We start from the raw sequence: 72,089 nt of genomic DNA on the forward strand, positions 1-72,089 counted from the left end.
ATGACAAAGGGAACAACAGACACAGAGGAAATCCACAGAATCATCAGGTCATATTCTGAAAACCTGTATGCCACAAAATTGTAACTTAAAGGAAATGGTATCACTTACCAAAATTAAATCAAGACTGGATAAAAAAATTAAGGATACCTATAACTTTTGAAGAAATAGAAACAGTCATCAAAATTCTTCCAACCAAAAAAAAGTTCAGGACCACATTGTTTTAGCTCAGAATTCCACAAGTTTCCCATAGAAGAACTAACACCAATACTCCTCAAATTGTTCCACACAGTAAACTTTGCCAAACTCTTTTTATGAGACTGAAATTACCCTGCTACTCAAGCCAAATAAAGATATTACTAAGAAAGAGAATTACAGGCCAATCCCACTCATGAACATTGATGTAAAAATATTATATAAAATACTGGCAAATCTAATTCAAGAACACAACAGAACTATTATCCACCATGATCAAGTCAGCCTCATTTCAGAGATTCAGGGATGGTTCAACATACAAAATTCTGTCAACATAAACCACCATATAAACAAACTGAAATATAAAAAACACATAATCATCTCATTAGGTGCTGAAAAGCTTTCAACAAAATACAACATTCATAATAAATGTCTTGGAGAGAGCAGGGTTACAAAGAACATACCTAAACATAATAAAGACAATATAGAGTAAGCTGACAGCCAACAAAACTAAATGGAGAGAAACTCGCAGTGATCCCACTGACATTAGAAACAAGACAAGGTTGTTGTCTCTCCATATCTATTCACTGTAGTCCTTGAGATCCTAGTTAGAGCAATAAGACAACAAAAGGAGATCAAGGGGATACAAATTGGAAAAGAAGTTGTCTAACTCTCACTATTTGCTGATGATATCATAGTTTACATAAATGTCTCGAAAAATTCTGCCAAGGAACTTCTACAACTCATAAATGTTTCAAAAAGGAAGGAGGATATAGATTAACTAAAATAATCAGTAGCTCTCCTGTACACAGATGATAAATAGGCTGAGAAAGAAATAAAAGAAACATCACCCTTCACAATAGACACAAATAGCATAAAATATATCAGAGTGACTCTAACCAAACAAGTGGAAAACTTATGTGACAAGAACTTTAAGTCTTTGAAGAAATAAATTGAAGAAGACACCAGAAAATGAAAAGATCTCTCATGCTCTTGGGTAGGTAGAATTAACATAGTAAAAATGGCAATCTTACTAAAAGCAATCTACAGATTCAATGCAATATCCTTCAAAATCTCAGAGAAACTCTTAACAGACCTCAAAAGATCAGTACTCAACTTCATATGGAAAAGCAATAAAACCCACGAGAGCCAAAACAATCCCGTACAATAACAGAATTTCTGGAGGCATCACAATCCCTGACTTCAAACTCTACTACAGAGCTACAGTACTGAAGCAGACTGGTATTGGCATAAAAACAGGCAGTGGGATGAAGACCTAGATATTAAACTACAAGCACCTGATATTTGACAAAGAAGCAAAAACATAAAATGGAATAAAGAAAGCATATTTAACAAATGGTGCTGGCATAACTGGATATCAACATGTAGAAGAATGAAAATAGATCCATATATATCACTGTGCACAAAATTCAAGTACAATTGGATCAAAGACCTCAACATAAAGCCAGCCACACTGAACCTCATAGAAGAGAAAGTGGGAAGTACACTTGAATGCATTGGCACAGGAGTCCACTTCCTAAACTAATCCCAGTAGCACAGACACTGAGAGAAACAATTAATAAAAGGGACCTCATGAAACTGAAAAGCTTCTGTAAAGTAAAGGAGAGAGTCAACAAGACAAGATGACAGCCTACAGAATGGGAAAAGATACACACCATCCCCACATCAGACAGAGGTCTAATCTCCAAAATGTACAAAGAACTCAAGAACATCAAAAGAACAAAAAAAATCCAATAATAAATTGAGTACAGACCTAAAGAGAAAACTCTCAACAGAGAAATCTAAAATGGCTGAAAGACACTTAAGGAAATGTTCAACATCCTTAGTCATCAGAGAAATGCAAATCAAAACAAATCTGAGATTACATTTTACACCCGTATGAATGGCCAAGATCAAAAATACTGATGACAGCTTATGCTGAAGAGGATGTTGGGTAAAAAGTGCACGCCTGCATTACTGGTGGGATTGCAAGCTGATATCCCTTTGGATATCAGTGTGGTGATTTCTCAGAAAATTAGGAAACAACTTTCTTCAAGACCAACAATACCACTTTGGGGTATATATCCAAAGAAAGCTCAATCATGCCACAAGGACATGTGCTCAACCATGCTCATAGAAGCATTTTTCTTTTGTCATTGCCAGAACCTGGAAACAACCTAAATGCCCTTTGACCAAGAATGAATAAGGAAAATATGATGCACACAGCAGAAAAAAATAGCAACATCTTGAAATTTTCAGGCAAATGCATGGAGCTAGAAAACATCATTTTGAGTGAGGTAACTCACCCCCGAAATACAATTATCATGTGTACTCATCTATAAGTGGTTTTTAAACACAAAGCAAAAAAAAAACCAAAACCCTACAAATTCCAATCCCAGAGAACATACGCAACAATGAGGACTCTAAGAGAGACATAATTGGATCTAATCTACATGGAACGTAGAAAAAGACAAGTTCTTCGGAGTAAATTTGGAGTATGGGGACCTTAAGAGAGGGTTGAAGGTGAGGGGAGAGGCAGGGAGGAGAGCAGAGAAAAAAAATGTAGAGCTCAATAAAAATAAAAAATAATTCGTTTGATTACTGGTAGCTGGAACATTTACTTTACTAGACATTGTTTTCGTCTCAACAGTTGGAACCTTAGCATAAAATGAATTGTGCAAACAGCTCAACTCACAGACTAGTTTAAATATTTCTAAATTAGAAAAAGTCAAAGAAAAAAATGATATTGAGTTTATAAAATGATTAAATGAAAGAAAACAATCCAGGAATGTAAACAGCCCAAATTTCCCCTACTTTCAGTTTTCTTGAAATGTAAGTAAATATAAAAAAATTATTTGAAATATCCCTCTTATGTCAAAAACTGTCATGCTTTGAATAAAGGTGCAATAGTATAGAGTTAATCTTCTCAAAATTAACTCCAAATGGATATTACACATAAATGTCAAAGTTCAGAATTCTCCTAGGTAATTGAGAAACTAGGCATCTCTGAATTTTGGAACCTGTCTAGGTCTTAGGAGGTTTCCTGAGGCCCTGGTATATAGAGTAGGAGAAAAGAGTTCCTTCTCTGAAACTAGGAATATGCTTGTGAGAACTGATAAAGGTCTGGGACCCTGGCCTTTTGGGAAAGGGTTGTTTCATATCCTGAGAACCATCTCTTCCCACACTTGGGACTGTGGTTATCAAGCCCATGGCTACTGTCGACTTTGTCTATAATGTTTTAGAGATATCCTGTGTTTCTCTTAAGCAATGTTATCTAAATTGCCTACTTCTTTCTCTCAAAATGAACCCGTTGGTTTATATTAACAAGACACTTGCTGAGAAATTTTCCACAGATCTCTACCCAATCTGGGATAGGTCTGTCGGACAGGTTTAAGTCAGGACTGTGCGGTGTCCCTTCACCTCACCAGGTCTTGTCACTCAGACCTCACTAGCCAATCAGAGCCTTGAGCCAGTCAAATGGGCGGGTTCTTCTTCCGGGACCTAGCTTTCTGGCTCAGCTTCTCTGATGAGGAAGTCGGAAGTTGTTCTTTGTGAGGCTCTGAGGGATCCATTGTGGGTAGATCACTTGGCACCCACGCCATGGTGAGCAAGGGGCTTCTGTTCCCAGACGGGAAGGAGTGGCCGGCCATGGTGAGTGAGGGGCTTCTGTTCCCAGATAGCGAGGAGCGGCCTGCTGAGCAATAGGAGCCAGGTGGTGGGTCCTTCCTGGAACTGGGTGGTAGCTAGCGTCCAGACGCAGAGTTCCGCAGGGTCCTGCGTGGTCCTGCATGGTCCCGCTTGTCCCACATGTACCTTTCTTGCCCTGTGTGTCCGCGTATTCCTTCCCGGCCCTTCGTGTCCTATGTGGTCCTTGCAACTTCCTGGGCTTGGGAGGCACTTGACTCTGTGGGCTGTGTCTGTGCAGCTCACAGGGAGCAAGACAGTAATATCTTTGTAGTTGCTATCACTGTGAAATGCTGGCACCTGTAGCGCTTGTATTGTTACTATGGAAGGCAAATTTGTCAATCTCAGAAAGCCCTGATTGTTAGGATTCAGGCATTATGCTGGCGTGTCCCCTGTCACCTGGCTGGGTGCACGCAGGCAGGACACTGGCCAGCCTAGAGTCCATACTGTTAAGTCACTACTAAGAGATCCGCCCACTCCAGCTCTCTTTCTGCTGTTCCTCTGAAGAGATAGGGGGTCTTTGAGCTTTGAGCCATGTTTTTCTGTCCCCCTCTCTCTGTGTCACTCACTCTGGCTGTCTCCTTGTTTCTCTCTTTCTGTCTCTCTCTCTCTCTCTCTCTCTGTCTCTCTCTCTCTCTCTCTCTCTCTCTCTCTCTCTCTCTCTCTCTCTCTCTCTCTCTCTCTCTCTCTCTCTGTATTCCCACAATAAAACTCTTCATGTATGCGAGATCTGCATGGTTTGTCTCTCACCCACCTTGGGACTCTTTGGAGCTGCCACAGCCCCTCTTGTGCTGTATCTTAACACTGGTCTGCCTGGTATCTTCTAGAAGCTCTGCACTTTTAAAATTTAACATTTAGGTTTCGGATCTATCCTAGTGAATATCCATAGTTAATTTTATGGAGCTGGCAAACAGTATCCCCTGTGGTGAGCAGCACTCCACTGCTAAACTGTGGTGTATAAGAGTAGAATGCATGGTAATAGAACTGACGGTATAAGGAGTTCCCCGTTCTTAGGAGACAGACTTTAAGCTAAGGAAGGACTGTCTTCCAGATATGACAAAGATAAGTAGTATGCTAACCATGGCTCTTAGAGATTAGTATGATAAGTTGCAAATATTTGTTCCCCAGGATTAACCAGCCATTAAACACTATTCTCATAACAAAGGAGACAACCCTTGATTTACAGCCAAACCAAAAGGTTTCCCTATTCCCTGCTCCCCTGTCAAAGAACAGGCCTTTTGCATGCTGCTGAAGGGGCAATTACAGGGTCACAAACATCATTATTACATGCTGGTGTGCCATAAAGGATGTATTAAGTCTGAAACAGCTGCATCTCTGGTCTTTTTGAAAAGTTGTTTTGAGTCAGGGTTTCCTATGTAGATTGAGGTGGACTTGAACCCTTGCTGTATCCCCACTGGGCATTCCCCTTTGTTATGCTCCCCATACTGTAGCTGCACAGAGTTCTAAAGTGATTGGTTTGAATCACATACTGAATTGTCCATTGCAGTAACCGGAAAGGGGGAAAAGGATTTGTGTTTGGAGCATGGCATCTCCCTTCAGACCATAAGAAGAGGAACGGTGTACTGTGTACATTGTAGGGACAAACAGCCTAGGCAATAGCTAGGTCATGGCCGGAAGTTTAAGGCAGTGAGATGCAGGTGTCTTCATCATAAGAAAGGACCTGCTGGGTCCTTTCTGTGTGTGACTGGCTTTCTGTGTTATTTAATTCATTTTTTTATTCCTTCCATGTGAATGAAGATAGACAGAATTGGTGAATGTACAATTTAGGGAGGGTAATTTGAAGTGCTGATTAGTCAGTGTGCAGTTAGGGATCTCTCTTATGCAGATATGGGCAGTCATGGTTGATACAGTGAAGTCAGCTTAGAGATTTGAGCCACAGGTCATTGGCTTTATCTCCATGTGTCAGCTAGTACCCAGCAGTTAACATTTTACATGGGACAAAGTCATACAATGTCTTATTAACGATATTCTCTCTAGCAGCAAAGCATCAACTCTGTTGCAAAGTCAGTATAGCTAAGTGCTCTTCCAATTAATTCTATCATTTTAAAAAGTCAATTATTTGTATCGTTTTTTAAACTTCACTTTCTTTAAATGCTTTACAGTGTGAATCTCTATATGTTTCTATTTTCCAATGTTTCCCAGCATTAAGAATTTCGTTCCATTTTTTTAGTTGCTATTTGTTGATTTATTTATTTATATCAGTTTATAGAGCAGTGGTTCTCAACCTGAGGGGTTGAGGCTCCCTTTACAGGGAACATATAACCCTATCAGAAGAGTGGCCAAAGACCATCGGAATACACAGATATTTTTAGTATAATTTATAACAGTAGCAAAATTTTAGTTATGAAGTAGCAGTGAAAATCATTTTCTACTTGGGGGGTCACCACCTCATAAGGAATGGTAGTAATGTGTGACATTAGGAAGCTTGAGAACCACTGGTTTAGATCAATGTCTCCTATAGCTCAGGCTTGCCTCACACTATATAATTGAGAATTGATTTGAACACCTAATCCTGCCTCTGTTGCACAATGCTGGAAAGACAGTTCTGCAACTCTTTCCATGCTGGTCCTTGACTGGTCAGTGAGAAGGAAAAATAGGCCAGTGAATGAGAAGCCTCCAACTTCTGTAGCTTACAAATGAAGTGAGACCTATGTAAGAATTGAGTCCCTTGACCATCTGTAAAGCACCTGTAGTCACAGCACAGAGAGGGGTGAAAGGAGGGTGAAAGTTTTCCTGCTGCAACAGGAGGAGAAACAGGAAAAGCTCTGGGAGGATGGAAGATTCTACTAAACTACAAATTTCCCAGATTAGCACTCTATCTGACCTATTATGGAAGGACAGAGCTGGGAGGGCTTGTATTATCTAAGTCATTTGATCTCTGCTCACACAGTAGCATCACTGCTAATGTTCTGAGGTTCATTCGGGAGGTCCTAACCAATGAGGAACTTTGGGAAGGCTTTGCCATAAGAAGTGCCAGTGGGAGGTACCTTACAGGATCTTTCCTGGATTCTCCTCTGCTTCTGCTGTAGGGAACTATAAGAAAGACCACAGTCGTGCCATGGTGAACATGGTCCCCAGCTTAAGAAGACCAGGTTGGCTTAGCTGTCAGAGTCTGAGCTGCTGGGATGGACCATGAGCCAGACTATGTTTCTGTTGGTCCCTTTGGTGACTTGGGCAGTGGCCCTTGGTCTCTGAACTTTTGGCCTCTGAATGTGGATTCCCTGGGGAAGAGAAGGCTCTGCCACCCTTGAATGGGAGGCTATGATGCTTTCAATATCACTGCCCAATGTGCACACACAGGCATTGTTTTTGTCACAATGGGAATCTGAGAAGAAAAATTGGATAGCAGAAGGTCTGGTTTCTAGAAGTGCTGAGCATTGAATTTCACTTTCATGTTTGTCTTACAAATGTTTCAGACAGTTTGGAAACTGCTAGAAAGGGAGTGAGTGATGGGGTTCATCTTTCAGCAATGAAATGCTTTAACTTTTTGCTACTGTTGGCCACCATGGTATTATTCAGTGAAGTTCAGTTCCAGGAGACAAAAGGAAGTTCTGCAGAGGTATCTCAGATTTGCATGGTGTTGGGCTGGTGGATGGGGCAGATGCCACATCTTGTGAATAATCCATGGGGTAGTAAGCAGACATTAAATTATTCTTCTAAAGTGTTTTCTATGTGGGTATCATTGGGACTGGGTTTGCCTTAAACCACAAGGAAGCATGAAGGGCTACAGAACAAGATCTGGCCGAGATCATCTCCCTTTTTGGATAACTCTAGAGCCTATCTGGAATAAATATCAGTAGCAAGATGGTCAGAAACATAACATTTTAAGGGTCACTTTGAGTTAATTTGTGGTTGTTGTGAAGTCAGTGTTTGATTTCTATATACATAGAATCATAGGTAGCTGGGTAACATTGGTCAGGATCACCCTTTTCTTGGCTAAGTTTCCTCTGGTCTTTTGGTTAAAAGCTGGTTATATTTTCCTGCATTTTTTTGGCTTTTATTCTTCATCCTTTTTATTTTTGATTATTGTAGCTTTTGTGGTAAATATAGAAGTCATAGTATGACAATGTGTTTACTATCTTTTCATAATCCCATTGGGCATTCTGAGTGTTTCTACTTTGCGTGTAGCTTTGGGTCAGTTTCCCTGTTATAAATTATTGACCACGGTCTTTGGATTGTATTATGGTGCAAATTATTATATACAACACTTTAATATTGATGCATCATGTTACCAAGGATCATTTATATATTTAGGTTTTGTGCTTGTTGTTGTTAATCTGTGAAAGACTTGGTTTATTGGATAAACAGCATTATATCTGAGTTCTTGTCCCAACACCCACGTTTGGAGCCTCATAACCATCTACTAGTACTCCAGATCCAGAGTAACCAACTTCTATTTTCTTGTGTGTCATATGTACAGACTTGGAAGTCATTCTCTTGAACAAAAGTGTGAACATAAAAATGTGGATATGTTTACTTTCAAAAGTTCTTTTTCTTAGAAAACATTTAGAGCAAAACAAGTTGCTGTAGGCTGTAAATCTCTACTTCTGTTTCCATCACTTACTGGATGAAGGCTCTCTTACGAAAATTAGGGCAATCACCAATCTGATTGTAGGAGATGGCCAATTCAGGAACCCTCTCCGCTATTGCTAGGGGTAGAAAGAACATTTGTAAGCTTCATCGCACCTGCCTGCCTCTGCTTTCTTTCTCCCACAATTTTGTTTTGTCTTCCCTGCCTACCTATGTTCCGACCTATCAGGACAAGCAGTTTTCTTTATTAATTAACCAATGAAAGCAACAGATAGAAGACCCTCCTTCACCAGGGAACTAATGTTCCATATTTGGGGAGGAAAAAAGTATGTGATGTTCCTGGTGTGGATATCCGGAGGTATTGATAAGTCTTGTTTCATTGTCATGTAGTGCATTCAGGGTATCACAGCCACAAAAATCATTATTTTTTGGCAAACAAATTTTTGTTTTTTGGTTTTTTTTGGTTATAAAGGTGGGTTCCAGTGTATTACTGATAATTAGTGGAATTCATTCTTCCTTTGGTTTTATAATTATTTTTAAAGATGTGACAGTAAATGTAGTTGTCAAGTTGTAAATCTTCTGAGAATGGTATATGATAAAGACTGAGGTCAATTAGGCCATTCCATTGTCTTTTCCACCACTTATATTGTGATTTTGTTGTTGGTGTATTACACTTTGTATAGTGGTAGTCCAGTTGAAATAGGAATCCTTGAAGGACTTCAGGAAATTTGTTCACATGTACCTTCACAAATTCAGTCTGAATTGGGTGATTGCATTGAGCGGTCAACCAATATGCAAGAGTTGACATTAGTCAGTGCATCAGTCTTGTTTGCATTGGTTGATACCAATCCCAGAGATTCGCATATAGATCTCTATATGAGAGTTGAGGCCTTTTGCATTAAAAATTGTGACAGTATGTAGACCACATCAGTACAAACTTTGGCTGTCTATGCTAAGGTATAATCTAAATTCTATAGAACACTACACAGGCACAATGTGTCCGAGTGTCTGCATGGATTCTTATCAGGTGGTGAGGCTTCAAAACCATAAAGATGTAACGGGTTTGGCACTGAGCCAAAATTCAATGGAAATCTGTAAATGTTGTGTCCCCAATGCTGTAATTTCCAGCCCATCATTAGTAGGTATAAATGAATCAGTTTCAGCCTTCACTATCCATATGTTCATCTTACTATAGTACAGTAGGTTGGGGAGTTTGGCCACAAACACGACAGTCATGTTTGGCTTATTCTATTTTGGGTATAGTCCAAAAAGTGAATTTGTACATTTGAATCTATATGGCAGTGGAACTGTATTCGAAGAGAGAAAATGCTTCCATCATTTTCTCCTATTACTGAGGTACAGTTCTGGCAATCTTGTGGTGTGTGTGTGTGTGTGTGTGTGTGTGTGTGTGTGTGTGTGTGTCAGATGTTGATGTCATCCCAGTCAATTAATCTGGCTCCTCATTCTGCTTCCAATCAGAATAATTGTATACATTTTTTGTTTACAATCTCTGTAGTTTTATTGTCCTGGGTGCCAATCACAGAGTTGGTCTGCCATATTTTGAGGCCAAAACTGCTGAGAGGAATTTTGTGTTTGGTGCTATTTTCATGTCTGACATCTCAAATGTATTCTTCCCTTGTTCTTCATAAGGTAGAAGGATGATTTAAGAGACATTTCTCCCCAGTTGAAATTGTAGAGGGCTGGTGCTTCTGTGATATTTCTCCAACTCTGTGTTAAATGGCATTTCAATGGGTTTCTTTTGTTAAAATTGGTATTTTTAGTGTCTTCTTGGTCATTGGTGACTATGGCTATCAAACTTGGTACAAATATGAGCATTAACTTTTCTCATTTATCAGAATAGCTATATCAGACAGTATTTCCAGTAACTTCACAATGAGCATATTGCATACAGAATGCATTCCTCGTATATGTAAGTAAGGTTTGGGATTATGTGTTCATGGGTTCTAGTATTCTGGTAGGAATCAATCCAAGGTGCAATGGTAAGACACCAATATCATACTTTACTCTTGATTTATTTGTTATGGTGATTGTTTCATTCATTGATTGATCTTATTGCTATAGATATGTTTGTTGATGAAGGGTATGAATTATTGGGAACCTCTGAGTTTCAGCCTCAATGCCCCCTCAGGGTTCAGACAGGATGTTTACAGCAAGTAGGACAGGCTAAAGTGTAGTAGCTACTTGCTAGTTCCTGGCCGCCCAGACCCAAAATAATCTTGCAGAAATTATATTAATTAAAGCACTGTTCGGCCTATTAGCTTGGGCTCTTATTAACTAATCTTACATTTTAAATTAACCCATTTATTTTATTTTATATTTTACCACAAGGTTTGTGGTTTGCTGCTAATATTCTGGCAGGCAGGCATCTTTTTCCTTTGGTGGCTACATGGCTTCTCTCTGACTCTTGTTTTTTTCTCTCTACTATCTCTGCTTATAATTTTTGCCTTGCTATATTCTGTGCTGCCATAGACTTAAAGCAGCTTCTTTATTATCCAATGGTAATAAAAACATATTCACAGCATGCAGGGGGAAATTCCACAACATTAAAGGGATCTGAGGGTGACTGAGTCAGCTCATACACATCTTCCTCTCATGTATCTTTAGTCTTTCAATTATCTCTCCCTATTTCACAAGGTTTCTAGTTTATATACCCACACCGACACAATCAGCAATTCTCTAGAAGTAGCAAGGATACCAGACACACATTTTTCAGGGACAAGAAGAGAAATAAGGCTGATAAAGTGGGTGCCTGTTATCTTACTTTTGTCTCAGAGGTCTCATGACTTTGAAGCACCCAGGCACATCTGAAAAGGGTAAATAGAGGAAGGGGCTGTGATTTCTAAGAGGGGGAGAGGGAGCTTGTCTTTTAACCACCTTTGTGTGGTTAGTTAAAGCTAGAAGTTTGTAACTGATCAATGTAAAAAAAAATAAAAATAAAAAACAAACCCGAAAACAAACAAACACAGAAAACATGACCATCCTGTGAACTCTCTTCCTAGGTGGCTGGGAACACAACCTCATAGTAGCCATGTCAACCTGCATAATCTACAGACGGAAAATGGGTGAATTTTGTTCTGCGTTAGCATTTTGTCAAATGATAGCTGATTAAGGGGAACTGCTCAGACTTCGAGATAATATCTAAGGTGGCTAGATCAAAGGGGGGAAATGTGGTAGTGTAAAATCCAGAGCCTGGCATTTTTAACTTTTTAGCCAGGTGGTGCTTTGTTCTTGCTGTTGCCCAAGTGAGAAGACTATCTTTTCTCTGGGGCCTTTTCAAGAATACAAGGTACCCAATATATAGTCTATATATCAAGATTATACACCCAAATAAAAAGTCCAGTTTAACCATACATGAGGGAGTTATGCCTAAAACTTGATCTAACAGACTGCTGGGGTTTCTTGCGGAAGGGACAAGCCCCACTATGGAAAAGGGAGCTCCATGGCTTCACAGGTGTTTTACAAAAATGACAGTGACTATTCAAAAGGCAGGTATCCCTAAATCTCTGCAAATTTGATTTCCTCCACTGGAATGTTATCCACATGGGTTAGCCTAAGTGATTTTTGTTAATTGCATTCTCACTGTATAATCCTGTGAACCAAAGCAATGATGACTCCAACTTTGACCATCTCAGTAGTATTGGTGATGGCGAAACATACAATGGTGGTGTTTCCGAGCCTGATCTTGACACAATGGGTAATCTTAAACTTCTAGAATTCAGCAGTGGAGTTCCAGTAACAGTGTCCTTGCTGCTTTGGCCCAACAGATTGATAACATAGTGTTGTTCCATCTTGTATTCTTTTTTATTTTCTTGTTAAAGATTTTATGAGGCATAGGGTGCAATTTGTTATGGCCCTGTCTTGCTATGTTTTATTCCCCTTTCTGTCTGCGCAGAAGGTATAGTGCCCAGTTATCACCAACACTGAGTAAATTAATACCAAGAATATTCCTATCTTTATGAAAGTGTAAATCCAATATAAGTGTTGTAGATAGTCTAATTATTTTAGGTTTAGATTTACCTTCTTGTCTGTTGTAAAGATTATGTTGCCTGTTCCAGGTGCCTTAAAACTTGAGTATTCCTGTGTCTATAAACACATTCATGGGGAATTATTCTGCATGGTCAGGAAATATCTGGTTGTTGTTCTGTCTCTAAGTATGACTTAATAGCTTTTTCTAAGGGAGAAGTTCTTTTCAATCTTTGTCTAGTATTTAACTCATGGAATGCAATTTCAATAACCTTTTTAAAAGGGTATCTTCGAGTTACAATTATTCGGTTTTAAACATTCCTTTCCATCTTTGTGTATTGTCAGCTGCAGTTGGATTATATGTTAAATGGAAGACCCACTGTATTTCCATAACCTAGAAACTCGTCTGGACTTTAGATGTGTCCCTTAATGTAAATCAATAATTTTGGGGCAGCTCTGTCTGACTATCCAACACCAGAATGTTTATTTTGTTGCCGACTGGTCTTATCTATGACTTTCTCTAGTTAACCCAAGCCCTATGTTTACATCTTCTAGGGTGCAGGCATATAGGCCCCTGTGAGTATTCAAAGGTCCAATGAAATCTCTTTGTAGCTTATAATTTAATTGTTTAGGAGACCATGTTACACCTGGTACTTGATGTTTGAATCTAGTTTTAAGTGCTGGACAAAGGTGGCCGTCTTTAATGGCCTGTTTAGAGTCCTGCCATGTTCCTTTCATCAAATTATTAAAACAACACATGTGTGCCTGTATATTCCAATGTTTTATATAATCTTAGGAATTCTTTTATTGGAATTCTAACATTCTCAGGTTTTTTAATATTTCAGTCTGCATACCATTTAATAGTTATTCTTACAGGGTTGTCCTGATTAAATTTGTTTCTCCATTTTACCTCATTATTTTTAGTGTTAGGAGTAAACTTTCAAGTTTACCAACAGCATGACAGTTATCCGTGATAATTTATTGTGAATTTGTTCCCTAGGAAGTTTTAATAGTCTAGTCTTAATTGAGCATGATGACAATTTGTGTCCTGTTTCATTATTTTTAGATGTCTTATGTGTCTTGCCTGTGTGTTCCATTACATGGGTTACATAAACTCTGATGTCTTTGCTAGTTTTGCGCCACCCATGTCGTCTCCCTACTAAATGTCTTGGCATTTTGACATTTATCTGCCACTTAGTGTTTTTTTTTTTTTCATTTTGACAACCTTATATCTATACCATTGAACACACACTATGAACTGGAGAAACTATAGGTTTTCCTTTTTCTGTCTTTAGCTGTTTGTCTTATACTCAGCAGTGTTGCGATTACTTCAGCATGTTGTGCTGTTTTGGTGGTTTCTTTTCAGTAAAAAGCCATCCATTCCCCCGTCTATAGGCTGCTGCTTTTCATTCAGTTTTGATTCCATCAGTTAGTTGTTCATGGGCCATCAGTCAACTATTTGTTAGCCAAATGCTGTGACCATTCTATTGGTCCCCACAGTCCAATAGGTTCCTCTTTTATGTGGGTGGTGAATAGTTTAGATATGGGAACTGCACAGACCCCTTTGCTATCACATCCTGGTCACAAAGGAATTCAGATAGGTACCATTTCCACTGTGCTACTTTTAATTCCATGTCTAAGCTTGCAAAGGACTTTGCCTGTCAGAAGATCCAATCTATCATTGAGAAAGTATCTAAATGTCTATTGTTTGCAAACTTTTAGTAACTCTACCAGACAACCTATTACATCGATGGAAGGACCACAAGTTCTTCTTTCCAGAGCTAAGGAGAATGGTGCTTTTAGCAAGCAGGGACTTTCCTCAAGTCCCTGAAGGATTGTAGATTCTTATCCAAATGCCTGACCTTGGGAAAAGGACTTCCTCAGGGACCAGAAACTCCACAACAATTTTTTTTTGAAAGTAATTTTATTAAATTATAAAAGTTTCCATTTACACCCCTCTTCCCAACACCCTCCCACTCCCCCCCTCTCCTCCTCCCTCTTTGTCCCTAAGGGCAGTCAGGGTTTCCAGCCCTGTGGGAAGTTCAAGTTCTTCCCCCCTCCCTCCAGGTCCAGGAAGGTGAGTATCCAAACAGACTGGATCCCAAAAATCCAGTATATGCAGAGGAAACTAGTCCCAGTGTCATTGTCAATGGCTTCTCAGAAAGACTCCGGGCCAGCCACATTCAGAGAATCCGGCCACATTCAGAGAATCTGGTTGGATCACGTGCTCGTTCAGTCGCAGTCCAACTGCCCTTGGTAAACTCTCATTAGATCCGTCCCTTGTATCAGTGGGTGATAGCATCCCTCGCAGTCCTTCGTCATTTTCTTCGTCCTTCTGCTCCTAATTTGGACCTTGGGGGGCTCAGTCCGGTGCTCCAATGTGGGTCTCCATCTGTATCGCCATCCATCGCCAGATGAAGGATCTATGGTGATAAGCAAAATATTCATCAGTATGGTTATGGGCCAAGGCCGGTTCAGGCACCCTCTCCTCTGTCCAGAGAACAATCTGGGGATCTCTCCTTGGACCTGGGATCCCATATATAATCAAGTTTCCTATAAACCCTAAAATGACTCCCTTAGTTGAAATATATTCTTCCCTGATCCCATATTCATCCTTCCTCCCTTCCCCCCATCCCGGTCAACCGAGCTTTCTCCATTCCTCCACTACTCCCTTCTCTCTAACCCTCTCCCCTTCCAACCACCCTCCCACCCCACCCCCATGCACCCAAGGTTACCTGGGACTCTTGACTATTTCCTACCTCCTGGCGGATAGCTAAATAATCTTCATCAGGTTCATCTTCTTATTTAGCTTCTCTAGGATCACAAATAATAGGCTCAAAGACCTTTAAATTATGGCTAGAATCCACTTATGAGTTAATACATACCGTGTTCCTCTTTTTGGGTCTGGCTTACCTCACTCAGTAAAGCGTTTTCTATGTCCATCCATTTGCATGCAAAATTCAAGATGTCATTATTTTTTACCACTGAGTAAAACTCTAATGTGTATATGTTCCACACCTTTTTTAAACCATTCTTCTATTGAGGGGCACCTAGGCTGTTTCCAGGTTCTGGCTATTACAAATAGTGCTGCTATGAACATAGTTGAACAAATGCTTTTGTAGTATGCTAGGGAATCTCTAGGGTATATTCCCAAGAGTGGAATTGCTGGGTCCTGAGGGAGGTTGACTCCAGTTTCCTGAGAAACCGCCACACTGATTTCCACAGTGGCTGCACAAGTTTGCATTCCCACCAACAATGGATGAGTGTTCCCCTCACCCCACATCCTCTCCAGCATAGGCTATCATTGGTGTTTTTGACTTTAGCTATTCTGACAGGTGTAAGATGGTATCTCAAAGTGGTTTTGATTTGCATTTCCCTGATCACTAAGGAGGTTGAGCATGACCTTAAGTGTCTTCTGGCCATTCGAAGTTCATCTGTTGTGAATTCTCTGTTCAGTTCAGTACCCCATTTTTTAATTGGGTTAATTAGAGTTTTAGTGCCTAGTTTCTTGAGTTCTTTGTATATTTTGGAGATCAGACCTTTGTCTGATGAGGGGTTGGTGAAGATCTTTTCCCAGTCAGAAGGCAGCCTTTTTGTCCTACTGACAGTGTCCTTTGCTTTACAGAAGCTTCTCAGTTTCAGTAGATCCCATTTTTTCATTGTTTCTCTTATTGTCTGTGCTGCTGGGGTCCTACTTAGGAAGAGGCCTTCTGTGCCTATATCTTGTAGACTACTTCCCACTTTCTCTTCTATCAGGTTCAAAGTGGACGGATTAATGTTGATGTCTTTAATCCATTTGGACCTGAGTTTTGTGCATGGTGATAGATATGGATCTACTTTCATCCTTCTACAGGTTGGCATCCAGTTATGCCAGCACCATTTGTTAAAGATGCTTTCCTTCTTCCATTGTATACCTTTAGCTCCCTTGTCAAAAATTAGGTGCTCATAGGTTTGTGGGTTAATATCCGGGTCTTCTATTCGATTCCAAAGGTCGATTTCTCTGTTCTTATGCCAATACCAAGCTGTTTTCAATACTGTAGCTCTGTAATAGAGTTTGAAGTCAGGGATGGTAATGCCTCCTGAAGTTCCTTTATTGTATAAGATTGTTTTGGCTATCCTGGGTTTTTTGTTTTTCCATATAAGCTTGATTATTGTTTTCTCAAGGTCTGTGAAGAAGTTTGATGGGATTTTGATGGGGATTGCATTGAATGTATAGATTGCTTTTGGTAGAATTGCCATTTTTACTATGTTGATCCTCCTAATCCAAGAACAAGGGAGATCTTTCCATTTTCTGGTATCCTCCTCAATTTCTTTCTTCAAAGACTTAAAGTTCTTGTCAAATAGGTCTTTCACTTCCTTGGTTAGAGTAACCCCAAGATATTTTATGCTATTTGTGGCTATCGTGAAAGGTGATGTTTCTCTGATTTCCCTCTCAGCTTCTTTATCCTTTGTGTATAGGAGGGCCACTGATTTTTTGGAGTTGATCTTGTATCCTGCCACGTTACTAAAGGTGTTTATCAGCTGTAGAAGTTCTTTGGTAGAGTTTTTGGGGTCACTTATGTACACTATCATATCGTCAGCAAATAGCGAAAGTTTAACTTCATCCTTTCCAATTCGAATCCCCTTGATCTCCTTATGTTTTCTTATTGCTATTGCTAGAACTTCAAGCACTATATTGAAGAGGTATGGAGAGAGTGGACAGCCTTGTCGTGTTCCTGATTTTAGTGGTAAGGGTTTGAGTTTCTCTCCATTCAATTTGATGTTAGCTGTCGGCTTGCTGTATATTGCTTTTATTATATTTAGGTATGATCCTTGTATCCCCAGTCACCTTTATCATAAATGGGTGTTGAATTTTGTCAAATGCTTTTTCAGCATCCAATGAAATGATCATATGTTTTTTTTTCTTTCAATTTATTTATATGATGGATTACATTGATAGATTTGCATATGTTGAACCAGCCCTGCATCTCTGGGATGAAGCCTACTTGATCATATTGGATAATTTTTCTAATGTGTTCCTGGATTCGGTTTGCCAGGATTTTATTGAGAATTTTCGCGTCGATGTTCATGAGTGAGGTTGGCCTGTAATTCTCTTTCTTGGTTGTGTCTTTATGTGGTTTTGGTATTAAGGTAACTGTAGCTTCATAAAAGGAGTTTGGCAATGACTCTTCTGTTTCTATATTATGGAATACATTAAGGAGTATAGGAATTAGCTCTTCCTGGAAGTTCTGGTAGAATTCTGCATTGAAACCATATGGTCCTGGGCTTTTTTTGGCAGGGAGATTTCTGATAACAGCTTCTAATTCTTCACAACTAACAGGTCTATTTAGATTGTTCACCTGTTCTTGGTTCAACTTTGGTATATGGTACTTATCTAAAAAAATGTCCATTTCTTTTACATTTTCCAACTTTGTGGCATATAAACTTTCGTAGTAAGATCTAATGATTCTCTGAATTTCCTCTGTGTCTGTGGTTATGTCCCCCTTTTCATTTCTGATCCTATTAATTTGCATGTTCTCTCTCTGCCGTTTGATTAGTTTGGATAGGGGTTTGTCAATCTTGTTGATTTTCTCCAAGAACCAGCTTTTTGATTCATTGATTCTTTGGATTGTTTTCTCTGTTTATATTTTGTTGATTTCAGCCCTCAGTTTGATTATTTCCAGTCTTCTACTCCTCCTGGGTGAATCAGCTTCTTTTTTTTCTAGATTTTTCAAGTGTGCTGTTAGGTCTCCAATGTGTGCTTTCTCCGTTTTCGTTATTTGGGCACCTATTGCTATGAACTTTCCTCTTAGCACTGCTTTCATAGTGTCCTATAGGTTTGAGTATGTTGTGTCTTTGTTTTCATTAAATTCAAGGAAGACTTTAATTTCTTTCTTAATTTTGTCCTTGACCCAGGGGTGATTTAGTAGTTGACTGTTCAACTTCCATGAGTTTGTTGACTTCCTGGGGGTAGCATTGTTGTTGAATTCTAATTTTAATCCATGGTGATCTGACAAGACACAGGTGGTTACTAATATTTTTTTGTATCTGTGGGAGTTTGCTTTGTTACCGAGTATGTGGTCAATCTTCGAGAAGGTTCCATGAACTGCAGAGAAGAAGGTATATTCTTTCCTATTTGGGTGGAGTGTTCTATAGATGTCTGTTAAGTCCATTTGATTCAATACCTCCAATAAATCTCTTAATTCTCTGGTTTCTGTCTGATTGACCTGTCCATTGGTGAGAGAGGAGGGTTGAAGTCTCCTACTATTAGCGTGTGTGGTTTGATGACTGCCTTGAGTTCTAGAAGAGTTTCTTTTACATATGTGGGTGCCTTTACATTAGGGGCATAGATATTCAGGATTGAGACTTCTTCCTGATGAGCTGTTCCTATTATGAGTATGAAATGTCCATCTCCATCTCTTCTGATTCATTTTAGTTTGAGGTCGATTTTGTTAGATATTAGAATGGCCACACCCGCTTGTTTCTTAGGTCCATTTGCTTGGAAAACCTTTTCCCAACCCTTTACTCTGAGTAGGTGTCTGTCTTTGTGGTTGAGGTGTGTTTCTTGTAAACAGCAGAATGTTGGATCCTGTTTTCGTATCCAATCTCTAAGTCTGTGCCTCTTTATAGGTGAATTGAGTCCATTGATATTAAGAGATATTAATGACCATTGGTTGTTGACTCCAGTCATTTTTTGGGGGGGTCATAGAGTGTATGTGTTTTCCTTCTTTGAATTGTGCTAGTGAAGGGTCGCTAGATGTCCGAATTATTGTAGTCAGTGTTGGCAATGTTGGATTCTTTGGGATGTAATTTTCCTTCTAGTATTCTCTGTAAGGCTGGATTACTAGTTACGTATTGTTTACATTTGTTTTTATCCTGGAATATTTTGTTTTCTCCGTTGATAGTGAACGAAAGCTTGGCTGGGTAAAGTAGTCTGGGATTGCATCCATGGTCCCTTAATTTCTGCAGTTCCTCTATCCAGGACCTTCTGGCTTTCATGGTTTCTATAGAGAAGTCTGGTGTAAGTCTGATAGGTTTACCTTTATAGGTTACTTGACATTTTTCCTTTGCAGCTCTTAATATCCTTTCTTTAATCTGACTGCTTTGTGTTTTGATTATTATATGGCGAGGGGATGTTTTTTTCTGATCCAGTCTATTCGGTGTTTTGTATGCTTCTTGCACCTTCATAGGAATATCCCTCTTTAGGATGGGAAAGTTTTCTTCTATAATTTTGTTGAATATATCTTCTGGACCTTTGATCTGCAATTCTTCTCCTTCTTCTACTCCTATTATTCTTAGATTTGGTTTTTTTATTATGTCCCATATTTCCTGAATGTTTTGTGATGAGAATTTGTTGGATTTGCTGTTTTCTTTGTTCAGGGCGTTTATTTTCTCTATGGTGTCTTCATAATCTGAGATTCGTTCTTCTATCTCTTGTATTCTATTGGTTAAGCTTGATTCTGTAGTCTCTGTTCGTTTACCTAGATTTTCCATATCCAGCCGGCCCTCGGTTTGTGTTTTCTTCACTGCCTCCATTTCTGTTTTCAATTCTTGAACTGATTCCATTACCTGTTTGATTGTTTTTTCTTGGTTTCCCAGGGTATCATTTACGAATTTACTCATTTCTTCAAACTTTTTGTTATATTTGTCTTCCATTTCTTTACTCATTTCTTCCATCTTTTTGTTATATTTCTCTTCTATTTCTTTAAGTGAGTTATTCATACTCTGTTTAAGAGACTCTATTGCTTTCATAATGACACTGTTTTCCACTTCTTCCGGAATAGGGCGTTCAAGTCCTTCTGTCGTAAGATCGCTGGGATCTGGTGTTTTCATGTTGTTTTTCAGATTGTTGGAGGAATTCTTGCCTTGGCGCCTGCCCATCTCTTCCTTCAGATGCTCTCCAATGGCTCTTCCCTCCGCCGGGTCTTGTCCTACTGGATTAGTGCCCCTTGCTATCCAGGAATCACTTTGCCTGCAGTCTTAGCTTGCTGCAGGCAGGCTATTAGAACAAAGGGACTTCCTTCCCTTTGCACTCACCACCTGCCCCGGCCCGCGGTGCCCACCCAGGCTGAGATGGGGGAATTTAAGCCCCGAAAAAGGGAGAGAGGAGGGGAGGGGTTCGAGGCCGAAAGCTGGGATGGCGTAGCAGGAGAGAGGGATTAGCTGGGGGAAGCTGCCCCTTTGGAGTAGCCAGGGAGGTAAGGATGGCGGGAATATTGTGTGTTCCCTAACCGGACTTGTATGGCGGTCAACACACTTACCCCTCCACAGGATCAGAGCCCCTCGCTGGTCAGAAGACTCCCTGCCTGCGGTCTTAGCTTGCTGCAGGCCGGCTATCAGAACAAAGGGACTCCCGTCCCTTTGCACTCACCGCCTGCCCCACTCCACAACAATTTAAGAGCAATTTTCATTTCTCAATTTGAATGATGCAGTGAGACGCACCATGAGAACATGGAGATATTCCCTAATTGTGTTGTGTTTGAGTCTTACTTGTATGGGTCTCTTCCCCTCAAACTCTTCCAAAAGGTAAGGATCTGATTTCTTAATCTTTTGCCGTTGTGCCATACCATTTCTATTTCCCAATACTTATTAACTGAATTCTTGCCCTTAATGCCACATCCTCTGGAGATGGATTGTATGCTTTTCATCTTTAGGCTCAGCCTCTGACTTTCTGTTCCTGGTGTAATTAGGAGTGCACAATGGGGTCCCTTTGTGCAGTCATCATGCTAAATGGTCTCCCAGTGAAGGGGCTGTTTTCCAAAGAATGACTTTGCTAAAAAGTCTACCATTGTATCCCTTTTCATCCTTCAAAGTCCTTACAAAACTCCCAAAGAGAAAGGCATAAGGAAGTCCCTTAACACATAATACAAATCAATAAAAATGGGAGTAAAAAGGCGATAGAGAATTGTGGTTGCCAACTTTCATCTGGAACTTTGTCAGACAGCAGTGGTCCACACCACCCATTGCCATTCTACCTTAATGTTCACTCTAGAAAACATCTGTGAATAATTTTATTGATTTATACTGAGTGTGTGAGTTCTTTTGCAGTTGAAATTGTTCCTCACTAAATTCTGTTTAATCATTCAATAAAGGTTGAACATATGTGCCAAGAATTGGGTGATCCTCTTGAAAGTCAAGCTACAGTGTGAACTTTTGCTTGGACATTTTTCTTAGAATTTTTGACTGGACTCGGGCTTAGTAGTGGTTTAGTTGCTTACATATTTTTCCCTTAATTTTTATTTTCTTTCATAAATGAACTCATAACTACTTGTAGGCTTTTGTCTCCTTTTCATGTCTATTCTTCTAGATTAGTTCATTTGCAAGCAGTTTGTAAGTGATTTTTCTCACTTAGTCATTTGTAGATAGATTTTTTTTTTCATCAGGGCTCCCAGCTCCCCATTAAATGACATGTGACTTATTATTAATTAATAAAACTCTTCCAGTAGCTTGGATTTGTTAGTAACTAGCTCTTACAACTTAAAGTATCCCATTTATATCAATCTACTATTTTTCTTCTGTCTTTATTACTTTTACTCTGTGCTATCCATGCTGCTTCCTCTCTGACTGGGTGACAACTCTTCACTTCTCCCCCCCCCCCAAGTGCCCAGTATGCCTGAAAATCCTGCCTAACTATTGGCCACTCAGCTTTTTATTAAATTGATCATAATGACACATCTTCACAGTGTACAAAAATTTATTCCACGACAGACATTTGCTATCAGCTTATAATTCACTTACACCATGTATCTGTGTTCTCTTAAAGCAAAACAAGTACCATAAAGTAACAAGTACCATAACTCTTCTCTTTCATAGTCCTTAACAATAGAAATGAAACAAACCAGAAAATAATCTCTTTTTTTCCTTAATTCAGCTTTCGGCTTTTGGTTCTTATTATAGACTGGCTCGGATGTATCTTGATAAGTAAACCAGGCTGGCCCAAACCCACAAGATTTACCTGACTCTCATAAAACTCACTATTTTAGATTTCAGAATATATCCTTGAAGTTCATATAGATGTATATGTAATGGGTATGTTTTTCTTTGTTTTTTGTGTGAGGCTTTACTGTGTGAGATTACTCTATTGCCTCAGTTTCCCAAATTATGGAATTATAGAAGTGATCCATAGTTTCTAAATCCACAGTTTTTTTTATTGTGTTCAAAAAGAAAGAATAGAAAGTCTTGAGAGGATCTTTACATCTCTGAAAAAGCTTAAACGTAAGAATGATACAAATAATATAGGCAAGAAGGGTGCGGTGTCTTGGTAGGGATTCTACAAAACTCTTCACAGAACTTTAGTCTTGGAATATCCATTCCTAGCTTCCAGGAACTAGTGTGAAATTGTATATTTGGATTACACAGTAGACATCATTTTTATGTTGAGCAATATCTCAACTGAATATTTATTAGCTCCTGAATTTATGGGATCTAAGTAAATTATATATTTCATTACTTAAAATTGGGCATTTCTTTAGCAGATAGAAAAACTGCATGTCTTAGAGAGTAAGTATTGCTGCTAAGGATTTTGTTTGTTTTTTGATTTTTTTGAAACAGGGTTTCTCTGTGTAGCAGAGTTGACTGTTCTGGAACTGACTCTTAAGACAAGACTGGTCTTAAACTCACAGAGAGCTGTGAGCCACCATTAAAGCTGTGTGCCACCATTGCCCAGCTTTTCTTAGGATTCTGAAGCTTCTATCTATATTATTTATTGCTCTTCGTGTGTGTGCTACTGGGGTTATATTTAGGAAGTGGTCTCCTGTAGAAATAACCAGGCTAACTAAGGATTAAACAATTAAATTTTATTTATTATAAGGGGAAAACTCATGAAACAGAAAATGAGAAATCCAAGCACAGCAATGTCCTGCTGGAAAATAATCAGAGAGAGTGCGCACATTTAGGAGGTACACATGTTTTACCCTGGGTCCCAGCGAAGCCATGCCTTAACTAAGACCCACCTCTTAAAGATGGATGGCTAATAAGGTTCCCCAGCAGTCTCCTGTGCTCATGCATTGAAGATTACTTCCCATTTTCTCTTCCATCAGGTTCAGTATGGTCGGATTTATATTGAGGTCTTTAATCCATTTGGACTTGAGTTTTGTGCATGGCGATAGATATGAATCTATTTTCATTTTTCTACAGGTTGACATCCAGTTATGCAAGCCCCATTTGCTGAAGATGCTTTCCTTTTTCCATTGTATAATTTTAGCCTCTTTGTCAAAAATCAGGTGTTCATAGGTGTGTGGATTAATATCCGGGTCTTTGATTCCATTGGTCAACCTCTCTGTTTTAATACCAGTACCAAGCTGTTTTCATTAGTGTAGCTCAGTAATAGAGCTTGATGTCAGGGATGCCACCGGATGTTCCTTTATTGTTCAGGATTGTTTTGGTTATCCTTGGTTTTTTGTTTTTCCATATGACTTGATTATTGTTCTGTGTTGGGATTTTGATGGGTATTACATTGAATCTATAGATTGCTTTTGATAGGATTGCCACTTTTACTATGTTGATCCTCCCCACCCAAGAGCTTGAGAGATCTTTCAATTTTCTGGTATCTTCTTCAGTTTCTTACTTCAAAGACTTAAAGTTCTTGTCAAATAGTTCTTTCACTTCCTTGGTTAGTGTTACCCCAAGATATTTTATGTTATTTATGGCTATTTGAAAGGTGATGTTTCTCTCATTTCCCTCTCAGCTTCTTTATCATCTGTATATAGGAAGGCTACGAAATTTTTTTATTTTTTTGAATTTTTTTCGAGACAGGGTTTCTCTGTAGCTTTGGAGCCTGTCCTGGAACTAGCTCTTGTAGACCAGGCTGGCCTCAAACTCACAGAGATCCACCTGCCTCTGCCTCCCAAGTGCTGGGATTAAAGGCGTGCACCACTACCGCCCAGCAGCTACTGATTTTTTTTTTTTGAGTTGATCTTGTATCCTGCCACATTACTGAAGGTATTTATCAGCTTTAAGAGTTCTCTGGTAGAGTGTTTTTGGGTCGCTTATATATACTATCATGTCATCTGCAAATAATGAAAGTTTGACTTCTTCCTTTTCGATTTGAATCCCTTTGACCTCCTTTTCTTGTCTCATTCTTATTGCTAAAACTTCAAGATCCATGTTGAAAAGATATGGAGTGAGTGGACAGCCTTGTCTTGTTCCTGATTTTAGTGGAATTGCTTTGAGTTTCTCTCCATTTAATTTGATGTTGGCTGTTGGCTTGTAGTATATTATTTTTATTATGTTTAGATACATTCCTTTTATCCCTGATCTCTCCAAGACCTTTATCATGAAGGGGTGTTGAATTTTGTCACATGCTTTTTGAGCATCTAATGAAATGATCATATTTTTTTTCTTTCTGTTTATTTATATGATGGATTACATTGATAGCTTTTCGTATGCTGAACCAGCCCTGCATCTCTGGGATGAAGCCAACTTGACCATGGTTGATGATTTTTTTTTTGATGTGTTCTTGGATTCGGTTTGTCAGTATTTTATTGAGTATTTTTGCATCCATGTTCATGATTGAGATTGGTCTGTAATTCTCTTTCTTGGATGATTCTTTGTATGGTTTTGGTATCAGGGTAACTGTAGTCTCATTAAAAGAGTTTGGCAATATCCCTTCTGTTTTGTGTTATGTGGAATGCTTTGAGATGTATAGGTATTAGCTCTTCTTGGAAGTTCTGGTAGAATTATGCACTAAAACCATCTGGCCCCGGGATTTATTTGATTGGGAGGCTTTTGATGACAGCTTCTATTTCCTTGCAGTTTATGGGTCTATTTAAATTGTTCACCTAGTCTTGATTTAATTTTGGTATATGGTATCTATCTAAAACAATTGTCCATTTCTTTTACATTTCCAATTTTGCGAAGTAGAGGTTTTTAGACTAAGACCTAAATTCTTTGAATTTCCTCAGTGTTTGTTGTTTTGTCTCCCTTTTCATTTCTGATTTTGTTAATTTGGGTGTTCTTTCTCTGCTTTTTAATTATTTTGGATAAGGGTTTGTCTATCTTGTTGATTTTCTCAAAGAGAAACTACTAGCCACACGCCACCCACAAACACCCCTATCCTCCTGAAACTTCTGTGGAACTCTGAAACACAGCAGCTATCCAGGGTTTGTTCCACGGGGAGCTCCTAGAGAGTGGGGCGTCCTGCCATGTGACTGTCCACTGCCATGTGACTGTTCACTCACCACTGAAGTCCCCTAACTACTGGAGCAAGCTGTGTTTCAGAGTTCCACAGAGGTTGCAGGAGGATAGGTGGTTTTGGGGGTGGGCTGAGGCTAGTTGTTTGGATGGCAGCTGGAAAGGTTTAGGTTTTGGGGCAGCCTAGCTGTAGGAGACATGTATGTTTTCACTGCACTCCTTACAATACTGCTGCTGATTCATATGTTTGGCCATAATTAACAAATAATACTAGAAGATGTCTTGGTATTAATAATGGTATGGATTTTCTTGGGTAAATGAAAAAAATGGGAAAAATAAAAGCTTACCCTCTACAAGTTATTGCAAGCAGATTTACTAAAACAGACATATCAAAAAAACATACAAGTATTAAAGAAGTGCCTCACTTCCTCTGTGTCCAATTGGAGCACAAGGAGCAGGCTTGTCATTCCCACATTTGGTTAAATATGACCCAAATACTTCTTATAATCTATCATGGTGCCTTTGGTGGCCACACTGAAAAATCTCATGATAATTATAAATTATGATATGGAAACAAACACACTTTTAGTCTTTCTCAGCACTACATGTTCATTGTTTCATCACACAGGAAAATATATCATTCTTCCTTGTGAACATTAATGGTTAGTTGCTTGTAGTCTGAATGTAATTAGCCTCTATAAAATCCAAAGGAGTGGCACTACTAGGAGGTGTGTCTTAGTTTTAGTGTATATGGCCTTGTTAGAGGAAGCTTCTCACTCTGTGGGTGGGTTTTGAGGTCTCATTATGCTCACGCCACACCCAGTGTCCCAGACCACTTCCTTTTGCCTGTGTATTAAGTTGTACAATGCCAGCTCCTTCTCCAGCACCGTGTCTGCCTGCACATCACCATGTTGCACCATGATGATCATGCACTAAACCTCTAAAAATGTAAGCCATAACAATTAAATGTTTTCCCTTTATAAGAGTTACCATAGTTATGATGTCTTTGCAGCGATAGAAACTCTAAGGCAGTACATGATTCATTACCCATTAGAGAAAAAATATTATGAAAACACTGTTTTTTTACTCTTGATACAATTGTATTACATATAGATTTGTGTTGTTGCTCCTCATGTGTTATTTTAGAAAACCTAGTAATCCACTATAGTCATTTGTGATTTCACATAACATATAATAGCAGCTCTTTAACTCAAAATGTTGATAGCACAACAAATAATACAATAATTATATATCAATAACATCCTTTTATTTTTTTATCCCTGCAAACTTAAAAAAATGGTATTCCAAAAATTTCAATGCAATTTTTGAAAATGTCTTAACTGTTAGAAAAAAGCATTCTTGAAAATTCATTTGGTTACTGGTAACTGGAATATTTACTTTACCGGGCATTGTTTCCGTCTCCACAATTGGAGTCTTAGCATAAAACAAAATGTGCAAACAGTTCAGTTTACAAACAAACTAGTTTAAATGTTTCTGGTTTTAAAACTTCAAGAAAAAAGTAATATTGATTTATAGAATGATTGGATGGGAGAAATCAATCTAAGAATGTAAACAGTGTAACATTTCTCCCACTTCAAGGCCTCTTGAAATATAATTAAATATAAGCAAAATTGCTTGGAGGTTCCCTCTTGTCTAGAAAGCTGCCATGTTTTGAATAATGATGCAACGGTATAGAATGAAATATTTCCTGGAATTTGTTTTAAAATATTCAATATATATAATTTATTAAGCTGTTTATACATAATGAGTTCTTGGCCAGCTGAAACTTTCTAATTAGATCCTGTCTCAAAAAACAAAGCAAAATTATGTTCAACTATATTTGTGCGTGTGTGTGTGTAACTAAGTTATGTCTTCATATCACTATATGGAATAAGATGGCTCAAATTCAAGGAGATGGGTCAGGCTCCTCTACAGTTCTTGGCCACATTTATTTCTGAGAATAAATTGACAGGGACCTGTGGTGACACCTGAAATGAATAAGAGATACTGTTCTTAACCTCCTTCACTCTTGGTTATTTAGTTAGTTTTGTTCTTCTTTTACATTGTGTGTGTGTGTGTGTGTGTGTGTGTGTGTGTGTGTGTGTGTGTGTGTGTATGAGAGAGAGAGAGAGAGAGAGAAAGAGAGAGAGAGAGAGAGAGAGAGAGAGAAAGAGAGAGAGAGAGAGAGAGAGACCCTTAGAAACAATTGAAGTGGTACTTACATAGTTAACAGAACTGTATACAGGACTTTGTGTCAATTTTTAATTGTGGTTCTCCCTTACAAGACTATGCTTTCCAAAAGTTCTTTCTTTCTATTAATATCTGTGCTAAATCCATGTTAAACATCTCTTTAGCCAGGTGTGGTCACATGAGGCAGAGGTGTGTGAATCTCTGCAATTTCCAGGCCTAAACTATCTACTACATACTGGGTTCCAGGCCAGACAGGGTTAGAAAGTAAGACTTACTCCAAAAATCTCTACTTAATAATCAGTTGGGTGAGAAAATTGGATAACAAAGAACTGACCTGGTACCTATCCCTTTACTTCTGCATTTATTTCTGCAAATTGCAACAGTGCATGCCTATAATGACCTTAAAGCAAGATAAAAAGGCAGATAGCCAAAGTTCTGCAACTTATGAATATGTGATAGCAAACTAGAGACTCTATCTCAAAGATGCTGAAGGAAACACACTCTGTCTCTTTGTCTTTGTATCTCTCTCTCTTTGTCTTAGGTAACAAAATCACAGATCAGTTCCTAAAGTGGCTTGGGTAGTATTCTTATTTGGTAAGGTAAAAGCATAGGTCAGAAGAGTTATGTACGGTGCCTTACTGTACACAAGGTTCTTAATCCTACTCTTGATTTCCGCGGAAAATTGCAGCTTACATCTGGGAAAGCTTAAGTTCACATTCAAAAGGCTTCTACTTTGCCTTCAAATATGGTTCATTGGTATTTGCATTATTGCTTTAAAAAAAAAGGAATATTGTCCCTGTCTACACAGGCACTCTACACAGCAAACTTTATTAATTTTGTGTGATGGTTAAATATTGATTTTCAACCTCATAAGTCAAGAAGCAATACTGGTAGCATGCCTTTGAAGGCTTATCTAGATCATGTTATTCTATGGATGTGCTTAGAATACAAGATTAGCTTGTATATTAAGTTCGTTGAGATGAGAAGACTCTTCTTCCTTCTGGAAGTTATAGCACCATTCTATTCCATGGATTTGGTAATAATGATAATAGTGACCAAAATTCATCACTGCCTGCTTCCTGACTCTGGATACAGTGTGCTCAACCCATGACTGTTTTTTACAAATGTTCTTTTTACTCACTTTTTAGTTTCCACACGTTCTTACATGTTCCACATGTAAGCCATGACATTTTGTCAAGTTGAATAAGAAGTCACCAAAGCCAGACATGGTGTCCCAAACCTGTGATCACATAATTTAGGAAGCACAGACTGGAGTTTGAGGGTTTCAACATCATCCAAGGATTGAGTGTATAGTGGGGTATGGAGTCAGACCTCCAACAATAGATAAGACTGTTGTGGGCTCAGGGAACTATATCCCAGCCCAGAGCAAGCCTATACACCTGTATACAATCTCACCCCAATTGCTGAAGGTGTCTTTTTCCATGAGGCATGTGAACCTCAATGTCTGAGCTGTGGGAGATATGAGTCCCAGTTGCCTTGAAATCCAAGCTCACGGCATTTCTATCATCGTGTGCTCTCAGGATGTGTGAGGGTAGGAGATGAGAAGACTTTGTCAGGCTGCTGATTGGATGGGGTAAATATCTTTCTGTTCCTTCCCTGCTCAGTGTCCTTGTCACTTGACTGATAACAGTTCATGCTGGTTTGAGGCAACAACAGTAACTACAAGGCTGGGAATTAGAGCACTTCATCAGACTCCACCCTATTCACCATTTCCTGGAGGTTATGACTAGATGACCCAGACAGTAGAGACTCCAGTGAAGTCATCCTGGGACTCAGAGACATGTCAGCAGCTCTAGTGTCCTGGGGACAACAGGTCCTCATCTGTCTTCTCCTGTCCTTTCACATCTCCTTCAGGCCTCATGCTGGCTTTCTTCATTTCCAAAGTCTATAAACTGTCAGGTAAAAAGTAGAACCAGTATAGGTTGAAGGAATAGGAACTGCTCTTGCTTGCTTTCTAGGTAGACTCCACATGGGCTTTGCTGGGATTCTTCTGCTTTGGTATCTTGACTGCCAATCTAAGATTGAAGGGCTCATGGAGAACTGATGATTCGGTAACTGGTTTGAAACACCTCTGGAAAGACCCTGAGAGGTTAATGTCTACAGTGGACTCCTGAAGATGTGGTAGATTTTTGGACTGTAGGATGACAAAGGAGATCTGTAGTTGTTGTCTAGAATTGGGATGGTAGGAAAGCTGTGTGTGATAGGGATGGAAAAGACTGAAACATGGGGCTTCCTCTGTCAATGAGAGCCCAGAATATCCTTAAGAGTCTCAGAATTTGCACAATGTGATGATACACGAAGCAGTTAGGATTTGATTTCCGTAAATGTGATTAATTATTTTCTTTTCTGTTTCAATAGATAGAAAGGTTTTGTTTTGTAAGTATGAGTTAAGTGATTGTTTTCCCCCCAGTTTACTTTGAGTCAGGTTATTTAATTTTTTTTTCAGTTTAATAGAAAAGAGACTATTCCACTGCCATGTTTTCTGCTTAAAATGAAAAGAATTTGAGTATGAATTTATGAACATCTGCAAGGCCTCCTGCTGAAACAAACTTTTAACAGTGATCCTTGACTTAAAAGTTTGAGTCCTCGTCTGTGTGACTAATGTATAGTTTCTTTACTGTTCTGTATGACAGTATCATTAGTCCTGCAACTATATACATAAAACCAACAAAAGCGAACTCAGCAGGCTGTCTTCGTATATTTCATCATGCTTATTCAAACACATTTAATAAGTAAGAAGTTGAAAGGGAAGCATCTGAAAAAAGGATGGAGTGAAGAAGGAACCAAGATGAAACATCTTTTAATTAAAGTGTATAGAATGAATTTTAAATAATAAAACATGCGAGAGAGATGGCTCCATTAAAGTTGTTACAGCGGACCCATCTTCCATTCCCAGAACCAATAGGATAGCTAGCCATTTGCTCTAAAACCAGTCCCAGGCATATTCTGCCCTCTTCTGGCCTCTGTAAGTACTGTGCAAAGACACATGCAGGCAAAACACCCATAAAAGTAAAATTTTTAGAAAAGCTATAAAAAGGAAAGAATGGAATTTTCTACAATGATCTCAGAGTCCTGAGGCATACAGCAGCCAGGGCTAGTTAAAATGAACTTTTTTTGATTCTGCATGGAAGCAGCTGTGGCCTTCTGAGACATCTTGCTTAGAAACAAAAGCATCCTTGTTCTAAGGGTCCAGTAGCTCAGCAGAGCTATCCAACTAAGAGCGTCAACCACAGTGCTGATCGGTGACTTTTCCTTTATGTTTTCTGTGGATATGTTCTCTGTCCTTTGTTATTGTGACAGTAGCAGAATTCTGTATGAACGTGTCCAGACTCCCCAAATAAAGTCCCCGTGCTTCTCTTGCTTAGAAAAAACATTACTTTGGAAATGACTCCCATATTCTTGCCTCCTTCAGGTAAGAAATCTTTGTCAAGTCTGTCTTGGCTGTTGTGATTCTTGGTACCTAAACTGATACCTCTGTAATTAAATAATACACAAAGAATTGGGTATACCTGTGAGGGATTATTCTTAATTAAAGGTTTGAAAATTGAAATACCTTTAATTAATTAATTAATCTTGATCTTTTAGGTAATAAGATCCACCTTTAATCTCAGCAGTGACAGCCTATGTACATAAAGAACACTGAAGAATAAAGCTCTTTCTCTTTGCCTGATTGTCATGGCTTTGCCTAGGAAGGTCATTCATTTACTTTCTTTAGAGTCCATTCTCAGGAACTCTGGTATATACTGAATATCAGCTGAGACATTCATCCTTATGGAGTAAAGAATTATTGAATTTTTCAACTTTCAATTGTTAGTCAGCCAATATTGGACTAACTCGACCGCAGGTGGGGAGAGATTCTAATAAATCCAATTTTTACTTACATAGAGAGATTTATTCTATCAGTTCTTTTCAAGTGGCAAACCTTGACTACTACTGTTGATTTTTCTTTATTTCACATGCCTAGAGGAAGATGTTCTATTAATAATAATGCTCATATAGGCATTATTCCTTGTTTCATTTCTAAATATTCAACTTACCATGAAGACTAAACTTCATATTGTTATTAAATTGTCAAAAGATTGAAATGTATTTCAGGAATAAAATACCTAAAGCAATGGAACCATCAGCCAACCTTCTGATGGAAGAAAGTTCTATTACCTTGTTTGTGATTTCCTTCTTGCTTTTCTCTCCTGGTTGTCTGAAGACTCTGTGACAACCAATTAAAAAGTACCTGAGTTTACTAGACATCAGCATAAAGCCATAAAACAAACATCTCATTTTGTGACCTAAAACCTCTCTTTAATTTTTAATATTCTGGTCACCTTTCTACCTAGTGGAAAGGGGAATCACTTCACCACACACTGTATAATTGACGGTGCACGCCAGCCACTGGTGTCCGGGAGGAAGAAGGGGAAGTGCCTGTGGAGTGCAGGGATATATCAGGTTCAGCTGTTTGAGCCAGGGCAAGTGCTATTGAAATGCAGATCTCTGCAGATCTATAGAAGGTCTGGGTCTTGTGTGGATGGCAGGTCCAGGAATCACTGTGCAGTCTTTAAACACACTGTAACTCTCTGGGAGCTGCTCTTTTCACTCAGTCCTCCAGTCTGATCAGCCAGTCAGAAGAGTGCAGGGCCCTTCTGTGATGCCATGCTGCAGGCTTAACTTTGTAACAAAGTAGGTGCTAATGGTTCTGTCTTCTGCCTGTGCTGCTGTAAGGATCTTGAGGGGAGAGCATCGGCAGGCTGGGAAGTCATGACTCAGTGAGGGAGAGGTTTCTGATTCAAGGTCATGAGGAGCAAATGGTGAGACTTGGATGGCAGTGTGGTGGTCCTCCTTGGGTTTGGGTAGGAACCTTCAGCCACATTCTCTGTCCTCTAATGTCCCATGAGGTCCTTGCAGCTTTCTGGACCCAGGCGACAGGCCTATGATTAACAGCATTACACAGGTGTCCTCTGCTCAGAGCATTGGGAACAGGGATCTATATGTAGAAAGAACTGACAGGTTTCCAAATTTCGAGAAGCCTCATTTCCCTAGTATCATCTAGAAGTTCTGCAGTTCAATTTAATATTTAGAATCAGAATCTTTGAGGGTAGCAGTGCCTCAGACCCCTTCAAGGTCCGACTATGGTGCCAGTGAGAGTAACATAACTGTGGAAATCTGAATCAGCTCACATGCGATTTTCTTTTCTTAGCATGTCTCTTTATTGTGCTTTCTTGTTCTCTATTCTAATTCTTTTGTCCTGTCTATAATTTCTTAGCTCAATTCTCTGTCTCAATTCTAATTCCAACTCCAATTCTCTACTGCATTCTTCTTCTCCTCTTCCTCCTCCTCCTTCATTTTCCAATCTCTGCTAGTTTCTGGGACACTTCTACTCCAACTTCTGCTCTAGTTTCTATTAACTTTTTGTCCTTATCCAGCTATAAAGATACACAGAATCTTGAAGGCACAGGGAGTAAAGGGACAAAGTACGTGCAAGGGAAGTTAATTGCCCTTGGTCCATTAGCACTTTTTCCAAATATTATCAAGCTCTGAGGGCCTTTTAGATATGAAGTTTACACCTATTGCTCTAAGCAGTTGAAACAATGAGGAGATCCAAGCCTCTACATTATCAGATCGTGGGCTTGATGCCTATCAGAGGTGCCAGTGGAGGTTTGTCTTCCTCTGGGCTGTGGGCAAATGGTTAATTATTTTTCCTGAGAGTAAGACACAAGCAGTAACTCTCCTGAACATCAGTAAACTGAGGTGAAGGTCAGAACTTAGGAATCACTCAATGCAAGGTTAATTTTAGGTCATTGCTTTTTCTTATCTGTAATTGAAATAAAACCAGGGCATGCTAAAATTTTGTGTATATCTGAGCAGCTATGAATCAGCAACTATGTCCTTTGATATCTGGGAATGTTTTAAATGGAATACTATTTCCTGGTTCATAAACACTGAACAAATGCCTGCTAATAAAGATATTTGCAGGAATGTAGATTTCTAGTTACACTGAAGCAAGGAGTAAGGACCTGGTAGTGGGAAGCAGTTTTCTTGGCTGTGTGACTGTTTTTACATATAGCTAGGTGATATAATCAGTAAACCCCAAATGCATAGGGTAAATTGTGCCCAGTAAATGATTAAATAGTCTGAGCTGTGGGAGATAAATCCCAAATTTGTAACAGAAGGGGATAAGCTTCAGCAAGAAATCTCCAGCAAGAAATAGCCACTTTCACAAGGCAATAACTCCAACATGCCTTGCATTTTGGTTTAATCATCCATACAGAGCCCCTGACTTTGATATGTTGACCTTGTGAAATAAGGTTGATTAATTGCTAAATGCTATTTTTGTTCATAATAACTTATGTGAGAGATACATTTGCAAATAATTTGTGGTGATTATAAATCTCCACATCTCTTGTGTTTAGTAGCGCTCCACTATTAAGCTGTGATGTAGAAGAGTACAATTGGTGATATAAAGGATTTATCAATTCTTAAGAGATAGTAAGTCACACAAAGTAGAATTTAGCTAAGGGAGGTCCATGTCTAAAATACCACAAAGATAAGTGTAAGCTAACCAGGCCTGTTAGAGATTGGAGTTCTAGGATCCACCTTTGTTCACAAGAATTGTCCAGACATTTGGCTCCAAACCAAGTCAAAGGAGACATCCCTGTTTTACAACCAGCCACTAGGCCCATCTTTATATCAAAAAACAGGCTGCTAACAAGGTGCTCAAGGAGAGGGATTCCATGGTCACAGCAAAAATTTAGACCTGGTGTGCGATAAAGGTCCAGTTTTCTTCTTGAGAAAAGGACTGTTTTGACAGATAGACAAGGTGATGACTATTTGAAAAGGAAACCACATGTGCTTAGGGCTGGACTGATTAACAAGACTTTCCCTTTAGATTCCCATAAAGGGAGAAGGAATGTGTTTGGCAGAGTCAGGAAAGGCTTGCTGTCTAGGACTTGAAGACTCTCCCTAAGGGCCTGAGGTATTGAGAATAAAATAGGAGTTCCTTCTTTAAAACCAGTGATACCATGCTAGGGAGTGCTGACAATGATCTGAAGCCAGGATCATTTGTGTTGGTATTGCTTCAGATCCTGAGATACCAACTCTTCCCACCACGTAGAACTATGGTTAACAGTCCCAGGACCACTGTGTGCTTAGTCACTAATGTTCTTGAGATACCATGTGTTCCCCTTATGAAGCATTGTTTAAATTGCCTCCTGAGTTTACTCCATTGTATCATAGTTTCTGTTGACATCATAGATGTCTCCCACTTTCTTTCATTTTACCTCTTCAAGTAGTATACAAGGTGCTATTCTTTTTTTTCTGTTAGAATATATTTGTTTTTATTAAAAATTTCCACCTCCTCCCATTTCCCTCCACCTCCCCCCCACCCCCCCTTCCCCTCTCTCTCCAGTCCAAAGAGCAGTCAGGGTTCCCTGCCCTGTGGGAAGTCCAAGGTCCTCCCCACTCCATCCAGGTCTAGGACGGTGAGCATCCAAACAGACTAGGCTCCCACAAAGCCAGTCCATGCAGTAGAATCAAAACCCAGTACCATTGTCCTTGGCTTCTCAATCAGCCCTCATTGTCAGCCACATTCAGAGAGTCTGGTGTGATCACATGCTCCATCAGTCCCAGTGCAGCTGGCCTTGGTGAGCTCCCATTAGATCAGCCTCACCGTCTCAGTGGATGGGCGCACCCCTCACGGTCCTGAGTTCCTAGTTATCCTCCTGGATATTGGAAGTAGACAAGATTGCCAGGCAAAAATTGGGAGCTTGGGGGTGAGGGTGGGGTGGGAGTAAAGGGAGAAGGGGAGAGAGAAGGGAGAAGGGGAGGATGAGGAGAGCTTGGGGGATTGGGATGGTTGGGTCGGAGTAAGGGTGGATATGGGAACAGGGAAGTAGATATCTTAATTAAGGAAGCGATTTTAGGTTTGGCAAGAGACTGGACTCTAGAGGGGTTCCCAGGTGTCCAAGGAGATGTCCCCAGCTTGTTCCTTGGGCAGCTCAGGAGAGGGCGCCTGAACTGGTCCTATCCTATAGCCACACTGATGAATATCTTGCATATCACCATAGAACCTTCATCTGGCGATGGATGGAGATTGAGACAGAGACCCACATTGGAGCACTGGACTGAGCTCCCAAGGTCCAAATGAGGAGCAGAAGGAGGGAGAACAAGGTGCTATTCTTAAGAAGCTTACTCCAAATGAGACATAGCTTGTGCAAGACCTCCCCACCCCAACTTTTCTCTTTTTCTGCCCTCTCCTTTTCCTATCCTTTTCATTTTTGTCACCTCCACCTCAGGAACTGAAGAATGACCTACTGTTTCAGGTCAGTGGTGTCCTAAAGAAATAATTCTGGGACTATCTTTGCACTGTAAATCTCCCATCTGCTTGTGTGGCTAGAGTTGCAATCTCCTGTCCCTATTTAAATTATTCAAAGCCTAACAAGTCTGAACCTAAATGAAACTTATGGATGACAGACTATGTGGAATACAGCTTGTGCTGTAGGCTGGCTCCTCCTTGAGCCTCACCCAGAGCTGAGTGCATGTTTTCATTCAAGAGATTTTTCTTTATTCATCTCTTAAATGTATGGAGTGCTTTCTCCTTCAGGAGTCATTAATTGTAGAATAGTTGTACCTCCAGCTATTTAGAAAAATGTTTCTGACACAAATCCTCCTATGTTGACTCAGGTGGCCTTGATCTTAGTCTGTTGATTCCCAGGGTAATGACCTTGCTGTCCATGATTAAACATAAATTCTTAAATGACTCTACTACTTCGGAGTTCTAGAATTGCCTATTTGTGTCATCTTGTTGATTATCAGTTGCAATAATTGTAAAAAGATTTACATGCAGAACATGGCTTCTGCCTTCAGACCAGAATAGGAGAAATAGTTTGTTGCTGCATTTCAGGAGGAAATAATGTAGGCAGGCAGTTGCTGGAATCACCATTATGAAAAATGACCTGATTGTGGCAGGGACAGTGATTTTGTAGTTTCTAAGCATGTTTTAATTCATGTCATGTGAATGAACACAGACTAGATTTACGGGTGTACAATCTGAGAAAGTTAGCTTCAGCAAATGCATATTGAATTTCTAATTAAACAACTTTCCTTTGCATATATGTTCAGTCCTTCAGTCTTGCTTGACAGAATTAAGTCAATTCAGAACTGAGTAACAGACCATTGACTGTAACTCTGTGTGTCAGGTTATAGATCTTAGAAACCAACATGCTTATGAGCAAGATCAGTCTTTTATTAATTGCATTTCCTCAATTAGAGAAGGTTCTATTCTTTTTAAAGTCAATATAGCTAAGTTTTTATCTTAAAAATAAATTACTTTTATCATCTTAAAAAAACAATTATTGGTATCATATTTTTAATTTCATTTTCTTTAAATGCATTACTTTTCTAATCTCCATTTGTTTCCGTTCTCCAATGTTTCTCTGTCATTAAGAATTACTCCTCTTTTTTCTGTTGATTATTTCTGTTTAGAACAATATCTCTTATAGCTTAAGCTTACCCTATGATATATAATTTAGAATTTCTTTGAATACCTACCTAATCCTGCCTCTGCTTCCCAGTGCTGGGAAGACAGTCCTGCAACTTCTTCCAGGCTAGACCTTGAAGGAAAAATAAGCCAGTTAATGGATGTCCTTGAAACCCACTGGTTTTTACTTGGGATGTACAAATGAAGAGTGACTTGTTCAAGAATTGAATTCACCGGCCAACCCTGAAGCTGGCATAGTGGCAGTGCAGAAAGGGAGAGGCAGGATGGAGGGTGAAACATTTCCTCTTAGTTTAGCAATAGTTGAGATTAGTAACGTGGTAGGTAATTAATTTCAGATGCTCCATAAATGTCCTTGATTAGCCATTTCTTAGGGTTCACAGATCAGGGCAATTAAGAATCTGGATAAAGGACTGATCTTTTCATGAAACCAAAATTCTGTCCTTATGCTAATTCTATCAAAATAGAAGATCTGGGTAAAATGGTGTGGTTCTGTCTAACAGGGTTATTATTTTCCTGGTTTAACTTTCAACATAAGAGAAAAGGTGTGAGTAATCCTTAGTTTTTGCAGCACATGGCACTAGTTCCTATTTCAATTTTTCAAAATAGGTCTACAGACTATTTCCTGCATGCCAGTCCTACCATTGATTCCTAATTGTCTTTTTAATTCATGGCTGTTTTTGCTTTAAAAATAGTTACACAGTAACAATAGTTGGTTTTTGAATGTGACCTATATTTAACTGTAGGAATACCCAACTAAGAAGCAAGGATTTGAATTCATTGTATATTCAGTGTGTAGTGATTTTTTCACACAAAAGATTCCATGCCCTGGAAGAGGAACAGGAAGTAGTCTGAGAGATTAGAAGAATTTCTTCTAAAATACTGGAGACCTGTCTACTGGGGTGTACGTGCAGAGCAGGGAAGGCTTGTGCTATATGAGTCTCTTAACCTCTGATCACCAAGTATGGGAGGTGCTAATGTCCTGAGGCCCAGCTTGGTGGCCTAGGCTAATGTGGAACCTTATGAATATTTAGCAATCCCAAGTCTGCTGGGTGGTTGTAAGGCATGGCTATGTGTTTGTTTCCCAGCCTCCTCGACCTGAATAATCACACAGAAACTATATTAAATACAACACTGTTAGACAAATGACTCAGGCATATTTCTAGCTAGCTCTTACATTTTGAATTAATTATTTCTATTAATCTATGTGTTGCCATAAGACTGTGGCTTACAGGCATGTTTATGGCATTTGCCTCCTTCAGCAGCTACATGGGCTATCCCTGACTCCGCCTTCTTTCTCCCTGCATTAAGTTTAGTTTTCATGCCTACCTCTATTCTTAGGCATGACAGCTTCTTTATTAACCAATGGTAATAAAACATTTATAGAATACAGTAGGAAATCACAGGGATACCACAACCCGTAACATGCTGAATGTGGGGTCACTGTCTTCACTGTCACAGAATAGGAGCAATTCTTCTGAACTGCAGAGATTTCTAAGTTTTGTGTGGTTTTGGGTGGGTGTATAGAGCAGATTTCATACCCTGTAATAATCCACATGGCTGAAAATTGACATTTAATTATTCTTCTACAATGTTTTCTATGTTGGCATCAGTGGATCTGGATTTGCTTGAAACCACAAGGGTGTTATAGTTTGCTGATCTATATGACATGATTTAACCTCCACTTGCAGAGAGAACTCTAGAGCATGGGACCTCTCTGTTTTGAAGAAATATCAATAGCTAGAGGGTTAGAAACATAACAGTAATGGTCAGTCAATTTGAGTTAATGTGTGGAAGTTGTGAAGTCTATATTTAATTTTATACACATAGAATTGTAGGTAACTGGGTAATATTTGTCAAGATCACACTTTTAATGGCTAAGTTTCTGTTGGTATTTTGATTAAAAGTTGAAAATATTTTTCTACTTATGTTCTTGGTTTTTTTCTCTCTACACCATTTATTCTTCCACAAATATTGTACACATTCTTGATTGTTGTAGTTCTGTTGTAAGTCACACTGTGTCAATGTGTATACTATGTTTGAATAATCCTATTGAGCATTCTGAGTGTTTCCCCTTCCATGTAGCTTTGGAATTGGATAGCCTGTTTTTAAATTTTGGTAATATTCTTTGGATTGTTTTCAATTCATGCTACAAATTTACCAGAGTCAAAATCTTAATATTAACGCATAATATCCCAAGAGTCATTTATTTCGGTTTTGTTTTTGCTGTTACTGTGTGAAAGACTCTTCCACTGTTTCTTTAAACATCTGTTATTTTTCATTTGGTTTTAGTAAGATTTCATTTGCTCACCCTGATTTTCACTTATATGCAACTGTCCATCATATTCACAAAATCGCCAGGATTTGCTATTTCTGTAAAAGGTTGTGTTGATTGATGACTGATGTGGGAAGATTCTTTCACTGAGGTTGCAATATCCCTAAGCAAGTGACCCTCAGGTAGATAAGAGAGCTAGCTAAGCTTGAGTCAGTGACCAAGCAATAGGAAAGTCAGTAAAACAAAGTTTCCCCATGGGGTTTCCTTCAGTTGCTAGCTTGAATGTCTATCCTAAGCTCTCAAAAGGATGGGCTGTAATCTGGCAATATCAGCCAAATAAACCTGCTCATTTCCTGAGATGGTTTTAGATAGAATATTTAATCACAGCAAGAAGAAAGCAAACTAGAACAAAAGTGCTATTCCAAGTGATTCTGTTACTACAAAGGTCCTCAAATTGCCAATAACTTTTGGAGGAATGTTGAAGATGCTAGGACTTTCGGAGACAAATGCCATAGAAAGTTGTACACAGACCTGACATGGCTATTCTTGTAGGACTAGGAGCTGGAAATGTGGAGACTAATGTGTAGAATGGAGGCTGAGGTCACTGGATTTCGAAATATTTAGCTAGAGGTTATTTGTATAACATTTTGGCTCCAAGTCATTCTTACTTTCTCCATTCCCTGAGAAATTAAGCAAGCCAGAAGTAAAAAGTAATGAGCTAATTTCTTAGACAAAATATTGATTCTGTTGCATGGTTTTTTACTCATGACTCATTCAGTTCTAAAGTGAAAAACAAGCATAGCAGGAAGAAATGAAAAGCCTATGTTTTCTAAGGAAAAACAGTACTATGTAGTTTCAGTTGGCAGTCCTGTGGTGAAACTGGCAGGAACATTCAAAGAGACTGCTGCCATTAAAGAGAACACCTTTTTTCTTCAGCAGAAGCCTATCCAGGTAACCTAAGGTTACTTTGTCCAGCTAAATTTATGGATAAATTAAGCAATGTGATTTCTAGTCCCAGGACACAACTTCATACAGGACCTGCTGCAACTCTGGTCCAAGCATGGTGGGTCTATGACAACTTAGAAGACAAATTGGGGTGGGAGAAAATCACCCATATTGTATTGGTTCTCTAAACAAAAGGGATGTACAATTTAAAAGGCATGGATTCTTCTTCCCTGTTATCAATTCAGCACTGTTGTACCCATCAATGTTTAGCAGAGTCAGAAACTCAGTGAGGAGATCATCAGTATTCATTGTCTGAAGCTGTAGTGATGAAGCCTGGATTGTACTTTAAGCCCATAGAATGCTGAAATACTCAAGCATCTACTATTGAGAGCTGCATACACAGGAGTGTAAGAAGCAAGTATAACATGTTTCAGGCTTAAAACTGAGGAAGAAATCTATAGGATTTGATATTTGCCCTGCTGAGTTTTAGTCTTGCCTTAGTCTCACTGTTCACATTCTTCTTTTGCTTTCTTTTTTAAAAAATTTATTCTTTTCTCACACAATACATCCCAACTACAGTTTCCCCTCCCTCCACTCCTTCACTGATTCCATCTCTGCTAGATCCCCTCCTCCATTCCTCTTCACCAAAGACAATATCTCAGGAATATCAACCAAACATGGCATAACAAGTTATAGTAAGGCAAGGTACAAACCTTCCTATCAAGGCTGGACAGAGCAACCCCACAGGAAGAAAAGTTCCTGAGAGCAGGGATAGTGTTGTGAGGTACTGAAAGTGTAGAGGAGATCCATGAGTAGGCATCCTCCATGGATTTCTGATGGCTGGTGTGTCTTCTGGTCCATTAGGCTATCTTTGTCTGAGATTGTCTATGTGTTCTTCTGACTGTGGCCTGTATTTGAACAGAGGATGTCCAAGTTGGGAGTAAGAACATGACTAAAAGTGTGGTGACTGGAGGGTTGGTGAAGGATTGTGTCTAAGTGTGGCCTGTGCTCGAGCATAAGATGCCTGCCTGAGTTGGGTGCAGGAACCTTGCACTTTTCTCTCTTTCTTAATGAGAAAATATCCTGTGACATTGTATGGTGAAAAGGTTTAATTTTTTTCTTGATTTTAGAATATTTCACATTCAAGAGATTGAGTGTCAGAAGAGGCTTTGGACATTGAACAGTATTGGTTCTGTTAGAGACTGTGAGGCTCATTTAATTTAGACAAAATTCATTTTCATTTTTTTCTGTTGTTATCTATTCTAAAAAAGAAAAAAATTATTCTTTCCTCAATCATTCTGATCACAACCTTCCATTCCTGTATTCCACCCAGTCCCTTCTCCTTCCCATTTTCAGTTTTACTGCTTTTGTTGGTATATCAACAACAATTCATTACAAGATGCATTAAGACTGATATAAACCCTCATGCCAAGACTGGATTAGAAAACTCACTGGAAGGAGAAAGGTGCAAGAGTAGGCAAGAGACAGAGTCACCCTTCCTCCCACAAACACACCATGGTAAAGAACCACAGCATATGGAGAGGACCTGGGACAGACTAGGAGTCTTTTTGAGCCCCTGTGATCCCTGCTTAGTTGATTCTGTGAGATGTTTTCTCCTGGTGTCCTTGATCTCTCTGGTTCCTACAATCCCGAGTCCCCTCCTCTTCCATATATGCTCCCATAAGCTGCAGGAGGAAGTTTCTCTGACATTTGTGCTGGACGCTAATCTATAATATTGCAGAATATAGTTAGGAATCAATTCACAGACTTTTTTTTTTCCTTTTTGGTCAGTCATATTTGGTTCTAAGTATTTCTCTGAGTCACCCAATTTTTGGTTCTTGTGCATTCAGTTAGTGTTGGGCATCGGCTCCCTCTTTTGGCTTGGGCCTCAAGCTAGCCCAATAACTGCTTGAATACTGCACTAACTTCAAGCCACCATTGCCTCATCATATCTTGCAAACAGGACAAGTGTGGAATTAATATTTTGTGCCTAGGTTGGTGTACCAATCCCACCACTGGGAAGCTTAGATGGTTGCAGAAGATGGTCAGTTCAGGCTCTGTATTCTCAAAGATGTAGAGTCCTCATTAGGGTCTCCCACATAGCTTCCAGAAAATTTCTACTATACTAGATAGATTTCCACATCACCTCTTAAAAGCTCCCCTATTGCAATCACCTTTCCCTATGGTGGTATTTTATTTATATTTTAATAAATAAAGCTTGCCTAAAGATCAGAGGGTAAAACTAAGATACTAAAGACCAGGCAGTAGTGTAGTCTCCCAGGATTTGGGAGACAGAAGCAGATGGATCTCTGTGAATGCAAGGCTACCCAGGGCTTCACAAGGTAAATGTAGACACAGAACCCAGTAGTGTTAGTTCACACCCTTAATCCCAGTATTAGAGAGTTACATGCCATTAATTCCAGCACTAAAGGGGAATATAAGATGGGAGGAGACAGAGGGACAGGACTCAATCTGCATTTGTCCAGCCTTAGTAGAGTACAGTCTTCTCTAGTGGCTTGATTGTTTTGCTTTACTTTAGGCTGAACCGCAATATCTGTCTCTTGGTTTTTATTATTTGTATTATACTCTTCCATTTATTTGGCAGTGCCTCTTTGCAGGTGGAAATGGGATGGATAAGAGAGTTAACTGAGCACAGTGCAGTGACAAAGCAAGTGAGAAAGCCAGGAAACAATGTTTGTCAAATTTTTTCTCTATTTTCTAGCTTGATTTTTTAATTCTATGCTTGTGCAAGGATGAACTGAGATATTGCAGAATCAGCTAAATAAAATTGCCTCAGATACTTTTGGTTAGATAATGTAATCAAAACAACAGAGAAGCAAGTCAGAAAAAAAAAAGGAACACTAAAATTGGTCGTGGTCATAGAAAGAACCTGGGAATGTTTGGTATTTTTAGATGAATGTAGACTATACCAGGATATAAATGGCAAAAGTCATTAAAGGTGTACAGAGCTCAATCATCTCCTCTTGTGGGATAAGGAAGATGGGACTCTTGAAAGTAATGCAAACAGAGGAGGTCAAGATCAAAGGATTTTAGTGGGAACCAGTTTCCTTGAAAAATTAAGATAGAGGTAATTTGTCTTATTTTTGGCCTAAAATCTTTCTAATTCTGACTTTACCCTGAAAAATTGAGTAAGGCCAAATTGAAAAGTAATGGGTTGACTTCATAGATGGAATGTTGAATCTATTGCATGTTTATTACTGATGACTCATTCAGGTCTACAAAGGAGAAAGCAACAAGTTGAGCAAAAATAAATGATAATGGAAAGGTGGTTTTAGATGGCAGTCAAGTGCTAAAACAGAGGCAGGAAGATCATCACCATTAAAGAGAAGGCCCTTGCTCTATAGAGGAAGCCCATCAAGGTGCCCTAAGAGCTTCCTGTCAAGCCTTCAATTAATGGAAAAATTAGGCAAAATGAATCTTACTCCCAGTAAGCAGCTTCCTACAAAATCTGCTGCAGCTTTTGTCCAAGGCAAGGTACATTTGGCTCTCAGTTAAGAAGCCAAACTTGTGGTTGTTATGGAATAAAGAGAGAATCAAAATTTCAGGTCATGGGTTCCTGGTCTGTGGCTTCAGTTCAGAATTCTTGCAGTCATCTATGTTTAGCAGGGTCAGAGCCCCTGTGAGGAGCCTATGAGAGTTCATTTCATGAAACTTTGAGCATGAAGACTGGGTTGCATTTTGAGATCACAGAATGTTAAGATACCTAAGTCAGATATGAGACATCTGTAATGGATAACTGCATGTAGGGAATGGAAGTAGCCAAAGATATACATGAGAAATTCAGTCAGCACAGACAATTTCGGATGTTAGCATGCCTCTAGGTACAACTCTTTCACTACCAAAGTCCACTAACTCTGGAATGGGATCATCAGTATCCCCAAGCCCTAGGAAAACAGTACCATGACAACACTGTCAACAGCATTAAGCACCAGAGGATGCCATCCGATCACCTGGAACTCGGAAAACCACTTCCTAAGAAGTCAGCTTTAAGTCCACTCTCATTAACAAGTCACTAACACAAACAAACCTTTTCCCATGACAAATATGGCAGTAACAAACACCTCTTCACCAGTCATAGCCACCCTGAAGACAACTGTTCTTATCAAAGGCACATCTGAGACTCAGGAAAAGTACAGTGCAACTGTACTCCAAACCCTAGCAACAATCTCCACAAGAGCTAAGCCACCATATCCACACTACAGCACTGTCACCTAGACAGATTCCCAGCCAGCACAGCTGGGCTCAAGCATAGGCACTGGTACAACCCAATCACCTGAGCATTCCATAGTCCTTTTCCTTAGCTTCTGTTTGTTGTGTCTGGCTGTCATGAGTTATTATAGATGGTATCCACATTATAGATGGTACCACTAAAACCCGTAAGATACATTCGATACAATTGCTGTTCAAGGTAAGCCATTTTTTGGAGCTTGACATTTTTAATTTTGTGTTAACATTTGGTGCAGAAGACAAAGTTTCTCTGTGTATCCCTGACTGTCTTGAAAGTATCTCTGTAGATCAGACTGGCCTAAATTCAGAGACCCAAATGATTCTGACTCCTTCATCTTGTGATTAAAGTGGGGGCATCATGTCTGGGTTTTTTTGTTTTTATATTCTTGGCTGGTGGCCCTAGAATGTAGTTTTATACATATCAAGTATATGCTGTTTTCCTGAGCTTCACTTACATTTTGAATTTTGAAATCTGGCAGAGAAATCTTTCTTAGGATGACAGTATTCATGATATTAATAGTCCCTGAGTCTTATAAATCATTCAAATGCTGATTTGTGAAATTATTCCTACTAATTGTGTTTGCTTTGAATTCTTTTGAGTCAATATGTGTCTTTTGTCTGTATACATGAATATGCACCACATGTGTGCCTTATACTCACAACAATCAGAAGATGGCCTTACAACCCCTGAACTTGTAGTAGTGAGTAGTTGTGAGCCCCATGTAAGTACTGCCAATCGAACCCACCTGTCTGTAAGACTGACAAGATCTCTTAAATGCTAAGCCATCTCTTCTATCCTGTTGTTTACTTATGATCAACATTTACATTGCTAATGTTTTTACCTGTTTATTTGTAACTTTAAACATTCATTCCCTTTAGTAAAATCTTAGGATTGGTATAGTTTAAACTGGTTTCTGATGCTGAACTGGAGTGTATGCATAATTTTTCGTAGGAACTTCAATAAAATTCTGTTAGTTCTTTCTACATTTTTGTTCAGTTTATTTTTATGGGGGAGACAGGGTCTGACTAATATGTAACTAATATAGCTATCCTTAAATTTCACTGCATAGGCCTGGCTGCCATCCAACTCAATTAAATTTACCTATCTTTGCCTCCTGAGTGCTGGACTTAAAGGCATGAGTCAATACACCCAGCTTGCCCATCTTTTTTGTAGTTAGTTCTTTCAATTTCTCTGATGTATACTTTGATCTGTTTGCTTGCTTCTCTTTATGCCTCTTAATATGCATTTATCTTGTAAGCCTATATCCTAGACAAAGGATGCAGAAATGACAGGTGAACCTCATTGTTGCTTTTTGTTTTAAAATGAGTTGATGATTTAGAACTTCTTTGTGATGGTATAAGCTTGGGGAGCCCCAGAATCATATGAATATATTGTCAAATATGCATTTAGCATGCTGTCAGTGTCACACTTTCTGTTGTACACATGTATGGGATATTTTAGAATGCGGTGACCTATGATGATGTGCATGTCGACTTCACTTGGGAGGAGTGGGCTTTGCTGGATCCTTCCCAGAAGAGTCTCTACAACGATGTGATGCTGGAAATCTATAGGAACCTCACTGATATAGGTAAGACTGAATTTTCCATCACATTTTAAAATAAAGGGACAACTGTCCCTTGGGTATTGATACTCTTCTGTAATTTTGGTTGATGAGAAAGAGGAAGAATGAGGTAAATAAATTTGGCATGCTTCTAAGGTTCACTGAAGATTCACTTAAATTTTGCACACTTTCCCATGGTATATCATACATTTTCTGATACTGTGTTTTAGGCTACAGTTATGAAGACTATAATATAGAAGAACATTGTCAACGTTCTGGAAGACATGGAAGGTAATTTTCATATGCAAACTATTCAAATGTGCATATGGAGAAATTTTAACGTGTCCTGGAAGTTTTAAACAAAAGCAATAGTGTTAATAAGCACAGTTTAAAGTATACTGATAACTATTAAATTTTCAGAAAACTAAACACCCCAATGTCAGGTAGTTGATATGTGTTTGCAAAGCATTTTTCTAAGAAAGAATACAGGATAACAGTGCCTTAACTGATATCCCCATTTGAATTACATCTCCATGATAGCTATGCTGTAGAACAGCCTATCTGTTTAGTTTCATACTACTCAGACATTACAAAAAGTATATGTGTTAAGTAGGTGATATGTATAGATCCAGAACCTTCTAATAAACAAATAGTTCAGAGTAAACTAGTGTTCCTCATCTACTTGTGACTTTTCTAAGTTTAGTGAGAGGGACATTTTTTGAGAGCTAAGAACATTGTGGGCAGTGGTGGCCACGCTTTTAATCCCAGCACTTGAGAGGCAGAGGCAGGTGGATCTCTGTGAATTCAAGGTCTACAAGAGCTAGTTCCAGGGTAGGCACCAAAGCTACCGAGAAATCTTGTCTCAAAGAAAACCAAAAAAAGAACATTGTTGAAGAGAAACCTTAATACTTGTACCACATGTCTATGAGGAATAGAAATTCAAGTTGTGTGAATGCAGTGTGGAATCATTTTATTATTCTTCCTTTATCAGTGTATCATATGTCACTCTGGATAAAAACCATGTGAACATAGGGATATGAAAGAAGCAACAGAACTCACAGAGCAATGAGAAGATATGCAGTAGTCACCATTTTGAGTAGAAGATTTTAATGTGATACAAGTTTAAAATTATTTTTTTCCAACAATTGGGAGTACATTAATAAGCTTACACTGCAGAAAAGTCCTATGAGTAGTGGAATGTATGTCTGTTTGTTCTCGTTTATTTTACAAATATAGTATGAGTCACAATATTAGAAAATTTATGAATGCAGTATGTATGTTAAAGTTCTGAGTTCTTCCCAGTTCTCTTCAAATATATGAAGAATCTCATATAGAAAAAAGATATTATAAATGTGGGCCCTATAATAAAGACTGTTACCATTACACATACCTTCAGAGACACAAAACAACACTTAATAAAGGAGTACACTATGATTGTAAACAATAATATCATTTTCCTCTTAACATTTAGACCAAATTTTAAAATTAATTCATAGAGATATAAATATTTATCAGTGTAATAATGTGACAAAGCTTTTACTTGTGTCTATTATCTTTACAGATACAGAAAAGGCCATACTAGAGAGAATCCCTCTGAATATACTCAATGTTCTAAAGCCTTTTCACATCATAGTCATCTTCAGAGGCATGTAAAAATTCATCCTGGAGAGAAACCCTATGAAAGTATTCAATATGGTGAAGCCTTTACACACAACAGCAGTCTCCAAGTACATAAAGGAACACATGTTGGAGAGAAAACCTTTGAATGTAAACAATGTGGTAAAGCCTTTGCATGTGCCAGTAGTCTCAAAAGACATGAAAGAACACATACTGGAGAAAAACCCTACAAATGTAATCAATGTGATAAAGCCTTTTCACAACACAGTACTCTCCAAATACATAAAAGAACTCATTCTGGAGAGAAACCTTACAAATGTAATCAATGTGATAAAGCCTTTACACTTCACAGTCGTCTCCAAATACATAAAAGAACTCATTCTGGAGAGAAACCTTATGAATGTAATCAATGTGGTAAAGCCTTTGCATGTGCTGGTAATCTCCAAAGACATAAAGGAACTCATGCTGAAGAAAAGCCCTACAAATGTAATCTGTGTGATAAAGCCTTTTCACGACAAAGTCATCTCCAAGAACATAAAAGAACACATACTGGAGAGAAACCCTACAAATGTAATCTGTGTGATAAAGCCTTTTCACAACACAGTCATCTCCGAATACATAAAAGAACACATACTGGAGAGAAACCCTACAAATGTAATCAGTGTGAAAAAGCCTTTTCACAACACCATAGTCTTCAAATGCATGGAAGAACACATATTGGAGAGAAACCCTATAAATGTAGCAATGTGGTAAAGCCTTTGACTTTCCCGGTAATCTCCATATACATAAAGGAACACATACTGGAGAGAAACCCTGTGAATGTAAGTAATGTGGTAAAGCCTTTGCATGTATCTGGAGTCTTTGAAATAATGAGGAAAAAATCATCATGCAGAGAAACCCTATAAATGTATTAAGTGTGGTAAAGTTTTGCACTTCATGGTATAGTTTATACAAGAGTTAAAGTTTCAGTGTTAACTGGTCTCGTAAAGTCTTTTCATATTACAGTTGTCCTTGAGGACCTAAAAAAATTAATACTGAAGGAAATCTGGACATAAAGGTTTTGGTAAGATCTTTAGCCTTACATTCATTTACATGAAATTATTCTGGGGAAATACATTGAAATCACAATTCTTAAATAATTAAATTAATTACTTTAAATAATTAATTATTTTTAAATTACTTTCAATAATTTATTATATAATTAATATTTAAATCTATTTTAAATTATATAATTAACTATTTTAAATGATATGATTACTTTAAATAATTAATTATCCTTAAATAATTAATTATTAAGTTAATTATTATTGATAATTAAATTACTCAATTATTAAATAATTAAATTGATTGTTATTAATTTATTATTATTGATTACAATTATTAAATAATTAAATTACAATTATTCTGGGGAAATACATTGGAAAATTACATTCATTTACATGAAATTATTCTGGGGAAAAAAATGACAGGTGTTACCAATCTGTTCAAACATTATGATGTCCCTCTTTATTTTGCACCTCCAAACTCACATAGACAAAAGCTCTATGAATTTGAATTATGAGATAACCCTTTTTTCTTTCACTATTCTCTTCAATTACATGAAATATGTCATCCAGGTATAAAACTTAATGGATATGTGTTTGTGTTGTTGTGATAAAACATTATGTCTAAGTCAATTTAAGAAAGAGTTGGTTCTTGGATCTAGAGGGATACCGAAATACCATAAACGTGGCATGGAAACAGGTGTCAAACATAGAAGTTAAAGCAGACAGCTGAGAACTCACATCTTCCACCTGCAGCCTGAAGTGGAAAGTGGAAATGGTGCGTGGATGTGAAATTGCATGCTCACCCCCAGGGACATACTTTGTTCAGCAGGGCAAGCATTATGTAACTGAGAAAGATTGATTTCTCTGACATCAGTCCTACAATGCTTGCTTTCTGTTACATGAACTAGTACATGGTGAATATAAACAGTAGGTAAGCCTTTAGATGCTTCAACTCTAAATGTGTACAAGAAAAAAACATTTTTCAATGAAAATCAGATTGTTTAGTGACTTAATTTTACTTATTGCTGTCAGTGTGTCTTTGTATTGGTATGTTCATGTGCATGCTGATTCCCAAAAGTTTAAACACTTGGATCTTCTTTTAAAGGAATTAGAGGAATTTGTCAAAAACCCACCCTTCATCCTGGCAATGAACTTCTCTTAACTGCTTAGCCATGCCTCTGGCCCTGTAAATATGTTAAAACCTTCATATATCATCTTGATGTCAGGAAATAGGAAATAATTTATTCAAAAATTTTCTATTCATGTAAACAATTTAGTAAAGACTTTAGACATAATTGTTTAATTCAATTTCAAGAAAAATGTTATTTGATTTCTTTTTCATTATAACCTTGAAGTTAGTAAATTGGTTACCATGTTCTACCAAGATAGATGGTGGATATTATTGCAGTGTGGTTTCTGTTTTGCAGCCTTTGAGGTAGATGCTGAAGTGTATGTGGTATATCCATTTAGAGAAATTTATTTTGCGGTCCTTATATTCCTTCTTGGATTTCTGTTCATCTTCTTTTATTCTTTCACTATGTAATAGGCATTTTTCTGCTGCCATAGAATGGCATGCCCAGCATATAAGTAGTCCATTATTTATTTAAATATGAAGCCGTGTGTGATTATGCTTTTGAAGAAAGGATGTCCAAAATGGTGGGCCTTTTCTGGTTTTGTTTTTTATGTTTTCACAAATTCCCTTGAGATGTTGTACATTATCCAGCCTGGCTCTGATGTCAGTAATTAATATGGGCTACATTTGAATTCATGATATCATATATCAGCCTCCTTAATACAAGTCCAAGGGTAGATGATGTAACCCCCATGCATGCTGTTTTATTAACATGTTTAAACAATGTCGATGTTAAAATGCTTAATAGAATAGAATAATAATAATAATAACCATTAAATACCTCATGTGTATTCAAAGCAGCATTTTCATTTATCTGGTAGAGATGTACTAATGTAGGATAATCATCAATCAACTATGTATTTCACCACATATCTTAATGTGCTATGGATGTGTATGTGTGTGTGTGTATAATTTGAGTTTCCATCTTTCTTCATGTCCCTGTTATTTATCGATTTTATACTTTATCTTGAAGTGCAGCATTCTAAGAGAATTATTCAGAGGTGCCAGATAATGCAATGGCAATGAAATTTATTTAAAAATTCTGTGTGTGTGTGTGTGTGTGTGTGTGTGTGTGTGTGTGAGAGAGAGAGAGAGAGAGAGAGAGAGAGAGAGAGAGAGAGGATTATGGCTTTTGGGCGCCATGATACACATGTAGAGACAGGAAGACAACTTTGTGGGATTTCTTTTTTTTTCCTTCTTCATATGGGGATCAAGATGAGGTTTCCAGTCTCACAACATTGCCATTTCCCACCGAGATATATCATTGATTCTCAAATATTAGACGATACATTATATCACTAAAATGTTGTCTTCTTTTCAGATTTTAAACATATTTTCATCCAAGTATAGAGGTAAACAGAACAATTTGTATAATAAATCCTATTTGCAAATGAAAATAAAATACTATTAATCACCTTATTTGGACTGTGTTAGTTTATTTTTCAATGCCAGGAAATTGTTTCTGTTGATGAATTTGGCTTCTGCCAAGCCTGATGACTTCAGTTCTGTCTCTAGGAAGCTTATATCACTTCTAGAATTTTTTTCGCTTATTTCTACATTTGGGCTATAGGATATACACACTTCTATTTTACATGTTATATTATGTTATTTTATGATATGTTTGGAAACTATAGAGTTTGCTCAATAGTATTGCTTCTGTTGAGTAACCAAGTCTGGATCCTACCACCTACATTACATAGCTTGAAAGTACGTGTAATTCAAAGTCCAAGAGATCCGATGCCTCATCTGGCCTAGGGCTCCAGATATGCAAATGGTAAAAAGACATCTATATTTGGGATTAAATATTGTGAAAAGGTTTTCTTCATGTATACGTTATTTTAAAAAAGAATTTAAAGTAATTTAGGTATATAAGTCTTGCCTCTGTGTATACCAAATGCATGTCAGTTACAACTGGAGACCAGAAAATGGTGTCAAATCATGACTGAAGTTGTGAGCTCTCTCTTCGGTGCTGCAAATCACAACAAGGCCCTGTGGATGAGAAACCTTTGCTCTTAGATGCTGAGCCATCTACTCAACCCCATGAACATGACATTAATAGCAGTAAAGTGGGAATAGTTGATCCTAAATTCATCTTTACCTCAGCCCCAATGATTCAGAAAAAAAAATAGAAGGTTGATTGCATCAGACACTGATTTAAACTTGGTGCCTTAAGATGTTTCTGAGCCCAAATTTCCACAAAATGAAGGAAGAGTACAAAAAAGGATCAAGAGAGAAACTAACAAGTTTTTTAAAAGTGGCTAACCAATTGTCCAAAGCCACAAGACTGGCATATAGGCAGTGATGTAAGCCCACAAGGACACATGCCAGGTGTCCCCCTACTGGAGTTTTATGACTGAGTTCAAGGCAGTGATGGTAATGCACAAGTACACGTCAGGTGCACCCCTGCTGGAGTTTATGTGTCCTCTATGGAGAGAAAAGGACCTCATAAGCATGAAGTCTGACTTGCCCAAATGATATCTTCTGTTTCCTTAATGTCTTCAAAAGCTTCAGTTAGCATCCTTTTGTGATGGTGACTCCAGATGACATCCAGGTTATAAGTAGATCCTGAGACCTAAACAGAAGTCACCCTAAGGCTGGGACACTCTTACATTTACAAAGAGATGTGGGGTATGGATAAACTGTTAGGGTTGGAGTTTTGGATGTGGGAGCCAGAAGATCAAATGACTGGAGGAAATGATCTGGCTCTCCCCGGAGACAAGCTGGCTCCTAGTGAGCTCTCTGTGTCTGTACAGCTGTGGTGGTTACGCACCTCCAGTTCTTCCACTCTTGCATTATTTTTTGCAAATACAATGCAACTGCCAGTGACAGCACCATGTATCACTCCACCTGCTCTGCCCCACAGTGTTATCCCTCCAACCGTCCTTGACATGAGTAGGTGTATCTCCCTTTGCCTGACAATTAGGCAAACAGTGGACTGAATGAAACTCAAAATTTCCTTGAAATTACAGTTTAAAAGAAAAAAACAATCTTGCAGAGAATGTGTCTCCTGAAGAAATATTTGCACCATACCTGAACAAATGCCTTGCAAAAGACAGGAGCTAAAAATGTAGGAGGGTTTAAAGGATGGTTAAAGGTCCATTATATGACTTAGTTAAATTACTTGTGCATACTCTTGCTTTCTATCAAAACAGGACACCAAGAATGGTTAATTTCTGTCTTCATCAATGTTTGAATCCCATTGAATACATAATCATGTTTCTGATTTTCTTGATAAATTGCATTTTTCTTTTATATCCTCTTTTTTAGAAAAAAAATGTTTTAAAGAATAGTGTCACTATGAATTCCTTGTTGGACTTGGGTCTTCCACTAAATAACTACACTCTTCCAAAATATCAGAGAGATTTTTTTCACCTTGAGGCAGAGGGCCTGTATTATAGTTGGGCACATCACAATGAAGTAATTAGCGCTTTTAATTCATTATTGAGAATGAGTGGCTGAGTCTGACTAATTAAGAATAGTTCAGACACAGGCTCTGGTCCTAACTCTTGTCACAAGAGAGTTGTCCCACCAGCCCTCCTGTTGTAAAGTTTACTGTCTTGGAACTATGAGCAGCACTGTCTTTTTTTTTTATCATCGAGTTTGGAGTTTGTTATAACTCTTCAAAGGACCTTAGCAGAGATCTGTTCTTATTCTCATTCTAGCAATATTGAAATCCTGGCTCATAGAAATTAGTAGTCTTTAAATATAGTTGTATAATGTTTTGATTTCTGACAAAATAAAGCTTGCCTGAAGATTAGCAGGCAGAGCTAGCCACTTGTTAACCATAGAGGCCAGGCAGTGGTGACACACCTGTTTAAATGCAGCACTCGGGAGTTTCACACATTTGAACCCAGCACAATTGACAGGTGGAGACTGGAATATAAGGTGGGTGGAGGTAGCATCTTATCCTCCTTTTGTTTAGAGGATCCAGAGAGGTAAGATTTGACTGTGGCTTCTATGTTTCTCTGATCTATCATATTATTACACTGATGTATGACTCCTAGTTTTTATTGATGAGACTAATTAGGAACATGTTACATCTGGTGCCCAACTTGGGTTAAGAAGTTGCACATCAAGCCTGAAAAGGCTTTTTAAAAATATTCTAAACACATAAAAATGGATTAAAAACTCAGCTCCTTGGTAACTGCTTTTTTCCTGCATAGACTGTTTGCTAGAGACAAGCATGAGTGGAGTTCCTTTAAGAGATGACTTCCTGACTCATTGGTAGTGGGAAAACAGTGCAGCTCTTGCAAGAGGTTTTGCTCCCAAACACTTAAATGGGATTCATGATCACTGCGTGCCATGAAATTTCTAGTTGGACCCTCAGAGTTGGAGTGATACCTGTGGCTCCCACTGGTGCCTCTGCCATGAAGGTGGTAGACTATCAGGAAGCCAAGGAATACTGCAAAGCCAGCTGATTTGGTCTTAGTCATGCTGCTTAGCACTTTATAGATTCATGTTCAGAAAAGAGAGATACAAAGTAAAGAGAGATTCAGAGAAATCCCTCTAAGTGATTTAACAGGTGTTTTTAAAAATACCTACTGACTTAGAGGAATAAAGTGGAAGTATAAACTCATAAAAAGGGAATAGAGAGTTTTAAAAAAAAATAAAGTCTTTAAATAAGGAGTCAATAAAAAAGGGCCACAGAGAGATGGAAAATGCACTGAGAGTGGTTACTGTATTGTGTTGTACTATATTGTTGTTGCAAAAGGAGCAACAGCTGCTAAGAGACATTTGGTTATAAATGTTGCTGGATTAATCCAACCTATATATTGAAAATGCCTTGACTTCAAAATTTAAGTCAAAAGATATGTTACTTTGGAGAAAAGGTTATGCTTTTGTTTATACAGGAAATAAGAGGCTCTGGATTCATTCCATGTTAAGAAAAATAAGATTTGAATGAGGAAGATCCTCTGAAAATCTGCAAAGGGCACAGATGACCCACTTACCCACTGTTTCAGAGCACTTCTGTTGCAGTTTCTTCTGAGTTCTATTTCAATGACTTCAAGACTTGAGGCTGAGGTGATCCAGCCTCAGAGAATTCTCCATTCACAACTTGACCGTAATCCTGAATTTTCTCAGGGTCCTTTAAGGACCCTGAGAAAGGTCCCCAAGTGTCTCCAATCAACAAGAATTATTGTAATGAACTACACCAGCATTCCCAAAAGATGGGTCATGAATATTAACATTTATGGTTCAGTACATGTTGTTTCTGGTAATGGTCAAGATAGAAACTAGACAAAGGAAATTAGATTCAGGGATCTCATTAGAAAAAGAAAAGGGTTGGACGGAAATGCTGTGATGCAGATTAGAATAGAAAGTGATTTAGGTACAACTATTTGTATTCACCAAGATAGGATAGATAGATAGATAGAGTATTTTTTCTGAATTTGTCAAATGCTAGTGTACTAGATATTGTTAATTATCACCTTTATATTTGTATGTAGTTATTTTAGTTTTTGTATATAGTTTCTCTGAGACAGCTAATGTCTTCACATTTTTTTAGAAAAAAAGTGGGAAATGTATCATATTTTCTTTGTGTTCTGACAAATAAAGCTGACATAAAGATCAGAGGACAGAGCTAGCCACTAGTTAAACATAGAGGCCAGACTGTGGTGGCACACACCTTTAATGCCAGCACTTGGAAGGAGAAACAAGAAGATCAGGAGTTCAAGGCTACCCTGGGCAACAGGAGATTTAACCAGTCTAGTAGAGAAACAGAGTCAGGTAGTGGTGGTATATCCCTTTAATCCCAGCTCTGGGGAGATGGATACAGGAATATAAGGTTGGTAGAGAAAGGATCTCAGCCCTCCACCTTGTCTGAATACTCAAGGTGCTGGTGGTTGCTCTGTTTCTCTGATCTTTCAGATTTCACCCTAATATCTGGCTCTGGGTTTTTGTTTGTTTTTTTTTTCATAAGACTAATTAGGATCATGTTGCATACTCCCATTGTAGTGACTCACTAAATGGAATTAGAAAGAAACCACCTAAACCAGGCATGATAGCACAAGCCTGTAATCATAGGACATAGAAAGTAAAGGCATGAGTTTCAGGGTTTCAAAATCATCCAGATTGAGAATGGTTAATGTGGCATGGTGGTAGAACCTCAAAACCAAGGGAGACTGGGATTGTCCCAGGCTAATGCCTATAGTCTTCCCTAAAGCTCTAGAATTTCAGGGATATGGCGCCAGCATTTATTAGCTCTAGGGTGCAGGATTGCACTACTCAGCAGTGGCAACCACTTCTCTCCAGCCTGAGAAGCCAGTTTAGGAGACCTGCAAATTGGGAGTCCCACTTTTTTATACCAAGCCCACAGAGTTTTTACCAAGTAGAGATTATTTCTATATTTTCATAGGGCTGGGTAAGGACAGAAATACCAAGTACAGACCATTGGTCAATGTGGTTATCCCTCTGTCTTCTCTACCCACAGTCTAGAGATCCAGTCACAGTACCAGGGGAGGGCGTTGCAGGTCCAAGTGTACTGAGAAGTCCCAACTCACATTGTGATGAGTAGGTCCTGCCTACCTGGGATAGAGTCTGAGAATTCATACTAGGGACTCTAGAGAAATGGGGCATTACCTTTTAAACTCTTCCATTTTCAGTCACTGGTTCCCATACAATTCTTCATTTTTCAAAAATAAAGCAACATGTTAGCATATGCCACTAACCCCAGCATGAGAGAGACAGAGGCAGACTGATAACCAAGTACTAAATAAAGACAGATCTATCAGAATTACAGAAATCATCAGAATATTTAACTGTAACACAAAAGAAAACACATTTTCATCATCTCATGGAACCTTTAAAATTGGCCACATACTTGGTCACAGTGCAAATAGAGTGTGGAGTAAGCAGTGTGGGCTGGGGGAGTGGAGTCTTAAGGATTCATGGAGACAGGGTCTTTCCCATATTCATTCTGAGGTAGAAGAAAGTGCCAGTGGCTGGCTTCTTTGGATTTATGGTCTTCAGGTTGAGGCCCAATGTCTGTGGATTTTTGTTAATCAAAATTACTGTTACATTAAACAGTAACTAAAAAATTGGAATAACTTCCTGTATCTTATTGGATTAAAATGGATTAAAGTAGGAGCTAACCAACAACACAAACCACAAAATGGCTACAAACTCATGAAAACTGAACAACTTTTTAGTGAATTACCAGTAGGTTAAAGAAGAAATAAGGAAATTTAAGACTTACTAGAATTCAATAACAATGAGTACACAACATACCCAATCTTACAGGACATGATGAAATAAATAACAAAACATGGTTGTGCACTCTCTCCATGTATATTCAATACAGTACTAGTTAGTGCCATAAGACAACAAAGGAGATCACCAGGATACAATTTGAAAAGGAAGAAGTCAAAATATCCCCATTGGCAGATCATAATATACAAAAGCAACCCAAGATAGTTAAACCTGTACAATGAAAGAACTTCCAGAAGTATCACCAGTCCTGATTTCAAACTTTACCACAGAGATATAGTAATAAAAACAGGATAGTGCTTTTGGCATCAAAACAGACAAGTGGTTTTAGGAAATCAAATCAAAGACCTCGATGTAAATACACATACCTGTGAACACCTGGGTTTGACAAAGAAGTCAAAATTATAAAGCATTATAAAGTATTATAAAGCATCTTTCACAAATGGTGCCAGCATAATTAGATGTTGGCATGTAGAAGAATGTAAATAAATCCATATCTATAACCCAGCACAAAACACAAGTCCAACTGGATTAAAGACCTCAACATAAATCCAGTTACACTGAACCTGAAGAGAATGTAGAAAATAGCCTTGAAAGCACTGCCACAGGAGTTGTCTTCCTGAATGGAAGATAAGTAGCATAGACCTGAGATTGGCAGTTAATAAATGGTACCTCCAGAAACTCAAAATTTTCTGTGGATATGTAGGAAGTTAAAGCCTACAAAGCCAAAAGGAGCCAATCTGGAGTTTTGTCTGTAGCTGTCAGATGTCCTGACCATGCCTAGTCAATAAGGAGAAACCAAGTGGTGTTTCCTGAGTGCCTATCAATGGGCACTGTCAGTGTTCCTGATTGTGCCTAGCCAATGAGGGACAAACATAAAATGTCAACTCTCAATGAATCAGAATGCCTGGGTTCTGGGAGGGTAAATATGTTTTTCTCCCTTTATTAAATGAATCAGTCTGCTGTAAGCCTTCTACCTGTCTCCTGGTGCACACCTGTAATCCCGGCAATCCTGCAGGTGAGATGTATACAGGGAAGACAAGGTTCAGTGGGCACATCTGTAATCCCGACACTCCTGCAGTTGAGATGGAGACAGGGAAGGCCAGGTGCAGTGGTGCATATCTGTAATTTTTACACTCCTTTAGGTGAGTGGGTGAAAAAGAAGGCTAGGTGCAGTGGTGCTCATCTGTAATTCCAACACTTCTGCAGGTGAGAGGGAGAAAGGGAAGGCCAGGTGCATTAGGAATATCTGTAATCCCGACACTCCCGAAAGTGCAACGAAGAAAGGGAAGATTAGGTTCAGTGGTGCACATCTGTGATCCCGACAATCCTGCAAGAGAAATGGAGACAGGGAAAGCCATGTGCAGAGGTGCATATATGTAATCCCGACACTCCTGTAGGTTAGAGGGAGAAAGGAAAGGGCCTGCTCAGAAGGAACATCTGTAATATCAACAGTCCTGCAGTTGCGATGAAGAAAGAGAAGGTCAGGTGCAGTGGTGCACATCTGTTAATCTGACATACCTGCAGGTGTGATGGAGACAGGGAAGACCAGATGCGGTGGTGCACATCTGTAATCCCGACACTCCTTCAGGTAAGAGGGAGAAAAGAAAGGTCAGGTGCAGTGGTGCATATCTGTAATCCCAACACTCCTACAAGTGAGGTGGAAAATGGAAGGTCATGTGCAGTGGTACACATCTGTAATCCAAAAACTACTGCAGGTGAGATGGACAAAGGGAAGGCCAGGTGCAGTGGTGAACATTTGTAATCCCAACACAACAGCAGATGAGATGGAGACAGAAAATGTCAGGTGCAATGGTTCAATTCTGTAATTCTGACACTACCGCAGGTGCGATGGAGGCAAGGAAGGCCAGGTGCATTGGTGCCCATCTGTAAACGCGACACTCCTGCAGGTGTGATGGAGACAGGGAAGGCCAGATGCAGTGGTGCACATCTGTAAGCCCGACACTCCTTCAGATAATAGAAAATGAAGGCCAGATGCAGTGGTGCACATCTGTAAACCCGACAATCCCTCAGGTTAGAGGGAGAGAGGGAAGGCCAGGTGCAGGGGTGCACGTCTGTAATCACGACACTCCTTCAGGTAAGAGGGAGACATGGATGATCAGGTTCAGTGTTGCACACCTGTATTTACTACACTCCTGCAGGTGAGAGGAAGACAGGGAAGGCTAGGTACAGTGGTGCACATCTGTAATCCCAACACTCCAGCAGGTGTGATGGAGACAGAAAATTTGAGGTGCGGTGGTAAATATGTGTAATTCTGACACTCCTGCAGTTGAGATGGACACAGGGGTGGCTAGGTGCAGCGGTGCACATCTATAATCCTGACAGTTCTGCAGGTGAGATGTAGATAGGGAAGTCCGGATGCAGTGAGCACATCTGTAATCCTGAAACTCTTTCAAGTAAGAGGTAGAAAAGGAAGGCCAGATGCAGTGATAAACATCTATAATCCTGACACTCCTATAGGTGAGAGTGAGAAAGGGAAGGCAAGGTGCAATTGTGCACATCTGTAATCCCGAAACTCCTGCAGGTGAGATGGAGATAGTGAAGGCCAGGTGCAGTGGTGCACATTTGTAGTCCCAACACAACAGCAGATGAGATGGAGACAGGAATTATCAGGTGCAGTGGTTCAATTCTGTAATTCCGACACTCCCTCAGGTGAGAGCGAGAAACGGAAGGCCAGGTTCAGGTGTGCACATCTGTAATCATGAAACTCAAGCAGGTGAGATGGAGAAAGGGAAGGCCATGTGCCGTAGTGCACATTTGTAGTCCCGACACTCGTGCAGATGAGATTGAGACAGGTAAATCTGGGTGCAGTAGTGAACGTCTGTAATCTGACAGTCCTGCAGGTAGAGGAAGAAAAAGAAGGCCAGGTGCAGTGTGCACATCTGTAATCCTGACACTCTCGCAGGTAAAATGGAGGCAGGGAAGGCCAGTTGGAGTGGTACAATTGAAAATCTGACACTCATGCTTGTGAGATGGATACAGTAAAGACCAGGTGCAGTGATGCATGTAGGAAAACACAACACTTATGCAGGTGAGAGGGAGAAAGGCAATGTCAGGTGCAGTGCTGTAAACCTGTAATTCTGATATTCCCGAAGGTAAAATGAAGAAAGGGAAGGCCAGGTGCATTGGTGCACATCTGTAATCTCGACACTCTGCAGGTGAGAGGAAGAAAAGGAAGGCCAGGTGCAAAGGTGAATGTATGTAATCCCAACACTCATGAAGGTGAGATGAAGACAGGGAAAGTCAGTTGCATTGGGGCATGTATGAAATCCTTACACTCATACAGGTGAGGTAGAAAGGCAAGGCCAGATGCAGTGGTGCACATCTGGAATCCTGACACTCCTTCAGGTGACAGGGAAAAAGGGATGGCCAGATGCAGTGGTGCACATCTTAAATCACGACACTCAGGTGAGAGAGAGGAAGGGAGTGTCAGGTACAGAGGTGCACGTCTGTCATCCCTACACCCCTGCAGGTGAGAGGGAGACAAAAAGGCCAGGTGCAGTGGTGCACATCTATAAACACGACAATCATGCAGGTGAGAGGCAGCAGGGAATGGCAGGTTCAGTGTTGCATATCTGTAATCCCGACACTCTCTAGGTGAGAGGGAGATATGGAAGGTCAGGTTCAGTGTTTCACATCTGTATTCCCTACACTCCTGCAGGTGAGAGGAAGACAGGGGGGCCAGGTGCTGTGGTGCACATCTGTAATCCCGACAATCTTGCAGGTGTGATGGAGAAAGAAAATGTCAGGTGCAATGGTTAATATCTGTAATTCTGACACTCCTGCAGGTGATATAAGCACAGGAAAGGATGAGTGCAGTGGTGCACATCTGTAATCCAAAACTTCTGAAGGTGAGATGTAGACATGGAATACTAGGTGGAGTGGACACATCTGTAATCCCGACACTCCTGCAGGTGAGATGGAGACAGGAAATGTCAGGTGCAGTGGTTCACTTATTTAATTCTGAATCCCCCACAGGTTCGATGAAGGAAGGGTATATAAGGTGCAGTAGGCACATCTGTAATCCTGATACTCATGCCGGTAAATGGGAGAAAAGGAAGGCCAAATGCATTGGTGCACATCTGTAATCCTGACTATTCTTCAGATGTGAGCAAGAATGGCAAGGCCAGGTGCAGTGGTGCATATTTGTAATTGCAACACTCCCACAGGTGAGAGCGAGAAACGGAAAGTCAGGTGCAGTGGTGCACATCTGTAATCCAGACAGTCCTGCAGGTGAGATGTAGACAGTGAAGACCAGGTGCAGGGGGCACATCTGTAATCCCAATTCTCCTGCAGTAGATGGAGAAAGAGAAGTTCAGGTGCAGTGGTGAACATCTGTAACCCAAAACTCCTGTAGGTGATATGGAGACAGGGAAGGCCAGGCGGGGGTGCATATCTGTAAGCCCAACAATCCTTCAAGTGAGACAGAAACACGAAGGCAAGGTACAGTGGTGCACATCTGTAATCCCAACACTCTGCAGGTGAGAGGGAGAAAGGGAAGTCCTTGTGCAGTTGTACACATCTGTAATCCTGACATTCCTGCAGGTGAGACAGAGACACAGAAGGCCAGTTGCAGTATGCGCATCTGTATCTCTGACACTCCTGCTGGTGATAGAAGAAAAGGAAGGCCATGTTCAATGGTGTACATCTTTAGTCATGAAAGTCCTGCATGCGAGAGGGAAAAAGGGAAGGCCAGGTGCAGTGGTGCACATCTTTAATCACGACACTCCTTCAGGTGAGAGTGAGAAAGGGAGTGCCAAATACAGAGGTGCACGTCTGTCATCCCTACACCCCTGCAGGTGAGAAGGCGACAGGAAAGTCCAGTACAGTAGTGCACATCTGTAAACCCGACAATTCTGCAGGTGTGAGGGTGACAGGGAAGGTAAGATTCAGTGTTGCACTTCTATAATCCCCACACTACTGTGAGAGAGAGGAGACACAGAAGGTTAGGTTCAGTGTTGCACATCTGTAATGCCAACATTCCTGCAGGTGAGAGGGAGAAAGGGAAGGGTAGATGCAGTGTTGCACATCTGTAATCCCAACACTCCTGCATGTAAGATTGAGACAGGGAAGGCCAGGTACAGTGGTTCATAACTGTGATCCTGACACTCTTCAGGTGAGAGGGAGAAAGGGAAGGCCAGGTGGAGTGGGCATATCTGTAATCCTGACACTCTTGCAATTGAGAGGGTCTTACTATGTAGCTCAGGTTGGCCTAGAACTCCAAACCCTTCTTCCATAGTCTTTCTAGTGCTGAGATCATAGGCATGTGCTGTGAACGCAGCCTTGTAGCAGCCCCTAAATCATGACATGGAGACCTTATTAATTATGAAGGCTCGGCCTTAGCTTGTTCTAACTAGCTTTTTTTTAACTTAACTCATTTCTATTAATCTATGTGCTGTCCCAGGGCTTACTTTCTTCACTTCTTCTACATGCTGTTCATCCTGCTTTCCTGATCCCTCTGTGTCTGACTGGCCCTTCTCCTCTCCGGCTGCTAGTCCCACCTATCCCTCCTTTGCTTAACTAATGGCTATTCACGCTTTTTTCTCCCAAGGCAGAGTTTCTAACAGTCCTGGGATTTGCTCTGTAGACCAGGCTGACCTGGAACCCACAGAGATCTGCCTGCCTCTGCCTCCAACTGCTGGGATTAAAGGTGTGCACCACCACCACCCAGTGGCCATTCAGCTTTTTAGTAGAACAATCAGGTACCTTAGGCAGATAAGGTAATACAGCAACACATCTTCACAAAGCTAAACAAATGCAGCATCAACAAGTGCAACACATCTTTGCATAGTTAAAAAATATTATGCAACACAAACAAATGCAGCACATCACATCTTTATGTAGTTAAACAAATATTCTATTCCACAGCACTGTCCAAGAGCTAAGTCCTGCCCAGAGACTCTGCTGAGTAGGATCATTTCTGATACATTGTGAAAAATTAAGTTATTTCCTCGGTCAATATTTCTTTAGTTTACCAGGCTTTTTCCTGAATCTCATGTTCACTGTGGTTGTATTGAACTTGCACCCAATGCAGTAGACAAGAAAAAAAGTAGATGTAACTTTTGGAAAGAGAAATGGACAATACTCTTTTGAAACAGGGTTTCTCATTGTAGTCTTGGCTGCCCTGGAACTTACAAACTAGTCTTAAACTAGATCCACCTGCTATTGCCTCTCTAGTGCTGGGATTAAAGGGATGCGCCACTCCATCCCACTAGAATAGACACTACTCTTATTCACAGATGATGTCATGTGTTACCATTGGATGGCACTGGGCTGGGTGTTTCCATGGTCTTAATATCTTATTCCAGAATAAAATAAGGGCTCTTACAGAGTGCAGAGTTTTGACTTCTAGAAAGCCCCAGTGAGTGAAGTCCCGAGAGAATGTGTGCTGTTGATGTGGGCACAATCCTGTGAAAGACCCCATAGCCTTAGGCCCATGGGAAGATGGCAAAGCCTTATTTCTATCCCAGAGGTTGAGACTCAGAGGATGACAAAGCCTTGCTCTGGTTCTTGTGTGGATGTCCACTGTGTGTGTGGAATGTGTCCTCCATCTCTTTATCCCCCACCTCCAGATGTAAGTAGTTACACCTGTCTCCATGATCCAGCTGCGTTTGTAACTCCTGACTCCCCATCCATCTGTCTGCTTTTCCTCCCTGTTCAGCTCTTTATAGTGAACACCTTGAGCTTCTTGGTCACTGCTAGTTTTCATCAGAGCCCAATTCACCCAATGCCATTTTCTCTGTGTATGTTGTCTGTTTTCATTTCCATGCCTGCTCAGGTCAGCTCCCTGGAGCCATGCAAGGACTCGGCAGAGAATTCTTTACAAGGAAGAGAAAGCAGTGGTAGGTACAGGTCAGAAATCCAATTTCAAGATTAGCAGCAGCCTGCACAATTACTGGGTTATTGCCTGGGGCTTCTTCCTATGGAAAGTTTGCTTAATAGGAATATAGTTTGGGTGGTCATCTTTTCGATTGACAGACTAGGTCTCCCATGTCCCTTCCCATTATATATCTAAGTTTAAACATGTACACCTAGTCGTGCACAGCCATAGGATAGTAAATAATAGATTCCCTCTAAAAGTTCACTTGGAAGACACGGTTTGCCTGATTGTGTCTCATCCCAAACCAGTGTAAACCAGATCAGCCTTCATCCAGCGGTAAGCTGAGTAAGACAGGATAGAATCCAAGTGGGATGGTCCTTAAGGGGAGAAGCAGATACTCCATGCTTCAGAGTGGAGCGTGGTGTGCATGCATAGTGCATGCAGGTGAGGGGCTTGGGTTGCCAAGTGCATCATTTCAAGAGATGTGTGTGAATAACCGGAAGCAAGCAGAGTCTGCTTTTCTCCAGGCTTGACTGCCTCTGCTACATACAAAGATAATCCCAATGAATAAACAAATAACCAATGCAATGGTAGTTGTGTGGCACAGGCTCACGGGTTACTTAACTAGTATCTAAAACAAGTTGTGGGGCCTGTAGAGACGGCTTGATGGGTAGGAACATGCACTGCTCTTTAGGAGGACACATTGATTTCTCCTGTTGAGTTCTCAATTTTGCTTGTGTTATTCAGTTCTGAGATTTCTTTTTGGTGTGTTTCTGATCTGTGTTCTTTCTCTGAGATTCGCAGTCCTGCCTTTTCCTCTCTTGAACTTGTAGACATGAACATTCTTAGGGTCATGCTTTAACTCTTCTGTGGTCCATTCTAGTTGTCCCAATGTGCCTATTGGTTATCATTTGGATAGTTTTGTCTGGTTGTGTCCTGGTAAATTAGGTTACCTTATTTTTATTCTTTGTATGAGCTCCTGTGAGTTCATGCCTGTGAAGCCCACATGTTGATGTTGGGTGTCTTCTGAAATGGTTCTTCACCCTGCTTTTTAGATAGGGTTTCTCACTGAGCCTTGAGCTCACATACTTAGCAGGAATCACTGGCTAGGAAGCTCCAGGGGTCCTCTGTCTCCTCATCCCTACTGCTGGGATTATGGGATTATGGATGTGCATTGCCACACCAGGCTTTTTAAAAGTGGGTTTTGGGATTTGAACTCAGGTCCTTGGGTTTAGAGATTTGAACTCAGATCCTCATGATTCATGGCAATCATTTACTGACTGAGCCATCTCCCAAGCTCCCATGGTTATTTTCTATGTATTATTGTGTTCCTATATATTGTGGCGATTACATGGGGCCCAGGATGCTGTTGTACCAAGTATTGTAGTGAGTCGGGGTCATTGACATCTGTAGGAACTGACTGTTTGCCATAGTTACATCTTTTTTCAAATATTTTCTTTATTTGCATTTTATGTGCCTTGGTGTCTTTAGTGTGTGTATGTCTGTAGGAGGGCATCAGATCCCCTGGAACAGGAGTTACAGACAGGTGTGAGCTGCCATGTGGGTGCAGGAAATTGAACCCAGGTTCTCTAGAAGAGCCTCCAGCACTCTTAACTGTGGAGCCTCTCTCTTTATGGCCTCTCCCTCTCTTTCTCTCCTTCTCTCTTTCAAAAAGCCTATAAAACACAAAAATGAGTAGCAAAACAAAAAAGAAACTATGGTAAACAATCAAAATGAACAAAAAGTCCACAAAACAAAGCATGGGGTTGGTTTAAGTTAGCCAACTATCCCTGTGCATAAAAATTTTGTTTTTAAAACTATAGACCTTCTTGCCTCTAAAGCAGATTAATACCATTTTTAATGCTATTTGCCTTGTTCTCATGAATCTGTAGCATTCACCATGAGCACTGGCTTCAAGTGATTATATTAAAGATTATTATTTTGTTTTGTGGACAATAATAAAAGCACAAATTTACTTGAAGATACCATAAAACAAATCATTTGTATTTTGGTAACACAAAGTCACTTTCTGAAATTTTATAGCTTAGACATTTTACACAGTAAGCTGTAGTCATAACAATAAGAACTTGCTGCACTTGCTCAGTGCATAGCACATACAGCAAAAACAAATACATACCCTTATACTGTGGTTAGGATTAATGTGTCAGAAACAAGAATGGGCATCCTAGAATGGGGACTCATCTTGTGTCTCATATACATCAATGTTGCCCTGTACTGTGATAACTGTGGGGTACATGATCAACACATGAGTGTAGAATTCCCTAGGCCATGTCTATAACTTAGGAATTTATCCCATGTTCTCTACTATCTTGAATAGAGAGTTGGCTCAGACATTGCTTGACATTGAGAAAAGTTCATAAAACAAAGATGTTATGAAGACAGTTGTATCTCATTGATTCTAAGGAAAAAGCAGCATCCCATAACTGTCAAGAAGCTAAAAACATTCTTCAGATTGTACCTGTCACTCACTGAAAATCTGAGGTTTTGCCTAAAAGTAAAATATATTTCTAGAAAAAAATTAGAACGTTTGAAAATTCATCATTGTTTAACAAGTAATGTAAGTTAAGTCAGTCACGAATCAGGACCCTCAAACTTTTGTACCCATACACATTTCTTTACACAAGGTAAGATGGAAGATAGCAATATAAACATCATTTGAAACACTGTAATGTGATGTAAAATAAAATGAATTATGTATAGCTATTGTCATATCCATGTCTTCTAATGTTCTACATTACTCAATCTATTTTCAAATATACAATATGTGCTTTTATGAAAATATTTTAATTGTATGAACTAAACATAGTCTTTTCTGATTGCTAGGTTTTGTGTGTGTGTGTGTGATGTCTCTGTGAGTGTGGTATCTCTGTGTGTTCTATGTGTTATATCTCTATGTGAGTGGTATGTGTATGTGTGGTGTTTGTGTGTGTGGTGCCTGTGTGTGTGTGTGATGTCTCTCTGTGTATGTGAGTGGTTTCTATATGTGTGTGGTGTTCCTTTGTGTGTAGTGTGATGTCTCTTTGTGTGTGTGGTGTCTGTTTCTGTGTATGTATGTATGTATGTGGTGTCTCTGTGTATATGTATGGTGTGTATATGTCTCTCTGTGTGTGGTATCTGTGTGTGTCTGTGTGTATGTGTGTATAGTGTCTCTTTGTGTGTTGTGATGTCCCTATGTGTGAGATGTTTTACCTGAGTGTGTATTGTGTCTTTTTGTATGTGTCTGGTGTCTCTGTGTATATGTGTGGTATCTGTGTGCATGTGTGTGTGTGAGTGTGGTATCTCTGTGTGTGTAGTGTTTGTGTGTATGTATGGTATTTCTGTGTGTATTTGTGTGTGTGTGGTGTCTCTGTATGATGCGGGAGAACTGTCTGTATTCTGTCAATCATATTTTAATAAAACGCTGATTGGCCAGGCAGGCAGTATAGGCGGGAAAGCCAGACAGGAAGTAGAGGTGAAGCAAAGAGACTGGGAGTATTCTGGGAAGCAGGAAGCTCCCTCTGCAGTTCTGCCCAGACCACCGGAGAGAAAAGATGTAAGCTGCCCCACTGGAAAAGGTACTGAGCCATGTGCTAACGTAGATAAGGATAATGGGGTAACATAAGTTATAAGAGCTAATAAGTAGCCTGACCTAATGGGCCAATCAGCTTTATAACTTATAGAGATCTCTGTGTGATTGATTTTCTCTGGGACTTGCCAACTGTGGGGTACCGGGTAGAACAGAAACCCCAAAAAGCCGGCCCTCATGCTACATATGGCACCCACGTGGATAACCAAATCCACAGAAAGCTTGAGAAAGCTTGGGAAAGAATAGAGTAAAGCATGTTTTGTTGGTAGCAGCAATTTCTCAGTTCTGCTCTGCTTGCTAGAGGCAAGCAAACACTCTCATCTAAGGGAGGCTTCCTGACTCAGCTTCAGCTGCAAAACCTTGCAGCTCTTTTAAGAGGTCCTGCCACGAAACACTTAAATGGTGTTGATGAAAAGCTGAACGCTTGCTTTTCGGTTTTCAGTCGTAGCAGGAAAAAAGCTGCGCTGTATTAAAACGCCAGCTTTCTGGGCTGTCCTGCCAGGGCAAACTCTGACTCTTTCAGGCAGGCAGTCTGACTGAGTGTGGTCTGTGAGCAGAATGCTGCAGCTTGCTTTCTGGCAAGGACCTTGAAACGCCATAGTGTTGTGGCAGTGAACACAGCTCTGGCTGGTATCTCAGCCATGAGGCTGGAAAGCTAAGGAATGGGCTGGATCTAGCTGTCAAAGCCACGGTTTTCCGTATTGCTTTGTAAATTAAAGGCTCATGTGGTCAGAAAAAAAGAGATATACAGTAAAGAGAGATTCAAAGAGGAAGAAAACCTATAAATGGTTTACAGTGTGTTAAAAATATATGCAGGCTAAAGGTTAAAGTCATTAAAAATAAAAAAGAAAGAAAGGGAGAAATAGGGTGTGGTGGTATACACCTTCAATCCCAATGCCTGGGAGGCAGAGGTACATTGACCTCTGTGACTTCAAGGGGCAGAGGTAGATTGCCCTCTGTGACTTCAAGGTGTGGCAACACACACCTTTAATCCTAATGCCTGGGAGGCAGAGACAGACAGATCTCTGTAAGTTCAAGGTGTTGGTAGCACACACCTTTATTCCCAGTGCTGGGGAGGCAGAGACAGACAGATCTCTGTGAGTTCAAGGACAGCCTGGTATACAGAGTTAGTCCAGGACAAAGATATACAGAGAACCTGTCTCAAAAAGTAAAAGTAAAAATAAAAGAAATAGATGTTGAAATAAAGTCACGTAAAGATGGAATATACACAGAAAATCTTGATACTGTATGCTATTATGCTCTCTTTGAATTGTTTGAATGCTGAGCAAGCAGTAATAGTTGCTAAAAGACTTTTGTTTATAAATGCTGCTGAACAAAACCAAGGTAGGTATTTTGAAAATACCTTGGCTTCAAAACTGAAGTCAAAAGGTATGTTACTTTGGAGAAGAGATTTTGCTTTTGTTTCCACAGAAAATAAGAGGTTGTGGATTCATTCTGAGTTAAGAAAAATCCAGTATGATCAAGGAAGACCACCTGAGAAATCTCTGACAGGAACAGATGGCCCAGATGTCTGAATTCTACATCCAGAACAGATTCAAGACTGCTGCCTAAGATGATCGAGACTCACAGGATACTTTAGTCAGAACTTGATTATAACTCTAAATTTTCTTTAGATCCTCATAAGATTATCAGCGCCCCCAATCATCAGGAAGTAGCCTGAAATACTATGCCCACATTCCCAACAAATGGATTATGGGTATTTTCCTTTGTTTAAAAAAAAGAGGGAAATGATGCGGGAGAATTGTCTGTATCCTGTCAATCATATTTTAATAAAACGCTGATTGGCCAGGCAGGCAGTATAAGCGGGAAAGTCAGACAGGAAGTAGAGGTGGAGCAAAGAGACTGGGAGTATTCTGGGAAGCAGGAAGCTCCCTCTGCAGTTCTGCCCAGACCACCGGAGAGGAAAGATGTAAGCTGCCCCACTGGAAAAAGGTACTGAGCCATGTGGTAACATAGATAAGGATAATGGGCTAATAGGTAGCCTGACCGAATGGGCCAATCAGCTTTATAACTTATAGAGATCTCTGTGTGATTGATTTTCTCTGGGACTTGCCAGCTATGGGGTACTGGGCGGGAACAGATAACCCAACAAGACGGCCATCATGTTACATCTGTATATGTGTGGTGTCTGTGTGTGTGTGTGTGTGTGATGTCTCTATGTGTGTGGTGTCTCTGTGTATATGTGTAGTGTATGTGTGCATGTGGTATCTCTTTGTGTATATGGTGTCTGTATGTGTGTGTGCGGTGTAGAAGCATTCCCTGGGCATGTATATTCTTGTGTGTGTAGGAGCAGATGTGCATGGTGAAGAGTCTAGAACACAATCCCACTGTTGCTCTTCTGGAGTTACTTACCTTGTTTTTCAGACACCGGGTCTCTTATTGGCCCAGAATGCACTAAGTAGGCTAGTTTGATTGACTAGTTATATAATCCCAGCACCTCTCCCTGGTGCTAGGATTACAAATATATACCACATCTGACTTTTAACATAGGTTCTGGGGACCAAATTAATCTCTCATACTTTCATGGCAAATGCTTCACCAATTGAATTGTCACCCCAGCTCCTAGCTATAGTCCTTTACTTAATAATATGACATTGGTCTTCAGATCTCCTGTGGTCATCCTCATATAATCATCATTCTTCTGCAAGCCAGCAGCACAAGGCAAGCAAAGGAAGGAGACAACATTCAAAGCATCATTTGTTCCCATCGGTCTTTGGGACCTGGCCAGCTGTGGGGTACCGGGCATGACAGAAACCCCAAAAAAGCCTGGCCATCATGTTAAACATTCCTACCAAAGTTTTTCCTTCCTCCTTTCCTCAATTTCCTCCCCCCACCTCTATCTCCAGTCTCCACCTCAATTCACTCCTTCTCTGTTTCTGTTCAGAAAGGGACCTGCCTCCCATGGGTATCGGCAAAGCTTGGCATGTCAAGTTGTGGTAAAACTAAGTGTCTCTCTTTGTATTTAGGATGGGCAAGGCAATCCAATATGAGGAATCGGATCTCAAGAGTCAGCCAAAGTGTTAGGGACAGTCTCTGCTCCCATTGGTAGATGTCCCACAAGTAGATTGGATCAGAAAAGAAAATCCCATACCACATAATAATCAAAACAGTAAACATACAGAACAAAAAGAATGTTAAAGGTAGAAAGGGGGAAAGGCCAAGTAACATATAAAGGCAGACCTATTAGGATCACACCTGAATTCTCAACAGAGACCCTAAAATCCAGAAGGGCCTGGATCAATGTCCTAAATACTCCAAGAGATCACAGATGCTAGCCCAGACTATTATACCCAGCAAAACTGTCAATAACCATAGCTGAAGAAAACAAGATATTTCACAACAAAGTCGACTTTAAACAATAGCTATCCACAAATCCAGCCCTACAAAAGGTGCTAAAAAGAAAACTCAGGGAGTTAACTACACCCACAAAAACACAAGCAATAGATAGTCTCACACCAGCAAAACTCAAAGAAAGGAAACACACACACACTACCAACAACAAAAACAAAAAAATAGCAGGAATTAACATTCATTGATCATTAGTATTACTCATTATCAATGGACTCAATTTGCCAATAAAAAGAACAAGTTAACAGAATGGTTCCTGTAACACCCGATTCTGTGTTACCCCCCTTGGTACAGTTCGCCCACCTCTGTATTCTGTATTGATCACGAGTCCGGTCAAAGGCCTGGAGATTGAAAGAAACACACAAGAGACCTGGGTCATTCGAAACGATATCAGCCCAAATGCCGTTTATTCAGCTTTGGGGAAAAACTATTATACCTGACTGTTGCAAAAGGATTACCTCCCGCACAGAGGGGACTTGGCTGCTGCATAAGGATTTCCTCCCAGGCAGGTGGGAAATTACCATACCAAAGATGAAACAATGCCCTTCAGCTAATCACCAGGTTAGGGCAGAGGGAGCATAGGAACAAGCAGGATGCTTTAGCTGACTGACCAGAAACTGTCCTCAAGATGCACCCCAAGGAGCAAGCGTAGATCAGGCCCTACAGTTCCAAAAATAGGATCCATCATTCTGTATACAAGAAACACATTTCAACATCAAGGATAGTAATTACATCAGAGTCAAAGTTGGGAAAAAGATTTTTTCAATCAATTAAACCTAAAAAGATATATTTCCAAGATATATCCTAATATCTAAAAAAATAGACTTCAAGACAAAAAAATCAAAAGAGATAGATAAGAGTATTTCATACTCATCAACAAAATCTTCATCAAGATGATGTCTCAATTCTAAATTGTAACATGAGGGCCAGCTTGTTGGGGTTTTTGTCCCGCCCGGTACCCCAACAGCTGGCAAATCCCAAAGAGAAATTACACACAGGACTCCATAAGGTTATAAACTGATTGGCCCATTGGGTCAGGCTTC

At 39.6% G+C, this 72,089-nt stretch overlaps 1 protein-coding gene across 2 annotated transcripts; it reads left to right on the top strand.

Moving 5' to 3' along the window:
* Positions 1 to 3,686: 3,686 nt before the first annotated feature.
* Positions 3,687 to 51,463, top strand: LOC125412072 (uncharacterized). 2 transcript variants are annotated; one of them, XM_085682277.2, is made up of 5 exons: positions 3,687 to 3,843; positions 46,150 to 46,276; positions 46,480 to 46,540; positions 47,811 to 48,687; positions 48,872 to 51,463. In XM_085682277.2, the coding sequence occupies exons 1-5, from the start codon at positions 3,793 to 3,795 to the stop codon at positions 48,887 to 48,889; spliced, it is 1,134 nt and encodes a 377-aa protein (XP_085538403.1). In that variant the 5' UTR covers positions 3,687 to 3,792; the 3' UTR covers positions 48,890 to 51,463. The 2 variants fall into 2 exon arrangements, with proteins under 2 accessions (XP_085538403.1, XP_048308557.1); XM_048452600.3 differs by having other exon boundaries at positions 47,811 to 51,463.
* Positions 51,464 to 72,089: the final 20,626 nt, after the last annotated feature.

Source organism: Myodes glareolus, chromosome 20, assembly GCF_982192425.1.
Source record: "Myodes glareolus chromosome 20, mMyoGla1.1, whole genome shotgun sequence".
NCBI classification, from domain to species: domain Eukaryota; kingdom Metazoa; phylum Chordata; class Mammalia; order Rodentia; family Cricetidae; genus Myodes; species Myodes glareolus.

Coding starts and splice junctions, on each gene's coding strand:
- LOC125412072 (XM_048452600.3), top strand. CDS start 3,793: ATGGTGAGCAAGGGGCTTCTGTTCCCAGACGGGAAGGAGTGGCCGGCC. Junction 3,844..46,149: donor GGAAGGAGTGGCCGGCCATG/GTGAGTGAGGGG, acceptor GGGATATTTTAG/AATGCGGTGACCTATGATGA. Junction 46,277..46,479: donor TAGGAACCTCACTGATATAG/GTAAGACTGAAT, acceptor ACTGTGTTTTAG/GCTACAGTTATGAAGACTAT.